This window comes from Hemibagrus wyckioides, linkage group LG02 (assembly GCF_019097595.1).
Source record: "Hemibagrus wyckioides isolate EC202008001 linkage group LG02, SWU_Hwy_1.0, whole genome shotgun sequence".
NCBI classification, from domain to species: domain Eukaryota; kingdom Metazoa; phylum Chordata; class Actinopteri; order Siluriformes; family Bagridae; genus Hemibagrus; species Hemibagrus wyckioides.
Window position 1 is genome coordinate 22,584,509 of NC_080711.1, and position 72,089 is coordinate 22,656,597.

At 39.0% G+C, this 72,089-nt stretch overlaps 2 protein-coding genes and 3 pseudogenes across 2 annotated transcripts; all 5 read left to right on the plus strand.

Moving 5' to 3' along the window:
* Positions 1-7,897: 7,897 nt before the first annotated feature.
* LOC131364545 (aerolysin-like protein) lies at positions 7,898-29,369 on the plus strand (annotated as a pseudogene).
* A 13,211-nt stretch (positions 29,370-42,580) lies between these two features.
* On the plus strand, positions 42,581-44,609 carry LOC131370160 (aerolysin-like protein). The gene is made up of 2 exons (XM_058417300.1): positions 42,581-42,680; positions 43,421-44,609. The coding sequence occupies exon 2, from the start codon at positions 43,436-43,438 to the stop codon at positions 44,396-44,398; it is 963 nt and encodes a 320-aa protein (XP_058273283.1). The 5' UTR covers positions 42,581-42,680; positions 43,421-43,435; the 3' UTR covers positions 44,399-44,609.
* Positions 44,610-50,659: 6,050 nt separating this feature from the next.
* Positions 50,660-51,365, plus strand: LOC131364554 (aerolysin-like protein; annotated as a pseudogene).
* Positions 51,366-58,059: 6,694 nt separating this feature from the next.
* Positions 58,060-60,201, plus strand: LOC131370112 (aerolysin-like protein). The gene is made up of 2 exons (XM_058417215.1): positions 58,060-58,159; positions 58,900-60,201. The coding sequence occupies exon 2, from the start codon at positions 58,915-58,917 to the stop codon at positions 59,875-59,877; it is 963 nt and encodes a 320-aa protein (XP_058273198.1). The 5' UTR covers positions 58,060-58,159; positions 58,900-58,914; the 3' UTR covers positions 59,878-60,201.
* A 5,892-nt stretch (positions 60,202-66,093) lies between these two features.
* Positions 66,094-66,799, plus strand: LOC131364565 (aerolysin-like protein; annotated as a pseudogene).
* Positions 66,800-72,089: the final 5,290 nt, after the last annotated feature.

Here is a 72,089-nt window from a genome sequence, read left to right on the forward strand (position 1 = left end):
ACAATATTAGGCTTTGCTAGGGTTTTGCTATAAGCGCAGTCCAAAATTTTATGCAATAATCAAATATCAGACTTATCACTCAAATATGTACTGTAATATTCTGAATATTTCTTAGAGCCATCAAGATTTCTGATCTTTCCACTAAAAGAACACATTTACCCCAAACTGATATTATTAACAGGCAAAAAAAAATTTAAATCAAGTTTTTTGTTGTAGTTTAGAATTAACCTTGTTTTTTTTATCTGACCAGTTAAATCTGTTCATAACTATAAGAACATAATAATAAATACATCTTCCATTAATTATTTAAATCAATTACAGAACGATCGTGAAACAAGCCAGTTCCTGTAGTCACTTAGCGGCTATTATTACACAGCTGCGACTCTGAGTAATGAGAGAGAAAATAGTGGTTCAAGTGGCCCAATCTGCCAGAAGCAGCTAGCGAACTTCATCTGCGCCGAAATCTTTTTCCTCACTGCATGAGGAACGTAAATGTTCATAAATACATGTAGATGTTACCCTTTTGGAGGTTTACAATGACCCCTGAAGCTCCGCCCCTGAAAAACAGCACAGCACATCAGATTGTTATGTTAGTGAAAAAAAGGAAAATTTTCACATGAAAAACCTGAAAAACGCTTTCTGTACAAATGACAGAAAACAGTTCTACAATAATTAAAATTATAATTTGTAAATAAATAAATAGACAAATAAATAAATAAATAAATAGCTGATAAACAATTTAAAAAATTTGTCACTATATCTTAAAAGTAAAAAAATTAATAAATGCATCAATTAACTGGAACAATTTTGATGAATATCAAATTTTGATAACTGAGCTCCATAGCAGAAAAAAATAAAGCTCCAAAGTCAGCTAAAATGGCCAATCTCTGCAGCCTTTGCTGTTGCTGGAAACCTAACAAAGATCTCTTTTTTTTATACATTATAACAAGGTCATGTCAATGGTACGAATAAAAGATTGTGACCTGCATCACAGCGTTCCGAAGTCACATTATTGCATCCTGTCACAATGTATTGTTCCATCCCAATTGTTATGAATTGAGTCCCTGTTAATAATCTGTTACTATAGAAACGCTAACATATTCCAACACGTGCATCGTGATTTGTCTTGGCGCTTGAAACTCCTGGCAGAGCCGCTGATGGCAAAGACTTTTAAACCAATCAGATTCAAGAAGCACTGTGAGCATTGTCAATGTCACCGCTGCTGTAACAAAAGAAAAAAAATCCATGGCCCCCAGGGTTCTCCGAGGCCCGATTTGAGAACTAGTCTAGCCTTGAGGCACTGAATGCATTAGCAGGTGTAGCAGGTGAAAGCATGCAGCGCATTGGACGCCGCTCCCGTGTACGAGGCCAACGTCCAGGTAGGAGAGCGAGACTTTTCTGCGTGTGAGGTTGTAATTCTGTCATGGTGTTGATGAAGCTCATTAATCACGTGTGACAGCGAGCACATGCAGCGTTCACGCCGCTAGCGGAGGACACATCAGCGTTAGATTACCTCGCTGATTATCCACAGCTCCATCCTTACAGTGGAGCTGCCTTTAATTTGGCGCATTAAGTGCTTAATTAAGCCGCAGACTATATTAAGCGGAGACGCTGGATCCAGCTTACAGCTAAACTTTCACACCTTGTTATCCTCTGATTTAGAAATCTCTCTAACTGATGAGGTCTGTCTTAAATCAGAGGATAATCATCCATAGAGAGGATTACATTAGTATATTAAGGAGATGTCATATTTTCTTTAAGGTGTGCAAAAGTTCGTGTTCCTTATTTTGTCTTAAACAACAGCTGTGATGCATTCTCAATTCTGATTGGTCAACAGTCAGGCAAATCGCAGGTTTGTGTTAATGTGATAGTAACATGTTATTGTTATGTTGCAATTGCTGTTGCTATAGTAACAGCTCACTCATGTATATACTGCACTTAAAACGTCTTCACTTTTCTGCAAGAAGACTTTTATTTAACATTATTGGAAGGAGTCTCAAGTTTGAACGCTTTTCCACCATCATCAGGACAATGGGCTTTTTTCTCTCTGTAACTTTTTTTGTCTTATTAACATCAAGAGAAAAAAAATGCTGAGGGAAAGACTGTTTTTTTTAGTTGCTATAATGTTGGTAACAACATGAAACTTAATTATAAATGCATAAATGTATCCTTTAATTAATAATAAAAATGAAATCAGTTGCAGTGCAATAAGAGGAATCAACTCTGATTCATCACACCACTTCATCAGTGATTCATTAATTTATTAATTATTTATACCTAATATTTATCATTATCATATTAGATTATTATTACGAAAATAAATGAATTGTAAAAAAAATTACTACAAAATTCTGACCAATCAGAATTAAGAATTTGGCAGCACTGTGGTATAATGAGAAATATTACATGAACACATCTTGCATTCACAAAACAACTTGATTTATATATATATATATATATATATATATATATATATATATATATATATATATATATATATATATATATAGACCCAGTCTGGACCCATGGTCAGATTGATTCCCTGCATGGCGAGCTGTGGTGTAAACATTTACCCACGTAACTGTTGCATATTTATAAGATTTCTTTTTATACCCACGTGCTGTTTCTGCATTTCTATTAAAACAAAGGAGGGGGGGATAAAACCCTTCATTTCCATATACACAAATAGAACCAAAAGTGTAATCATTCTCACCTGGTTCATTTTCTCTATCTTTAACTCATTTTTTTTCCTTTGTCTTAGTTTCTCTCTCTCTCTCTCTGTTTCCCAGCTGATAAATGTTATTTACACGAGAGAGGAAGCGTCATGAATGCTTGGAGTGAAGCACCTGGCTGCTCGCAGGCAGAGACAAAGTGCCTCCAGATAGGAATCCAACAGCACTATCTATCTGCCTTATTAGACTCGGCCCTCAGGAGTCGAGAGTAGTGGGGACGAAGGCTTCCGTGTTATGTAGGCCAGCCGGAAATGCTCGGGAAAAGAGTCGGCAGAAAGGAACGCTGAGGAGAAAATGATATCTGGTCAACCTTGTACATGAGGGAGTTATTGCTGTTACATCATAGCACCTGGGAGGATAAATATACAGCAAGGAGATGGTGATGATGAAATGTACACCGGTGTTGCTTTAATGGAATCTTTCTTCCACGTACGTGTAGGTGTGTGTGTGTAATAATTAGTGATGCACACTGATATCAACTCCGACACTGTGCCAACACTCGATACCACACAACGTTGCACTGCTATGAAATATCAACAAGACGAAATAAAAAAAAACAAACGTCTCAAGTTCATAAGCTGAACCATGCACAAGGACGTAAACATGCTACGTGAGCTTTCACCCAGTACGTTGTTTAAAATGTATATTGTCTACAATCGTAGAACGTACTATTTTTCTCTTCAAATAAAAAAATGAACTATTCTTCTCCACAACAACAGCTAGCTAATGAGCATCATTTAAAAATCAGCTAGCCAAATATTTAAAAAAAAAAATTATCCTGGGAGCTTAAGGGCATCAATATATTGTACAAGTAAGCTTTACAAATGTTACGGTTGTTTAATAAGTCAGTCGCTAATTATCGGTATTGATATTGACACAAATTCATATGAATCAGTTTCTTTTTAAATCTTCCCAGATGGCTCATAAGGCATCTGTTGCTTTCCGTAACCCCAACAAAACAACTAAAAAATCGTGCGATTTAAAGCCATCATTCGTTAATCCTTAGTATCAGCCTGGTCAATTCCGTGGTGCTTTAAATTAAGCTACAGGTTTAACGAAATATGTTTTTGTTGCACTAAACACACCCAGATATCGTCATTGAGTAAATATTGTGCACAGGGATGAGCGGATTGAGCCGAAACCCTCGTAGCAGCGTCGACACACCGCACCGCTCCGCTCTATAGCTTGACGGATTAAAGGCTCCAGCTGGTTTGTTTCCGATGGAAAATTATTTCGTCGCAGTTCGGGTCCCGCGACAAAACAGCATTTGTAACGTACATGTTTTTTTTTTCTTTCTCCCTCCTCCCTTTTCCCAGAAGGCACCTCATTTCTTTTCATTTCTCCAGACCTTTCTGCTTATATGTAGTTATTAAATTAGCATTTAAAAAAAAAAAAAAAAAAAAAAAACCGTCTGGAGCTTCATCTTCAGCTCACGCCAAAGTCCCTGTGCTCCTTTTTCGTTTTGGTCATAAAAGGCTCCTTCCTTCACTCGGAGAAGACTCCATTCATCCGAAATGCAATTACATGTATGAGGGTTAATGAAATAAGGGAGAGATTACAAGGCGATGTGTGCGGCGTAGCAAACGTGCACCTGCAAGCGGACAAAGCCAAAGTCATTAAGGCCAATGTTGGTCTGCAGCGTTTAATTAAGGATTAAAAATGAGGTCAGTCGAGGAAGGACAAACGTATTCTAATGAGCTATGAATGTGTGGCGCATGAAGATTTACCGCTGTGCTGTGTATGTGGATTTTTATTTATTTATTTATTTTTTTTGCTTTCACAGAAACATCATCAGCCACCTCGCTAAACCCAATACTCTGACTGCCACTCCGGGATAACTTCATGTCACTGAGTTTTCGCTTTCTTTTTCCTTCTCCCCTGACGGTGTGTCATGCTCCGTATGGACACCGGAGGTCCAGGCTATCACCTTTGCACTGCAAAAATCAATCTGGAGGCATGAACAGGTGTTCCTCCTGGTCGCACGATGGAGTGAGAGTGTGTGTCAGCGAGTGTGTGCGGTACATGACCTTGGATTTCTCTTACAGTTCTGACACAGCACACCTGCTGGCCTGATCCGATCTGATCTGCATCTTGACTCCGGGGTCAATGCCACCCGTCGTCCTTGTGCTTCAAACAAGAAAGAAAAGAAAAAGGAAGAAAATGCTGAGGTGGAAAGAATGCAGTCACCTTCGCCTCACGTCACCGATGCGACAGATTTACATGGCGGCACTAAACGGATCTATTTATTCGAATTTACACCTGAAGTGGGCGTGGCCTAAAACCAGTTCCTTGACCTCAGCTACATAATAATAATAATAATAATAATAACAATAATAATAATAATAATATAGTAATAATGGATTTTAACTAAACATTAAAATGTTTTTTAATTATTTTTGTTTATATTTTAATTCCAAATTCTAATCAATTTAACTTCACCCACCGTGACTCTGAGTAGGCAGATACTAAGGATGAATGACTAGTGAAATTCATCGCTCTTCTTTCTTCGTCCTCCGTTCGATTTGTATAACGTATTCAGTACGTAGTTTACGTTCGGCGCTCGGAAAAAGTTCGTCTCTGACATTTCTTATCGTGTAAAAACGCCTCCCGTAAAAGGTCAGTGCTGGCGCCGAAGCGATTTCTAATCTCACGTGAAATTGCGTTTCTGTCAGCTGAAGAGAAAAAGGAGGCACGGTACGAGGCCGAGGTTTTTCCACAGCTTCCCGATTTAATATCCTGCCACGAGGAGGCCTTTCGGAAGAAGACGTTCACCGGTGAAGGAAATGATGCAATCGTTAATGGGCACTGCTATTTTCAGATGGCAATCGCAGGCCAAATGACAACAGGAAGGCACGTCGAGGGCAGGGATTTTTCAGATCTCCGTCCTGTCGTTTCCACTCGACTCTCACGATCAACTGCTTCTGCATAAACGCCCACGCGAGTACTGCACAAAAGTTCCAAAACAATTTGCATGCGAGTGCACTTTCATGCTCCGACCGCCAGCTTCGCTTTTGCACGTCGATCCGTGGCTCGGTGCCAGTTCGACCCTGCAATTTGATTATTGTTATTTTTATCTCTCGCGATTTTCTCAGCTCTTCTCCTCCTTTGACACATTTATATCACTTCATATTGCATGAGGGATTTTTGTTTTCCGCCAACAACAATCGTATTACTCGCTCTTTGCTGGGAAAGAAACGCAGGTGACTAATACGACATCCACAGCGTTTAGTTAGCACCAGAGCTCATGCACCATTCATTTTCTGAAGACGCTGCACATCTCCCAGAGTGCATGAATATATAAATCATCCTATTAGCAACCAAATGGCTGCCACATGTTGTAAACGATTAGAGCCATGCGCGAATCCTGAGCCTCTGTTTATGCTTTCAGTGCGCTGATGCTTTTAGAAAATGATAAATAATTAGCTGACTGCTTGAATTAGGTGTTCGGGAAGCGAAAAGTGTACAGATAACTGCAAGATCCGTTATGCTCCATGCCAGGGATCACTAATAATACAAGCTTTGCTTCATATTAGCAAAGTCTATTGGGAGCTAATTGCAACACACATGCATAAAACAGACATTAGTTAGCATGACACAGGTTTAAAATCTCAGCCAGGGAGTTAACTAGCTTTTAACCAGAGACTAGAAACACAATTGAGGGAAAAATAACAAGCATAACAGATAAATAATATATGACCTTTTTATGTGACTTTTTTTAATTTAGCCAAATACAAGGCAGAAAACTGGCATGCCTTTTTATTCATCATGTCAAACAGTAACATTTTTTTTGACCTAGCAATCAATCTGCCAGATAATTAGCATCCTAATCAAGAGCACTTTATTTAACTAGGAACAGTTATGACAGAAAATTAACATGTAAGATTTTACGGAAGCAGCAAGGAACTAGCATAATGTTCTTATTGTTGATCTACTCAGCAAAGGAAAAGGAGAAAAAAAGGAGAAGGAAGTTTGGTAACTAGAAGGCTTTTACTTAACTAGCAGCATATATGTCAAGCAAGTAGCATGTTAACCAGGATGCTTATCATTTTTTAGCAGTAAATAACTAAGTAGATAACTAGCTTTAGTTTATTTACAGCAGGAAATAAGAGCAAATATCTAGCATGTTAGCCAGGATTGCTTTAATCAGCAGCGATATCGTGTTAGCCAGTGACTCTACTTAGCATATATGTTTTTATATTTAGCTAGCAACACATAATGCAGATATAGAAAACTAGAATGTTAGTCAGTGTCTTTTTTTTTTTTTTTTTTTTTTTAATTTTCAGACCAAAGTCAGGTAACTAGAAGGATATTTTTTTTATTTAGCTAGAGACTTAGCAATGAAAGAAATTAATAACTAGCATAACTTTTTTTTTGTTATTTAGCTAGCAACATACTGTATAAGTCAGATAAATAGAACATTATATAAATATTTTATGAAATAATTTTTAGATTAAGTGACTGGAATGGTTTTTAGCTAGCCTATATGAGCAGGAAAAAAGAATGAAATTTTTTTATTTTTAAATGCAAGTATTTCTTTCTTTCTTTCTTTCTTTATTTATTTTGTGATGTGAACATGGACATGGGGTTCAGGAAGATTTTTTCAAAATGTTGTTTTGCCCTGATTTTTTTAATTTATTTATTTATTGTTTGGCCTAAAATGAACTCTCTGAACTTCTGCATGCTAAAATCATGAATCACTGGCGCTGTGTATTTTGCGAGTTCCATACTTTTATAACCCTCCGCCCTGGCTGTCTATGACTCAAGAAAGAATCTCAGTGAAACGGACGGATGTTCCCGGTGAAAAACGTGTCTACGTCTCGTTAGTGGAATCCATTTGGATGGGCTGTACTTTTAGCCCTGACCCCACAATCTAGCCCTTCCTCTGCTTTTGTCAAAGTGAATTGGAATTGCGCTTGAAACCACCTCTCTCTCTACTTTTTTTTTTTTTTTTTACCCACTGTGCTCCACCGCATGAAAAGAGGCACTGCGAAGTGCACGCAACGTACTGCTGTGATAAGTAGAGGGATGACGGATTGCTTCTCCCGCCTCCGTGTTGCCCGCCCAGCTGCTGCAGCTCAACTCGAATGTCACCCGAGAGAAGCTGAAACATCGAGTTGGCGGTGCCAGAGGAGTGACAGAGGCGAAGCGAAGGTGATCGCGACCGAATGTCCTCTGCACTGCGTGCTAACGGAGGTGACACGTACCAAACCGAGAGCCAGAAACAGAGCCGGAAATGTCACAACGGCATCAAAACATTCAGGACGCTAATACCTTTCACACAGGTTTCTGTTGAAACTTGAGACGTCTTGATTTACAGCAACTAACATGCTAGTTAGTAGCTTATATTATACATATGCTCTTGTTAAATAAATCTCAACTAGCATAGCATTGTTTATAACTAGCAACTAAAATGTTTTTTTTTTTTATTTTCCTAGTATAAATATATAGTTAGCATCCCAATTAGGGAAGAATAAATAAATGAATTAATTAAATAATTAATTAATAATATAAACTGTATAATATATTATAATATTTTTGTAATAAAATAAAAAAAATAAATAATTAAATAAATAAATAAACTAAAGACCCCATTAGAACCTGAAGAAGCAAATAATATTATAATGAAGTAGAGACTGAAAGGATTAAGTCTTAAGTAATTAGGGATTATTACTAATGATGTTTAAAAATAAATAAATAAAGAGGGCTTGGGAAACATTTTGAAGCATTGAACATTTTGAAACTTATGCTTCTGACGCAGCACTGATGTTTAAAAAAACAGCTTATTGTGGTGGTTTGTAGTAATCTACAGAGACTGTCTAGTGGTTTACTTCTGTTCCATGCTGAGATCAGACGTAAGAATGATGCTGATGCTGATGCTGATACGCTTTAAAAAGATCAGCGACAAAGCGAATTCCTCCACTGAGCACCAAGCGTATGATACAGTAAAAGCGGCACATGAATTCATTTCTCTTATAATCTATTCATAGTGTCAATGGGGGCTCTTTTATTAAGGATGTACAGTATATGATGGATTTGAGGACCCTGACTTAAGCTTTATTGACATTTATTAACTAACTGCATCATTTACAGATTTATGGTATAATTAAAGTGTCTTTAAACTTCACTACGGGGGAAAATAAGTGATTCCGGTTATCCAAGATGGCTATATCTTGTTACAGTCCATAGAACATGGAGGGACTGTATTCATATTTCTAGATTCATACCATTTAGAACAACAGGATATTTATTGACATGATTTCTGTTTTTGAGGTGAAATTATTTTTTTTTGTGCAAACATCAGACACAAAAATGTCACTTTACACTATAAATTTTTAGCATTGTTTTGTAATGATAACCTGAGTGATAACCTGAGTTACATGACTTATGATGCTGGATATAAAAACACCCCTGTTGAGATGGAATTATGAAAATAAGATAAATCATTCTAATATTTTTTTTTTCAATTTTCCCTGTTTTTTTTTCCCTTAAATGTTTCTGTAATTTTACAGAACATGTAGAAAAACTTTGGACATGATTCATCCTGCTTTCCTTTTCTTCTTTTATCACAAAATACCTGCCATTTTCACTGGACGGTGTAGACTTTTTGATATACGTATATTTATAGAGAGTAAACTTATCATCAGGAATTTTTTTTCTCCTTTCAAATGATCTTTTCACATTATTCATGCAACTTCACACATCTTGTCAGAAATCCTTTGTGCCTAATTACCATAAAATATTTAAATACAATTCTAGAGTCATTGAGACGTTTACAGCTCTAATAGCACCTATCAGTGAATCCTATGGATCTTCTTTCAAGGATTAAAAGGTCATAAGTGAAGTTAAAAAGAAGTCCACACCTCCTCTTTTAGCCGGGGGTATTGTTATTGAAACAGTTTGAGCACAGATGTTGTTGTTTCATCTGCAGACACAACGTTCTTGCTTTGAACTCTGCAACCGTCTAGACGAAGCGGTTTAATTTGTAAATAATGTCAATCTGCCGTTTTATTTTATTATAATCTTACCTGAAATTTCTCTCTACAGGCAAATCATCCTTAAGCTAGTTACTGGAGTGTTTTTCTTCTACAGTGCTGATTGGTCAGTGAGTGTTTTTACGGAAACTGCAGTTCAACCATAAATCACAAGGTTTAATCAATGCACTGGTTCAAATCCGTCATCGTTTCTATATTAACGTCTTACAGAGGAATGCGGTAGTGTGGTGAAAGTTCCACATAAAAAGATCTAAAACCATGCATAATCCTTGATAAGGTTTTTTTTTTCTAAAGATTTATTTAACCTTTACGGAAGGAGTCTCCAGTCCTAACGGAAAAGTCTTCAGTTCAGAGATTTCTACCTTCAAGAAAAAGAAAAGAGAGGCTGGTGAGGGATAGACATAACAAGAACAAACAAGTTTTGCGGATGTTTTCCTACACAAAATGTAATTATAAATGGATAAAGATTACAAGATGTTCTTTAACGACCATAAAGATGTAAGCAGCAGATTGGGATGCGCCGTTAATGGAAATTAAATTCAATTTCACAGCAGTAAGTCTTTTTAGTGCTTTGTCACACTACATCATCGTTGATTTTTTTCCCTATAACAGCATGTCCCCAAGTGTTTTTTTCTTACGTAATCAAGACAGCAAGACCAGCTGTGAGATTTAAACTGTATCACTGGCCAGTGTGGAGGAAAGTAATTACTTTTTTGATGGGGATAAATCGTGTAAAGAATAAGGCTTTCCTCTGAGGCACGTCTCAATCGAAATCCATTTCAGGTAAAAAAAAAAAAAAGTGTGCATCCTTTCCAAAATCCCTGAGAAAGGTAAACAACGCTGGTTCACTCTCATCGAGGTGACCATTTTTTCTTCTCTAATCCACTAACGAATTCCTATCCTGGCACAGTGAGGTCGATTAGAACGGATTATCCAGGCAAAATTCATCCGCGTTAATGTTTGAAGGAGGAAAGGCCGGGTGCTCACTCTTCCCCGCCACCTACTAACTCTGTAAATATTTCCATTTGTCTATCAAAACTGGCACGAGGCCTTCTAAGCTACTCCTCCACTCTGTTCCAGTACTGATTTTCAATATCAGCATTTTGCACAGTGCACTCGGCTGAGAGTTGGCGGAGTGCATGTTGAGAGATTTAAACACAGTGCAACGGGGTTGATTTGCAGGTGACAGGTGTGTTTGTGCTCCTATTTTAGAGGTGAGTGTTAAACATATCAGCCATTTCATTTCAGTGATCAAAATGTGCTAGAAACTTCTAGAAGAGAGAGAGAGAGAGAGAGAGAGAGAGAGAGAAATTTCAAACTTTTCCCTCAAGCAAATGAGATGAACCAGGCTCTGGGTTGTGTGGCTTCCCATTAAACTGTGCACACACTTTAAAGACACCCTGAGATGGGAATTTGAATATGTTTTTCTTCTGCAACTTGATGCATTTCCAGAACAACATCTTTGTGTAGGCAGGCTTTCGGTTTTATCTGTTGGACGCTCTACAATCACTGCAATCGCTGCTTCTCTCTTCTTTGACCAAGAGAAATGGTTTTTCTGTCCAACTAGAGACATCATCCTGACAAACAAATGTCAGTTAGTCCTTAATTGTTTATTTTTGCCAACAGGCAGCACAGAATTTTGTATATATTTTATCTATTGACAAAAAATTGTGAATAGTCGTTCTTGTGACCTGGTGTATTTGTTGAAGTTCTACTCTAAAGGCAGAGTAGGAGATCCTAAAACATACGCGAATGTATAAGGAACCATTGGTCTAAGAGCCTGAGAGCATGTTGACACAATAATGTTCCACCTAGCATGTTTAAACACTTTTTGGTTTGTTTCTCAATCTAAGGCTTTCTCTTTACACTTTACAAGTAGAACCTCATGAAAGATACCTTGAAAGATTGAAAGTAGGTGCCTTTAAAGGTTCTATGTGGAGCCTTAAAACATCAAGCCTTCCCTTAATACTTTTTATGTAGAACTTCTTTGGATAGGTAAAAACTAAATGACCCTACAGCAGAGAGTTTACACTGTCTGATTACCAGGTAACACCTCTTTGGAAAAAGATCTTTATATAAATATAATATAAAAATAAATATAATATAAAATGTTCCATATAGAACCCCACTTTAAAGGCTTTCCGACTAGAACCTCTTTGGAAAGGTAAAACTTTGCTGCATTTAAAAAAAAAAATCCATGTATTGTCTTACAACACAACAATTTACTCTTTCAGAAAAAGGTTCCAAGTAAAACCTCTTTTGGAAAGATGGAAATGCTGCCCAGCCTAAGAGCCCCTGAGCAACCACTTTTCTAAGGATGTACAATTGTGTGAATGGGTTCTCCACCTTAATCACCACTCCCGCCAATCATAATCAATCTCCACCAGTACCATACTCCAACGCTTTCTCCCTGCCTCCACTTCCCCTTTCCCCCATCAGTCTGGACACTGGTCCATTAAAAATGTTGTGGCTTGTGGTCTGGTTCTTGTGGTTTAAAAGGTTAGAAGACTACAGTATAATAGGGAGCAGGGAGGGTGGAACAGGAGGGGTGCAAGCTCAGAGCCTCAGGGTGCCTGTGGAACACAAGCCCCCTGAGGGTGATCCAGTCTTTCTGCTGAGCTAATTAAGGAGCACTGTTCAGGGTGATTACTTTCCATTGTGTAATTACGGAGCAAGCTGTTGAGCGGCTGTTTGCGGGAACCCATGGCTCTCCCGGAAGAGTGCAGTGAATTCAAAAAGATGACCTTCAGTTCTCCTGGAAAAGAAATGAAATGACCACTCATACATATCCATATCCAGTATATAAACATGCAAATATAAACATACAAATACAGCAAGAAAGACCACAAACTTATCTAGAAGCTGGTCTCTTGTGGGTGTGTACTGTCCGGTGTTTTATTTTTAGTTCTGCTGCGAAAAGAGGACTAAATATAAAACCTGCTGCCCACTATATTATTTATACACATAAGTTTATTTAAAATGTATTAATTTTTAGCTGATTGGAAGTTACATACATTTAAGAGAAAAGAACGTGTCCTTAAAGGTTTCAATCCCTTTCTAATTTTAAAGTAGAATCTCTTTTGAAAAGGAAAACTCATGCCTGTAGAAACTACTAATAGTTACTCTAGGACTAAAGTCACATCAGACTACACATGCTAAAGGATTGGTGCAAGGAATAATCCGACTTCACCACATAATATCTAATTTGCACAGGTTGAAAAAGATCGCAATTAAAAACGTTAGCGGTTTGTCAGATTCCACTATTCCTGAAATGGTGGCTCCATGACACCTACATAGACAGACAATTGTAATCTGTCACTTTCACAGAATCCATACAGTGGAGGAATATGGTAGCTCAGGCTTTAATATCAGTGTCCATAAGGTTATGAGCTCAAATCCCAGGATTACCAGAAAACCGATATTAAGCCTGCTCAGCTCTGTGGTGGGATTTCTTTCCGCCCCGATTGGATTATAAATCACACCATCCAGTGTCACCCTGAAAAAGATGGGTTCCCTTTTTCGAGTCTCTCTAAATTCCTTCCTAGGGGAGATTTCTTCACCACTTTTTTTGCTTGTTAAGAATCTAAATATCTAATTATATAAAGCTCTTGAATAACCACAAAGCCAGACTAAAAGTTCTTATGGGAAACAACATACACTATATTGCCAAAAGTATTCGCTCACCTGCCTTGACTCGCATATGAACTTAAGTGACATCCCATTCCTAATCCATAGGGTTCAATATGACGTCGGTCCACCCTTTGCAGCTATAACAGCTTCAACTCTTCTGGGAAGGCTGTCCACAAGGTTTAGGAGTGTGTTTATGGGAATTTTTGACCATTCTTCCAGAAGCGCATTTGTGAGGTCACACACTGATGTTGGACGAGAAGGTCTGGCTCTCAGTCTCCGCTCTAATTCATCCCAAAGGTGTTCTATCGGGTTGAGGTCAGGACTCTGTGCAGGCCAGTCAAGTTCCTCCACACCAGACTCTGTCATCCATGTCTTTATGGACCTTGCTTTGTGCACTGGTGCACAGTCATGTTGGAAGAGGAAGGGGCCAGCTCCAAACTGTTCCCACAAAGTTGGGAGCATGGAATTGTCCAAAATGTCTTGGTATGCTGAAGCATTCAGAGTTCCTTTCACTGGAACTAAGGGGCCAAGCCCAGCTCCTGAAAAACAACCCCACACCATAATCCCCCCTCCACCAAACTTTACACTTGGCACAATGCAGTCAGACAAGTACCGTTCTCCTGGCAACCGCCAAACCCAGACTCGTCCATCAGATTGCCAGATGGAGAAGCGCGATTCGTCACTCCAGAGAACGCGTCTCCACTGCTCTAGAGTCCAGTGGCGGCGTGCTTTACACCACTGCATCCGACGCTTTGCATTGCACTTGGTGATGTATGGCTTGGATGCAGCTGCTCGGCCATGGAAACCCATTCCATGAAGCTCACTGCGCACTGTTCTTGAGCTAATCTGAAGGCCACATGAAGTTTGGAGGTCTGTAGCGATCGACTCTGCAGAAAGTTGGCGACCTCTTCGCACTATGCGCCTCAGCATCCGCTGACCCCGCTCCATCAGTTTACGTGGCCTACCACTTGGTGGCTGAGTTGCTGTCGTTCCCAAACACTTCCACATTCTTATAATACAGCTGACAGTTGACTGTGGAATATTTAGGAGCGAGGAAATTTCACGACTGGATTTGTTGCACAGGTGGCATCCTATCACAGTTCCACGCTGGAATTCACTGAGCTCCTGAGAGCGACCCATTCTTTCACAAATGTTTGTAAAAACAGTCTGCATGCCTAGGTGCTTGATTTTATACACCTGTGGCCATGGAAGTGATTGGAACACCTGATTCTGATTATTTGGATGGGTGAGCGAATACTTTTGGCAATATAGTGTATATTCAGCCTCTACAAATAAAGACTACGCCCTTGGGTAGGTTTTTTAGGAATTTTTGGGGAGGTTTGAGGTCACTATTGGCTTGAGTTAAGTCATTCAGTCAAGTTACTCAACATGACTTCCTGTTTCAGAAGGAAATCTGTTAACACATGGAATCAAAACTCAACTGATTGTTTGACCTAAGCATGTTCTAGGCCACAATTCTGACTCCTGACTTGGACTTTAACATCCACCATCCCCTGATTCGTAAGAAACAGCTTTCTGAAGCACGTTTGAATCAGTGAAGATTATTCAGTGATGCCGCTGGTGCTGTAAACCTCTCTGTGCAAGAGAAGAAAGGAGAACATTTGCTGTCTCCCCCACAGGGACGCGCAAGAAGGAAAATGCCATCAATAATCCAGACTGGATTTACCTATTCATATAGAGAAATGACCTAATAAGGGCAATAAAAAGGAAATCTGTGTCACCTTTATACACCTTTTCACACCAGCATGGCCTAGTTTATCTGTAACAATGCCGCTCAGTATTTATATACTTTCCAAACCATGCAAAACTAATGTTGTGTTTTCATCTGTGTTTGTCACGCGCTGCTGCCACTATTACATCGGCGCACAGGAAGGGAGCAGGAAAACCTGATGAACAATGACAGCAGCCATTGTTTTGCTGCAAAACCCATTTCTGCCAATGAATATCACTAGAACATGTCAATTGAACTGTGTTCTACCATCAAACTGCACTGCCCTGAACAGAATAATTTCAGATAAATCACCCCACTACAGTCTCCTCTACATCCATTTGCATGTTCCTTCTGCATGAAGCTACAGTACATGTCCTGGAAAAATAAAAAAAAGTTTAACTTTTAGTTAAAATGTTAAAGAGCTGGAAAGGCAGAATGTCACTCTCTGTGATCCCTTCAGGGGCATTTGGATAATGATGATGTTTACAAGAAAATGAAGCAGAGTTTGGAGCCAATTAGCACTTCAAATCTGTGTAGCTTCATTTGCAGCTGCGGAAATAAACATAAAAAAAAAAAACCTGACAAACAAGTGTGGCATCATTCAAAAAAGGTGAGACAGGCCAGAGTGAGAAAAAGAGTGAGTCTCACCGCACCGGTATTACAGTAGCTGCGATGTTTTATTGTTTAAACCCAGCAAGCGCACACGCAACTCGTCATATGAGCACACGCTGAGCTTATGATATGATGACGGCCCGTGGAAATGCAGTGCCATCATCCAGTGGGGAGCAGCAAAGACAATTTCTTTGATTGCCACAAAACTCGAGTTGCATCGTGAGAGAACGTAATGCAGCGGCATCTCTGCACAGCTGGTGGCCATTCCAGGCAAATCACAAATCCCACCACGAAAACGCAATGACGGGAAGACGCGACGTGCATCGTCAATGTTTGCCGCAGAAGGAACGCATTTGATCCGATGTTTAGTGGTAAAAAAAAAAAAAAAAAGGGAAACTAAATCACGAAAATAAATCAGCTGATTTATGGAGCAGCTTTGTTCTATTTTTTAATTCTCCACACGACATCTTTAAATAAACGACTCAAGAAAGTCAAAATCAATTCAACTCTGTACATGCTGCACACATCTGCTGAGAATCCTCATAAATCTCAGACAACAAATATAAATTGCGGATGTTTTATTCAAGAATCACTGAAGTACTGTATTTTACAGGAATCCATATTTTCTGCCACATTCGTGGCCCTGAGCCTGAACAGGAAAATGATGTTGGATAATCTGCATTACCCTTTCAGCCTTACATTTAGATTTAACACATGAGCGCAGACTTTAAGGCTGACCTCAAGACAAACTCAGATCACATACTTCGATAATTAATGAGCTTAAAAAAAACCTCAATATTAAGCAGGAAATACAGTCTTGTCTTCTCTGTGCACACCCCAGCACTTTGACAACACAGTAATAAAACTGAACAAGAAAATAAAAGTGACAGCGGAGCAATGGGACGGGGAGCGATGACTGATAGAGCGATTAAATAAAACATACACAAGTTAAACAAAGCAGTCTCAAATCAAATAAGAAGATATAATTCAAGAGCAAATCAAACACTTAGTAAATTGCATAACGCAGCCCGGTAAGATTAAATGGAACGTAAATCAATTAAAAAAACTTGACACTTAATAAAATAAACACTAAATAAAACTGTTTAGATTATATATCAGGATGAAAAATGCTAAATATCTGAGAACATAATAAACAAGATCTGCTGGATAAAAATAGCTAAAAAAAAATAAATAACACACATATACAGTACAAATCTGTCTCATGCATTAATTGTATTGTATGTATTAATTGTATTGCATGTATTTAACTTCATTAGATCTTATACTGTATAATATGTTGCTATTTATATCAGGTTTCTATTAACAAACAGTCAAAATTCAGTTCATTGGTACATTCAGTTTATTAGATGTTTTATTTTTCTTTTTTAAAATCTAGGATCAGGTAGCATTGCTATATCGCTATATAACAGCACCAGGGCTTCTGGATCGATCTGAAGCTCAGGTTAATGTCTGTGTGGGTTTCCTCATGGTTTTCCAGGTTTATTCCCAACACCAAAAACTTGCCTTTAGTCGTGATCGACTCAGTTGCCATTCCCTGGGTTTGACTGTCATACACAGTGTATAACTTTTCCACTATAGATTTTGCCTTATATAACTCAGAAATTAAAGGGGAAAAAAAGCTGGACCCAGTCTTCAAATCACCAGAACTGAAATATAAACCCTGAGCTCTCAGGCTGATCCAACGTGTTTTATGCACGGACCGGACTGCCCCTTGAGTGGACTGGCTTTGATCCGAAGCTTGCGTCTGGTTTCTCTAAAAAGGTCATTCAATAAACAGCTTGTTTACATGGCTGTCTGGCTCAACATCTCTCACTTCTTTCAAAGCACAAAGCAAACCAAGTCGTCTTAAAATCAGACTTTTTTTAATAAACTGGATTCATTTCTTTGACAGCATTAGCAAGAACTTCCTTTCCCCCCTCATTTATAATGAAATCGATTCTGTTTTTTTTATATTTCCAATGAGATTCCATCATTCTTTAGTAATAGAAGATATTAAATGTGTGTCTTATCGACTGAACAGAGTACACTGAACACACAGCACAGAGGAACATATTAAAAGAATCGATATGAGGTGCTTAGGAGACCGCAATCAACTTGGTGTGTTGCCAAATCTATAAAGCAAAAGATGCATGAACATTATATTTACATATATATGCAGTATATATATATATATATATATGTATATATACAGAGACCACTGCAAAGTAATCAGTTTCTTATGTTTTTTTCTTACAGGGTCATGTATTGGTGAGATGAACAGTTTTGTTTCATTTTTTGTGACCTGCTGACAATATTTCTCCTAAATTCAAAATATAATTATTGTTATTTAGAGTGTATATTTAAAGGAAATTACAACACATCAAAATAAGCCAAGATCATGCAGTATTTGCAGAGCTTTAATAACTCAAATAAAACAAAATGCAAATAATTTGTAAACAAATTGTGTTAATGCTTTGGCTAAATAACATTAAGAAATCAGTATTTGGTGGAATAACCCCGATCTGCATGTGTGTGGGCTCCATGATCTCCACCAGTTTCTCACATTGCTGTTGGGGAACTTTATACCACTCTTTTTGCAAAAAAGCAAACAGCTCAGCTTTGCTTGATGGTTTGTGACCATCCATCTTCCTCTTGATGACATTCCAGAGGTTTTCAATAGGGTTCAAATCTGGAGATTGGGCAGTGGTCTCTTATTTTTATATTTTCTCTCTCTCTCTATATATATATATATATATATATATATATATATATATATATATATATATATATATATATATATAGATCAGTGGCGGGCTGTGCATTTCACACCTAGGCCTTCACTGGTGTCCTTCCTGAATTAATCCACCTCTATACCATCATTATGACGCCACCATGGGCATCACTAGGCCATTTCTACTCAGCCCTCCTAAAATTCTGCGATTCTCGATATCCTGTACACAAATTGGTGATCACCTCAGTCCCCTTTAAATTTCATATGAAAACGGCTCTTCCCTTCATTCAGTGCATTCTTCAATCTGCAGGCATCGCAGAACGAGGATCAGTGGACAAGTGTGTGTGTGAGTGTGTGTGTGTGTGTGATCAGGAAGACTTGTATTTGGCTTGTTCAGTACTCAAATGTTATACACATCTATGCAATACAGTGGAATGCTGCAATAAGTTTACCATCCTACCCTGTTAGTCAAACCTTTATTTTATTTCATTTATTTATTTTTTTTACTATTATACCCTCATTGGGGGCTGAGCCCCCCTTAAATGAAAATTCTAGAATCGCACCTGGACGCCACGGCAGTAGATACTAACCAATCGTTAAATAACGAAGTAAAAAAGAAATTAGTCTACAGTATTTCACACCTCACAAGGAACAGTCAATTTTATTATGGTTACTTTTCTCAAAAAAGACATTCTTGATGCCGTATTCAGCAAACTGCAATCTCCGGAGGACACAGCATTCAAAACGAGACACAGAGAATATAGAAACAATGTATATGGGCGGGTCGCTGCTTCTGACTTCTCCAATTATCCAATCAAAGGACGGGAAATTGCTGACGTAATCGTATGTCTGCTAGATGGCCCAAGTGACGCCAACTCGAAATCTGATTGGTTAAGGTAACAATTTCATTGCAACTCATTTTAAGCTACGGGCGCCTGCACTATTAACTCTGCAGGCCTAACGGCCAGGCAACACATGATGTCAGCCACTAGCTGAAATATGATTGGATAAATACTCTTAACATAAATATACACTACTGGAAGCAGCGCAACTGAGAGAAAAGCTATGAAATGTAGTGAATAGACTATTGGGAATAATTTAATACACATTCATGGAAAAATATATTAATTATATTAAAATGCAAGTCAGTGATTCAGATCACTGCTGTTTAGGCCAGCTTCTCAGGGCCTTGCTGACCCTGACAGTCCACCACTGAGATATATATACAGTATGTATGGTTTAAAAGTAAAGCTGTAACTCATAAGGAATAAAACAATCACTGATGTCTGTTTCATATCATGAAACTTAGATATCCTTATTTAAAATAAATGGTCCTGAGTCTGTGGTATTAACAGTAATGACAATTTCCTTCATAATGATAAGGCAAAGGTATATAAAATTGTTTATATTGTTTGTATAAGTTATGCTATAAGGTGAGTGCAGTGTGTGCTTCATTCCTGTAAGTAACTACATCAACAAATCTTGGCTGTTTTTGCACCTTAACAGTCTCTTCATTGTTTCTGTTACACACACACACTCATGGAGTTTAGTAACTCATGTTTTTTATCTTACCCAAAATTCTTAAACATGCATCTTTATCAGAATAATTATGTTTGCATTTTACCTTGATAAAACAAATGTTGTTCGAGTAATCAAAAAGTATGAAGAATAATAGAAGGTATTAAATTGTATAGAAATTACATATATGGTTAAGATATACATATAAATATATAAATATATATATATATATATATATATATATATATATATATATATATATATTTGCCTGCACATAGTCCTGACCTCAACCTGATAGAACATCTTTGGGATGAACTCAGAGAGTGTGAAGATGGTGCTTTGTTTGGAATGCCGTCTTACGCTCCTGTTGGTTTGGTCTCTCTAAAGTACTGTTATTATGGCTCAGATACACTTATTTATGATCAACAATCTCAGATAGTTTGGAAACTTATTCTTTAATCTGGACAATGTTGTTTTGGATGCTGCCTTGGATGTTCCTCATGTGTATCTCCCACTGTTCCTGTCAGATGTCCCTCATTACCTGCGTCACCAGCCTCTTGTTGTTTCATGGAGGAAACGCAGCAGATGTTGGTGAGCGGAGTGCTTGCAGTTAGACTGAGAGCTATATGGGGGTATTGCGGTGGTCAGAGCGTGTGGCACATCCAGGAGGTTCCTATCATCTTTGGGTTACTGTGTTACTATTTACTACTATATAATCCATAAATACTATGGATTTTAATATCCATATTTGCTGCCCTATTAAGACAGGGATTCTCAGGAATTTCTGCAACCTTATTGACTCACTAAATTTTATATAATGGGTGCAAGGACCCACACATATCCATGGACACATTGGTCCTAGATTTCACACAGAGCCTTTCTATATCTGACACTGAGATAGGTGACAATAGCTTCTCTGATCACAAATCTGTTTTATTTACTCCTAACATTCCTGGTTGACCAGCTGTCACAGCTTTGCAAACTTGATGGACTCGACATTTTACAGCAAGTGCAGTGGATGAGTTTGCTTCAGCTTATATGTCATCTCAGTCTTTGAGTTTAATGGATTCATCTCCTGGGACTCAAAATGCTGATGAGTACCTCAGTCGTTTTAATGATACCTGTCTGAATATTTTAAATTCTATTGCCCCACTTAAGGCCAAACACCCTAAGAAAAAAATTGGAACCATGGCTAAATGACTCAATTCATTTGCTTAGACAAACTTATAAGGGATATGAACACAAATGGCCTGTGCCTGGTGGTGTGGTCAGGTACCCTTGAAGGTTTCGAATGGTCTGACGTGACACTTGGGTGCCTCTCACCTCCCTTAAATGTGCCTGGAGTTGAGTGGCATTCATCATCTGGTTCCGCAGGGCACTGTTCACAATGAAGTGGTCATCAACGTGGGATGTGGCCAAAGGACGTCCACTTCTATGCCTTTCTGTGACTCTTCCAGTCTCTCTGTATCTCTGTCGCAACCTGCTGATGACACTCTGTGACACTCTAAGCTCAGTGGCCACTTCCCCTAAGAACATCCTTTTTGAAGCCTCGCAATGGCGAGGTTCTGTTGATCAGTTGTTAGGTGTGGTCTTGGTCTCATGATGTCAAAATGTGAACAGCATGATGAAGAGGACTGTTTAAATACCAATTCTAATTGAACCAGAAAATTTATTGGTCGATTCATGGATCAAACACCAGTTGTGAATTTTACCGTTAAGCACCTTGTTAGAGAACAGCAAGTTCTGCAAAAAGTACTGAAACAAAACAGTTGGACATGTGCATTCAAAAGTGTAGAGAAGGTCAAATTAAGTTCACCTGTAAAAGTTATAGTGCATTTTAGGTGCATCCTGAAATTTCACCCGAAAGCCGAATATTCTTAACTTTTTGTGAGTAGTATATATACGGTATCTCACAAAAGTGAGTACACCCCTCAAATTTTAGTAAATATTTTATTATATCTTTTCATGTGACAACACTGAAGAAATGACACTCTGCTACAATGTAAAGTAGTGAGTGTATAGACTGTATAACAGTGTCAATTTGCTGTCCCCTCAAAATAACTCAACACACAGCCATTAATGTCTAAGCCGTTGGCAACAAAAGTGAGTACACCCCTAAGTGGAAATTGTCCAAATTGGGCCCAAAGTGTCAATATTTTGTTTGGCCACCATTATTTTCCAGCACTGCCTTAACCTTCTTGGGCATGGAGTTCACCAGAGCTTCACAGTTTGCCACTGGAGTCCTCTTCCACTCCTCCATGATGACATCACAGAGCTGGTGGATGTTAGAGACCTTGCGATCCCCCACCTTCCGTTTGAGGATGCCCCACATATGCTCAGTAGGGTTTAGGTCTGGAGACATGCTTGTCCATCACCTTTACCCTCAGCTTCTTTAGCAAGGCAATGGTTGTCTTGGAGGTGTGTTTGGGGTCATTATCATGTTGGAATACTGCCCTGCAGCCCAGTCTCCAAAGGGAGAGGATCATGCTCTGCTTCAGTATGTCACAGTACATGTTGGCATTCATGGTTCCCTCAATGAACTGTAGCTCCCCAGTGTTGGCAGCACTCATGCAGGCACAGACCATGACACTCCCACCACCATGCTTGACTGTAGGCAAGACACACTTGTCTTTGTACTTCTCATCTGGTTGCCCCCACACATGCTTGACGCCATCTGAACCAAATAAGTTTATCTTGGTCTCATCGGACCACAGGACATGGTTCCAGTAATCCATGTCCTTAGTCTGCTTATCTTCAGCAAATTGTATGCGGGCTTCCTTGTGCATCATCTTTAGTAGAGGCTTCCTTCTGGGATGACATGCAGACCAATTTGATGCCGTGTGTGGCATCTGGTCTGAGCACTGACAGGCTGACCCCCCACCCCTTCAACCTCTGCAGCAATGCTGGCAGCACTCATACATCTATTTCCCAAAGACAACCTCCGGATACGACGCTGAGCACGTGCACTCAACATCTTTGGTCAACCATGGCGAGGCCTGTTCTGAGTGGAATCTGTCCTGTAAAACTGCTGTATGGTCTTGCCCAACATGCTGCAGCTCAGTTTCAGGGTCTTGGCAATCTTCTTATAGCCTAGGCCATCTTTATGTAGAGCAACAATTCTTCTGTTCTTTGCCATGAGGTGCCATGTTGAACTTCCAGTGACCAGTATGAGAGAGTGTGAGAGCGATAACACCAAATTTAACACACAGAATCTGGTTGACTGGGATAGGATATGGCCTGGAAGAAAACATCCAGGGTAGCAGCAAACATTTTCCTGGACCATTCATTCATAGCTCCATAGACCCTGCTATGGAGCTATGAGCGGGGGTTCTGTAACAGACTGCAACCAAATCCCCCCTTCCCCCCTGGACCACCAGAGGGAGCCCTTGTCAGAATACTGAGTGGAGTCAAGTTCACTTTCAGTTTTATGGGCTTTTATACTGTGTTGGTGCTAGTTTTTTGGTTTGAAGTATTGTTAGTGTTTTGCCACATACCGAGCCATTGTTCACTACCTCAAGTTTGACAGTGTTTCTGTTCTCTGTTTTTGCACTTCTTGGATTTAGGTGTTTCTCAGAATTGATTGTCTGACTGTCTTTACTGTGTTTCTTGGACTTATCTGTCCAGTCTTTTACCAAGGTTTTGCCTCTGATTTGGCTTTGTTTGCTTGGAATATTTTCTAATAAACTCCCCGAATGTATTTCACTCTGCCTGCTGCTGATCCATCATTACACTTGTGGAACACTGAATATAAACTTAGTCTGCTTAGAGAAGTTGCCATTTAGATCTATGAACTAAACAATCAAATAAGAATTGGGCCAAGAGAGGACTGTCTCTAACATGAACAACATTTTCTAGCCTATTAAGTAGAATAGTGTGGTCAATGGTGTCAAAAGCTGCATAAATAACAAGCAACACCATCAAGGAGTCACAACCCTGATCAAAGACCAGTAACAGGTAATTTACCACTTTAACCAGTGCTGTCTCTGTTCTATGATGAGGCCTAAATCCTGACTGTTACATTTCATGAATGTTATTCCTATATACAGGGGTTGGACAATGAAACTGAAACACTGGCCAATTTAGTGTTGGAGGTTTCATGGCTAAATTTGACCAGCCTGGTGGCCAATCTTCATTGATTGCACATTTCACCAGTAAGAGCAGAGTGTGAAGGTTTAATTAGCAGAGTAATAGCACAGTTTTGCTTAAAATATTGCAATGGACAACATTATGGGTGACATATCAGAGTTCAAAAGAGGACAACTTGTTGGTGCACGTCTTGCTGGCGCATCTGTGACTAAGACAGCAAGTCTTTGTGATGTATCAAGAGCCACGGTATCCAGGGTAATGTCAGCATACCACCAAGAAGGACGAACCACATCCAACAGGAGTAACTGTGGACGCAAGAGGAAGCTGTCTGAAAGGGATGTCCAGGTGCTAACCCGGATTGTATCCAAAAAACATAAAACCACAGCTGCCCAACTCACTGCAGAATTAAATGTGCACCTCAACTCTCCTGTTTCCACCAAAACTGTCCGTCGGGAGCTCCACAGGGTCAATGTACATGGCCGGGCTGCTATAGCCAAACCTTTGGTCACTCGTGCCAATGCCAATGCCAAACGTCGGTTTCAATGATGCCAGCAGCGAAAATCTTGGGCTGTGGACAATGTGAAACATGTATTGTTCTCTGATGAGTCCACCTTCACTGTCTTTCCCACATCCGGGAGAGTTACGGTGTGGAGAAGCCCCAAAGAAGCGTAGCACCCAGACTGTTGCATGCCCAGAGTGAAGCATGGGGGTGGATCAGTGATGGTTTGGGCTGCAATATCATGGCATTCCCTAGGCCCAATACTTGTGCTAGATGGGCGCGTCACTGCCAAGGACTACCGAACCATTCTGGAGGACCATGTGCACCCAATGGTTCAAACATTGTATCCTGAAGGCGGTGCCGTGTATCAGGATGATAATGCACCAATACACACAGCAAGACTGGTGACAGAGTGGTTTAATGAACATGAAAGTGAAGCTGAACATCTCCCATGGCCTGCACAGTCACCAGATCTAAATATTATTGAGCCACTTTGGGGTGTTTTGGAGGAGCGAGTCAGGAAATGTTTTCCTCCACCAGCATCACGTAGTGACCTGGCCACTATTCTGCAAGAAGAATGGCTCAAAATCCCTCTGGCCACTGTGCAGGACTTGTATCTGTCATTCCCAAGACGAATTGATGCTGTATTGGCCGCAAAAGGAGGCCCTACACCATACTAATGAATTATTGTGGTCTAAAACCAGGCGTTTCAGTTTCATTGTCCAACCCCTGTAGGTATGCACATAACTGCTGTGCTACAACCTCTAGGATCTTGGAGATAAAGGGAAGGTTTGATATTGGCCTATAGCTGGACAGATGAAAGAGTTGGGCCAAGGTGGGTTTTTTAATCATGGGTTTGACAGCTAGTAGATTAAAAGATTTAGGCACATAGCCAGTGCCAAGGGAAGAATTTATTATTTTTAGAAAGGGTTTGGTAGCTACTGGTATTATCTGTTTAAAGAAATATGTAGGTAAAGATCTAGTATGATAGTTTTTTCAAGAAGAAATTAGTGAAATTAAATGAGTCTCTCAAAGTGGAGTAAAACATTCTAAGTGCTGATCAGAAATAGTTATATTATCTACAGGATTATCTATCAAATTGTTTGGTTTTTAACAGTCTGAATTTTCTGCCTGATTTTATCAATTTCTCTAGTGAAATAATTCATAAACTAATTGATGCTGCATATTGATGGTGTGCACTTTTCTACAGTGGTTTTACTCCTAGTTAATTTTGCTACAGTATTAAACAAAAATTTATGATTATTTTTGTTATCTTCAATTAGGATGGAGAGATGTGCTGATCTAGCAACACTAAGAGATTTTTTGTAGTTTAGAAGTCTACCACACTTTTCTTCCATGCTAATTGAAATTCTGATAAACTAGCCAGGGTTTCTTCTCTTTAATTATTTTCCTTTTGAGTTGAGCTACAATATCTAGGGTGTAGCAAAACACTAACTCTAAGTAATCAGTTGCCCGATCAAGTATTGTGGTGTCAGACGGTGATGTGGCATATTGCATATATCGTGTCTAAGACACATTTTAAACAAAACAATATAATGGTCTGAGATAGCTTCTGGCTGTGGAAGTGTGACTATATTTTCTACATTTAGTTTGAAAGTTTTAGAACTCTAAATAGACCAAGAGTGTATAAGTGGGTCCTATTATTGATGAAATGTAATTTTTAAAAAGAGAATAATAATCCAAGGCAGACCATGTTTGATAGAACATTCCCAGACCCCAGATCTAAAGCTTGCAGAGCTTCCATGAGATGCAATGGTAGAATTGGTAGAAAATTCTAGAATCTGCAAGAGATCACAATCAACTCTGTGTGTTGCCAAATCTATTAATCAAATGATGCATGGACAGGATATTTACATATGTGTATATATATGGTTCAAAAAATGGATTTATCACATTAAGCTAAGTTAATCTATAACTCATAAGAAATAAAACAATCATGTATGTGCTGTTACAGATATTCAGCCATGGAGCTACTCCTACCACCTTCAAGGCCATCCCCTTACTGACCTCACTTTCTTCTTTTTTCTGTTTCATATCATGAAAACTAGGCATCATTGTTTAAAATTACTGGTCCTTAATCTGTGGTATTTATGATAATTTCCTTCATAATGAAAGGGAAAAGGTATGTAAAATTGTTCACTCTGTAAGTTATGCAGTAAGGTGAGTGCAGGGTGTGCTTCATTCCTGTAAATGACTAATGAATATCTTGGTAGCACAAAAAGACCTTTATATGCTCTATCATTCAGTCACATTCACACAACTAGCTTCCTTTTCACTCAGCTTCTTAAAACAAACAATGTTAGGGAAATCCCCCCAAAAATCAGACTGGTTACGAGAAAGGTGAATAAAATTAAGAAAACAGATCAGAAAAAAGCAGCCAGTATTGCTTCAGACATCTGTGAGAATGACCAGATGCAAAAAGAACATTCAACACAGGATCAATGATCATCGGTACAGAGGAAGAATGAAATTTATAGAAAGAGAGCTGCTATTTTTATTCTCTCTGCAAAGAAAAAGTTTCTGTGACAAAAAGTACTAAAAAGTAACTAAATGATAAGGGTGTGTGTTATCTGTATTCCAACTAACGTGTGCACACACATACCTGTTCCATGGAAGGGTGGTGTAAGGTCAAGTCGAGCCAAGTGGCTTTGAAGGTCATTTTGACCATATATAAGGCTAAGAAGTAAACAAAAAATTATCCCACTGACATAAAGGGCATGTGTGCAAATTTGTAAAAATGCAAAAAAGTCAAATATAAAGAAAGCAGACTGAGGGCAAAGACAATAGTTGAGTATTGGTGCGTATGTGAGTGTGTGTGTGTGTGTGTGTAGGGCATTCCAGTCCCTGAGTGTCTGATGGCTTGAGGGAAAAAACTGTTATATAGCCTGGTTGCGAGGGCCTGAATGTTTCGGTACCTTTTTCCAGGTGGCAGGAGGGTGAAGTGTGTGTGGGAAGGGTGTGTGGGGTCATCCATAATGCTGTTGGCTTTGCGGATCCAGAGTGAGCATCTGGAGAAAGGTCTTCTTTCAGCTAAATAAAATTGAACTTGGATGGATCTGATGGTACCAGAATCAAACTGCTCAACCAGGGTACTTTAAAGCATGGATGTGAACATGGCTGGAGTAACAGTTACAGAAACCATGTCCAGGTTATCAAAGTTTTCTGTGACACAAAGGAAAGCAAACAAATAAATCAATTCATTGTGCCTTTTAAAGTGATCTGACAGTTCAAGGCAATCAACCTCTGAAGGAGTGAAAGGCTTGTCTAATCTGAATTCCAGCTAATGGCACAGACACACAAACACACCTGTATGGTGTAAGGTCTTAGACCACCCACTTTATTTGGTATAAATATGAGAGCTTAGATGTATTCTTGATTACATTATGTCGGTTTACTGTGTTTGTAGATTACTGCATATGTAGATTATAGTATTGCAACATTATAGTTGCTGTTTATGTTGAGGTTCGTATGTTAATCTTAAATAAATAAAATTTGTGGTAAAGTAAATTGCTGTGGCATAAGAGACATAAAGCTCTGTAGAACTTCATCACATTACACCTTGTTTAGTGGTTACTTCTGATGTCTGAATACTGATTTGGGAAATTTCAGTATTAAATTCTCACTAGACATGCATAATTCAACTCTGAACATGATGTCAATGAAATTTTAGGGTCTCACAATTCTGAATTATGATTATAATAGCGATGGGGTCTCAAGACACAGAGTGAGGTTTCATACACCAAGAGCTGACATGAGAAGAGGAAACATAATGGAGAGACTAGTCTTGAGGGTAAACACAGTTCAACCACATGTATCAAGGAAAGATAGAAAACAGGCAAAAATGTAAAGATAAGGCAGGATCATACCTGATAAATCTATCCAGCTCAGAAGTTATATGGTGCAAACAGGAACTGGGTGAGGTAATCGACGAGATGATTAGAACACAGTGGATAGCATCCTCTAGTAGCTCGGAGTAGAAATGTCTGGGCTGGGTGTTGCTTAATGTCAGTTAAGGGAACTTTTTGTAAAGCATTACTTTGAACATTAGCACACAGAGAGTCATCTAATGATACAATTGGTTGATCATGCTTCATGAGCTGAATCAGCAAATAATATCAGCAGTAGTTCATGCTTCTGGCATTTTATTATCTTATCCACAATTCTTCTTAATCATGCCTCTTTATTAAAAGAATTATTTTCCATTTAAATTGTAATGTTTATCTTTCTAAGATCATGTGATACCTGGCAGATGTTGTTGAAGTCGGTGGGAATGGAGGAGAGGCTTTCCATTTTAATGGCACTGCAAATGGTTCCATGTAAATCTGCTGAGCTTACCAATGTTGAGTATCCCAACATTCATGAAGTGATCCCCAAGGTAAAAAAAATAGACATCAAATCCATGTCCTACCAGAACAACACTACTAAAACTCAACACTACCAAATTGAGGCCTCCAAAAAAATCACCCGAACATCCTCCTGGTCTGTGACCGACCAACTGGAAATCATGTTCCGCCTGAAAGTGAAGGCAGGAATTCCACTGCTTGTGGAGAGCTCATCAGGATATGAAATAAAAAATGGTGATAGGTACATGTGCTCTTGAGTGCTACATGAGTTCTTCTCGTTTTCTTTTAAAGTTCCTCCAGGTAAAACCGTGGATGTGCACATCGTAATTGGTGAAGCTAAAGTTGATCTCCCATTCACTGGCAGCATCAGGATCACCTGCTGTAATGGTGGCATACTGGAGTTTAAAACCAGTGGAACCTACAAGGGTGTCACTTACTCTAATGGAAAACTTGGTGATGGAAGCTTGGTGTAGCTTTCAGTTAAATTCTTAACATGCTTTAAAAAGAGCAATATAATTAATCTCATATATAAGATAATTTAAATAGCTAATGTTTGTGTTTGATGTTAACTTGGTTTAATTGATTTGTTTTTATTATTAGCTTTTCATAATCATGATTCTTTGGGTTGATTTTTTTTCTCCAAATCTGTAAACCAATGAAAACAGTGATTTGATTTATTCTGTGAGTCTTCCAGTGGTGCAGACCCACAGTTATGATTCATAAAACATTCTTTACAAAACATTCTGAATTATGAACAAAATGTACCACTAGCTTGGCTTTACTTTGCAGAAACAATTGTATTTGATTCTTTTTTTCAGTAGATTGAGAAGATTATAATCTGTTATGATTTCCATCAGTAAAATCCATCTGACATTAAACTAATATTCTGACTCATTTTTGCATATGTATATACAATTCTAGATGCTTCTTGAGCGCTACCACTAAGCAGGTTTTCTTGTTAGAGTTTTAAAAATCTTTTAAGTTGCCTTTGAAAGGTCTGTTTTGAGTCCCAGGCTTCCTACTTAAATGTTTATATATGCTGGAGAAAACAAACCTAAATGTATTAAAAACATTTAAATGTATTATTATTATTATTATTATTATTATTATTATTATTATTATTATTATTATTTTGACTTGAATACATTTTTTAATGCTTCTACAGTATAAATATTATATATTTCTTTCATTTAATTATAATTTCTCAGAACTTTGTCCACTTGCCCATAATGTGTACTGCTTAACACATTATTCCATACCATACATATGTCAATATTAATGACACATATTATTGGTGGCTACTTCACCTTATCCAAATTCTCTGTGGCTGTTTAATATACAGTACGAGACACTGGACATCACAGCCATACATGGGCCTTCCCCAAACTGTTCCACCAAAGTGTTCTATAATATGTAAAATTTCCTTTTACTATTAATAATAGGCTTATACCTGTTCCTGCATTTCAATGCTCCTGTGCACAAAGCAAGCTCCATAAAGATCTCCATTATGTGTTGGAGGTTGGAGTGGAAGATCTCGAGTGTCTTGTACTGATGGAAAAGTGATTGTGAATGAATCAAGCAAAAAGCTTTGTACAGTCTAACAAGCTTTGAATTAAATTCTTTGAATGTTTTAACCACAAAATGTGTACACATATTTGATCATATTACAGATGTGTTACAGATGTATAGAACCTATATAGTCCAAAATGTATCACTCTACCCAGTATCTCAGAAATAGATACTTGCTGACTGGAGCTGTGTATGTGTGGGACACTGGGGTCCAGCGGTGACTTATGTGATTTTGCATGTGCATGTCCTTCCTGCAAGTGGTGGGATGGGTGATTCTTTTGGTTGATATTTTTTCCAAATCAGTAAACCAATGAAATGTTAAGAGTATATAAGAGGCCACCCTAGTTATATTATCTACGTGAAATTCAAATGAGAGACAAGAGTCAATAATCAATCCACAGTCTTTTATTGCTGCACATGATGAAACAGAAAGACTATCCAGATTTACTCTAGATTTACTATATGTTGCTATGTTTACAACATGAGAAGTGTTGGATATATAGGCAAACAACAGCAGAGCTGTTTGGACAATGGGGCTAATGTTTGTAATGTCAATGTTTGGACAATGGGGCTAATGTTTTTCGAGATGTGTTCTCATTGGAATCGTGATCAGGAAAACCTTATCATCTGAAATGTATGTGAACACAAGTTTATTATGGATTAGTTTGTTGTATTTGGTCCAGTATTATTGCTTTGTTTATTCCCGGAAGTGCCCAGTCGCTCTCATAGCTCTCTTCAACACAGAAGTCCAGATGTGGCATTTCTGACATTACTGAAACTAGTGTATTTAGTGTTCTTTTGTAATTCACAGTTTGTTATACTGTTGCACAATTAGTAAATATGTACCTTACCTTTTTCTTATTTTCAATTCTTGTTAATTTGTCTAATTTTGGGGTTTTGCTGCAGTAGCTCTAAATATGCACCTCAATTTATTTTATATTTGTGTTCATTTATCTAGTTTTGTGTGTTGTTGCACTACTTCTAAATTTACTCTGTATTTTACTCAATACAATTTTAGATTATTTGTAATAAATATGCTCTAGTTGGAGTCAAACATAATCACCTTTGTGTGGGTTTTGTAGGAATGGGCTGTGGTAGAGAGATTCTAAAACAAACCCTAAAGAGTTATATTTGGATGTAATGAACACTTATAGCGACATATTTATCAAATAAATAAAGTTTTATAGATTTGTACCTGAGAAATAACATGGCACTGGAGAGTGCGCCTATACATTCCTCTTCAAAAACCTTTCTGTAACATCTCTGATACACAATAGATAAATCAATCTTGAAACAGTTGATGGTGAGATGTTATACAATAGGTTTCCTGATATTTCTGGCTTTCACTACATGAATTCAAAGAGATTTATTCTCTAAAACTGTAAAATTTTGTCAGGTGAAATCATTATTATATTTTTATTTTTATATCTTTTTTTTTTTTTTGCTGTGTTCCATCTTTTCATATTCTGAGCTGGTAATTAAGGATATTCGGCTTTCGGGTGAAATTTCAGGATGCACCTAAAATGCACTATAACCTTTACAGGTGAACTTAATTTGACCTTCTCTACACTTTTGAATGCACATGTCCAACTGTTCAGTGTTTCAGTACTTTTTGCAGAACTTGCTGTTCTCTAACAAGGTGCTTAACGGCAAAATTCACAACTGGTGTTTGATCCATGAATCGACCAATAAATTTTCTGGTTCAATTAGAATTGGTATTTAAACAGTCCTCTCCATCATGCTGTTCACATTTTGACATCATGAGACCAATATGACACCCAACAATTGATCAACAGTACCTCGCCATTGCAAGGCTTCAAACAGGATGTTCTCAGAGGGAAGTGGCCACTGAGCTTAGAGTGTCACAGAGTGCCATCAGCAGGTTGCGACAGAGATAGAGAGAGACTGGAAGAGTCACAGAAAGGCATAGAAGTGGACGTCCTTTGGCCACATCCCACGTTGATGACCGCTTCATTGTGAACAGTGCCCAGGGGAACCGGTGTTGTGGTGGTGTTACAGTCTGGGCAGGTGTGTCTACTCAGAACTGCCCTACATCTTGTGAATGGTACAGTGACAAGCCAATACTACCTGAATAACATCATTAATCCAGTCATTGTGCCCCTGCATGAACAACAGAGGCCTAATTTTATCTTCATGGACGACAATGCTCCAGCTCATCGAGGTCGCATCATTAGGAAATGGCTGCTGGAGGCTGGTGTACCTCAAATGGAGTGGTCTGCACTTTCTCCAGACCTGAATCCCATAGAAAACCTAGGGGATCAGCTGAGTCGCCGTGTAGAGGCTCGTAACCCTGCACCCCAGAACCTCAATGACCTGAGGGCCGCCCTTCAAGAAGAGTGGAATGCCATGCCTCAGCAGACAATAAGTCGACTCGTGAACAGCATGAGACGTCGTTGTCAAGCTGTAATTGATGGTCAAAGGCACATGACAAATTATTGAGACATTGACATTTTTTGTTGTGGTATACCCACCACTGTTGTTGGTTTTTGTTTCAATAAATTGTCTGAGATGAGGAAATCACCATTGCATGCTTCTACTTAGATGCCCTACTTTATTTATTATTATTTCATGTTGAGGAGATCAGTCTCTTCAGGATTGATTCACCAGATAACCCTGTCATCCCCTGGCTGCAAGCACAAAACACCCAGATTTCATGGCAAAAGAGAGAACTTACTCATTTGTCCTCTCAGTGTATGCAACACTGTTCACAACAAGATATCTACCTTCCCTGCTGCTCTTACATTGAGAGCCCTGAACCACAGACCTCATTGCCCAATCCTAAGGAATATGAGGACTTGAAAGTTCAAATAAGTTACCCCTACACTGACCACAGAACTCCTGCATAACACGTTCTTTCCACAATGTAAGGTTTACCCCTTATAGGTCCCAAAAACCCAAGCAAAGGAAGAATAAAAGGAGGAGGCCCTCACCTCCAGCTTCATTCGCCCCTCCATATCCCAGGCAGCTGTAGGGTTCTTCTGTGTGGAGAAGGATTACGGATTCTGTCCATGGATAGATTACAGGGGCCTCAATGCCATAAATGTCCTGTCTCCCAAAACCTTCCCTCTGGTGCCCGCTACCTTGGAACAACTCAGAGAAGTGCGTTACTTAAAAAAAACACTGAGACCTGCAGTGTGCTTTAACCTTATTTGCATCACTACAAATATTTGGTGATGCTGTATGGCCTGACAATGTGCCTGTAATATTTCAATCTGCATAGACAATATCCTGATTTACTCTACTTCCCTAGAAGAGCATGTACACTAACTATGCAAGACACTGTCCTGCCTGCAACAGCAAGGGTTGGAGATGGACATCAGCAAGGTGCAAGCAGTCACACAAAGGCCCACTCCCACCACTGTCAAGGACCTACAGTGCATCTTGGGGTTCAATAACTTTTCATACTGACAATATGTGCCCACCGATTTCAGACCCAGAGTTCTCCCCTCCGATGGGTCTCCCCACTGCTTTGAAAACAGCTACAGTTTCACAATAACTGCTTGAGTATCCCACCGGGGGATCCAATTCACATCTAGAGTGTGGTAAGCTTTTTGTGAGAGTCTAGCAATAAACGTGAGCTTGACATCCAGTTACCACTCCAAGAGCTGGGCAAATATCACCCGAAACCACAGATTAAAACTACCCTGCAGGAAGCTCAGCCCTCAGTTCATCAGACCGTTCAAGATTGTAAGACAAATTGCCTCCAGCTCCCGTCTGCTTACCGCATCTCCCCATCATTCCATGTCTCTCTGCTCCAGTTTGCTTATGCCCCATCTGCCTCAGCCAACACCACCACTACCCCCCACCACTCATAGGAGAGTTTCATAGAATTCACCCAGGTCACCCAGCTCCAAGACCCAGGGGTTGACCCTGCTACAGGAGGAGAAAACCTGGAGGTGTTCCTAGGAGTTGGGCACCAATAATCCTCTCAGCAGTCCCGACTGTTATTAACGCATTAACTCATTAATTCATTAACACCGACAAATATTTTATCGCGCGTTAATACAGTTTTTATTATTTTGTAATTTTGTAATTTTGTAATAATTTAAAAAGTCTGCTGCTCACTGGCACTGAATACACACACACAGACAAACTACAGGTGATGGGAGGGGTGGGATCTCGTTTCGTATTGGCTTGGGATAAAGGTGATGACGTGTCAACCAATGAGAGCATTTGGAATGAGCGTAAGTGTACTGTGGCACTGACAGGAATCAGAAAAGAAGTGGAAGCAGTGGATAAACAAACACGCAAGCAGGCAGGCACACAGAGAGAGAGTGAGAGAGAGAGAGAGAGAGAGAGAGAGAGAGAGAGTTGCGTTAACTCATGACAATCATGCGATTAATCGCAATTAATTATTTTAATCGATTGATAGCCCTAGTAGATAGTAATCATTTTCAGGTTTACTCAGAGAAGAAGCCTAAGTTGCAATGCCACCACTTCCTCCAGGGCTGAATTCAGGGAAGAGATGCTAAAAGACCACACAGAGACAGTGATTGAATAGTAGAACTCTTCAAAATTTACTGAGATGAACAGGGAGTATTTATACAGAAGAAAGGTATAATATTCAGTGTTATCTATAGGTAAACAAACTGACGCTATGGGAACACCAATACCAACGCCGCCACACACTGGGAGATGTCTGTCCTGTAGGTCATGAAAGAGCACAAATGAGCTAAGAGCAGAGCATCATTAGACCTGTAAGACCTAGGAGACAGGAGTGGGGTCCCAGTCCAGGTCATAGAACCTGATAAAGGTGTGTGGAGAGGAGCAACCTGCTGAAGCAAAAATATCTTGGGGGAATGCCCCTAGCCAGAGTGCTGGACAAGGTGATACACCTAGTGTAATCCCTAGAGTTGAAGCCACACAGTGCACCTCATAGGCCTAGGAGATTGCTACCACTACCCAGCACAAGGTGCTGCTTGGAGACCGAATTACATTTGTTGCAGCCACCAAAGCAGACAAAAAGTGAGAGGACTTATGTCTTGCACTCAAACAATAGGCCTAAGTCCCAAGAACCCAAACTGTAGTCTCTCCTGCTCCACCAACAGAGGGCACAAACACAGACCATCCTAATGATTGATGAAGAGGCCCTACAAATGTAGCCCCTGAGTTTCAGGAGAAAGTGTTTCATCACTAGAAACATAGTCCCCATCTTCAGGCAATCGTTGTGCTATAAGAGACAGGAGCTGCCCTAAATGCCATGGGCATGGCAACCATCTAGGGCCACTCCCCTGCCTAATGGGGGGGGGTCGTCTGTTGAAAGAGACATGCGACAAGGACATGCCCTAAGAGTGGGAGCCAAGGTGAGAAACCGGGGTCTGTCCACATAAAGCTCATGACATGTGACCCTTGTGACCCTGAAAAGGGTGTCTTTGGGGGTGAAAACCCCTGCTCCTGAGCCAGAGTCTTATGTGTAGCAGACCAAAAGGAATAGCTTTGGCCACTACAGTCATGAGCCAAGCACTCTCTAAGCCTGAGAGGCAGAGAGGCACTGGCCTAGTCTGATTTTAGAGTTAGTCCTTTACGGTAGAAAGGATGGAATTCCCCAGAGCAGGAGACAGATGTGCCCACATCATGGCTGAATCCCAAAATATCGCCCAGAAGGTGGTTCTCAGAGAGAGAGAGAGAGAGAGAGAGAGAGAGAGAAAGCACACACTTCACTGGGTTGAGGCCTAGGGATCTCATATGGGCAAGCACAGCATCTCAATGCCTGGCTGCCACTTCCCTCAACTGAGCCAGGATGAGCCTGTCATCTGGATAATTGAGTACATGGATGCCCCAGGTTGCAATGATCCAGAGCAGCCTCCATGCACTCTGTGAGGGGGAGCAATGAGACTAGGCCTAAAAGGAGATCCCAGAACTGGTATGCTTCACCCTGAAAATGAACAAGGGGAGTCCCCTGTGCTTTGCTGAGATGCATTTGTGAAGATACACACCCTTCAGGATAATCGTCACAAAACAGTCCTCGGACCTGATCTGCAACACAATGACCTTGAGGGTTAACGTCCTGGACTTGTATGTTTCAGCATACAATTCAGAGCACACAGGTCTAAAATTGGGTGTAGCCCCAGTCCTTCTTGGGAACCAACACTTGCCGGCTTGACCTGGTAAGGGAATGCACTCTACAACCCCTTTCTCAGATGTGAGAGAGGTTCCTCCTGGAAGAACAAGGTTTGGTCTGTGCCAACAACAATGGGCAGCACACCCTGAAAGAAGGATAACAGGAGGCATACTGGATTCTGCAGCTTTTTCCCACAAAACCCATTGTGATGCACCCTGCAGAAGCTTCTCTGCTGCCACATGGTCTGAGAGGTGTTAGCCTCTCACTGTTCTCACCCACATAGTGCCCTAAAACAGCTGCCAGGGGCTAACCCAGGAGGTGGCAACTAATAAGGAGCAGTAGCATGGGTTGTCATGGCTGAACCTCGAAGCACCGGAGGTGGCAGGGTAGGGAACAGTGGAAATGGACCTAAAGGGGCATCCCTGAGAACCCTAGCCCTCAGGCATTAGGATTCCCTCCTGCACAGAGGGCTAAATCTGTGGCCGGGTATATTTCAGACCTCACTGATGAGCCCCTTCCCGCAGCTGAGCTCCTTTAGCAGGTCAGCTCAGTACAACTGCAAAACTGCCAGCTGTGAAAACTGCAAAACTGTGTGCAGCACAGCAACATCTTAACTTGCGGAATTGTAGGCCTTCCCTATAAGGCTGATGTGGCCAGACAGGCCCTCAATGGGAATGCAGACTTTCTTCTTGCAGCTAATAAAGGGCTGAGATTGCCTGCAAGTGTCTCTTCCACCTTAGGCATCGCCGCATACCCATGTTCATCAAAGTTCACAAGGGCTGAATAGTCAGTATGGGCTGAGGAGAACAGTCAGGCAGAATAAGAATTAGTCCACAGCCTCGACACCTCAGTGGGAGATGCCTACATGGAGGTGGAAGGTGGACTGAAGTTAGTCAGAGTTTGTCAAGCTCATAGCGGACAACACTAACCTTTCATCATGCCAATCTAAGCTACGTTTAGCAACAGCACGTGTGATCAATTCTAGGAGCTTTTCGAACAACACAGAATGCGGTGGCAATTTGAATGCTGTTTGCTTCTTGTTGACCTCATCGAGCTCCTCAGAGTCTGATACAGATAGCATTATATCCTCATCTAGGTTGGGAGAAATCACAACACGAGCTCCCGGAGCCAAGGCGGAGGTATTAGAGTCAGCTGAGAGGACAAAAGGGATTCATGTGAAACCACAACTGAATTGGACATGCTGCCTCGTGGGACTCCAGCCACAATGTCCAAATGCTTGGCTGGAAATACAAGCTAGTGAATGCGAAATGAGCTTGGGGACAATATGTGAAACTCAGCGGCATGAATGCCATTGATTGCTTTCTCTCAAGAAGCAATTCAGTGGCATACCACTCATAGGCTCTACCTGCAAGACCCATGATCTAAGTTGGCCGGCTGCCTCAGCAGACCAGGGACCCAAGTCACGAGGAACAAGCACTTAGCTGCATGCTCCACTATAAAACAAATCAAACAAATAACGCAGAAAAATAACACACTCATTGGTGTGATGAAGCGGTTGGTGTTTTCCATTAAACCATGGTTTATCATTACTGAATGACAAGAATGTTCTTGTAGGAATGCACATATCCTTAAAGAAACTGATACATAAAGTTACAGGAGCTCGTCCAACTCAGTAGCTGCAGCATCAAAAACGGTGCAACGTGTACAATTGAAACAGGCTTAGTAAATCCAGCTCTGCTTCATTACTCTGCTCAACTTTTAACATCATGTTGTCCAGAATGGCTGCACCTCCGACTAGAATTTCCAACAAAACATCTGAATAATCAAACACCAGAAAAATATTGTTTGGTATGTGTTGCTTATTGTTAAGGAGTTCGTCTTTGGTAAAAATTATAGATAAGATTTTTGTTTGTTTGTTCTGTGTTTTGTCATTCTTCTTCTATAAGTTTTACCAGAAACAAACTCCTTGCCATTCGCAGCACCATCTTGATTATCTGACACTGGATTAAGAACTTTCTGACCAACTGCTGCCAGATAGTTAAGTTAAGGCCCCTATACCCCCGACACCTTACCACTCAGCACAGGTGCCCCACAAGGCTGTGTGCTGAGTTCACTTCTTTACACCCTTTACACCTACAACTGTACCCTAACCCATCCTACCAACACCATCATCAAATTTGCAGTCTACATAACAGTTGTTGGACTCATCTCAGGAGGTGGTGAAACAGCATACAGAGATACAGATCCAGAGACTGACAGAATTGTGTGGGGCAAACAACCAGGCCCGAAATGGTTCAAAAACCAAAGAGCTCATCATAGACTTCTGAAAGCACAACAAGGCTTACCCACCACTGGACATCAACAGAGTCTGCGTGGAGAGGGTTCCAGCATACAGACTTCTTGGCATGAACATTGCTGAGGATCTTTCCCGGACCATAAACATCTCAGTAGCAGTCAAAAAAGCATAGCAGCAACTCTCCTTTTTAAGGATCCTAAAGAAAAAACACCTGCAAGAGCAGCTGCAACTGTCATTCTATTGCTGCTCTATTGAGAGTGTGGTGATATACTGCAACTCCACCTGGTACACCAGCAGCTCAGAGGTAGACAAGAAAGCCCTCCAGAGGGTGATCACATAAAATCATCAGCTTCTTTCTGATTTCCTTAAAGAAACCTTATACATCACACTGCCACAAAAGGGCAGCAAACATCCTAAAGACCCCTTCTCACCCTGGACATCACTTATTTAAACTACTGCCCTCTGGCTAATTATTTAGGTCCATACCTTTGCAAAGCAATAGACTTAAAAACAGCTTCTACCCTAGCACCATATGGGAGCTAAATGCTGCTGGCTTGTGAACACACACACATACACATAAATTGAAGCATGGCAACAATATAAACCAGGAATTTTTTTACACAAAATTTATAAGTTTGGCTTCTCTGTATACCTCAGTATGTGTCTATTCATATATTAATCAGTATGTTAACATTCTGCTGCACTTTATATTCTATATTTTATGGCATGTTTATATCCCATGTGTTAGGAACCTCTGGGACAGTTCCCTGCCATTCCACCAGAGGGGGTGCTGGCAGGTGAGTCATCATAGCCTGCTTTGTTGTTTGTATATTCCCTATGTGTTTTGTGCCACGCCCCTCCTTTTGTTCTGATTTCCCGCCATGTTACCTGTTCCCCATTAACCCTAATGTTCTGGCCTATATATCGGAGCCCTTTGGTACCTGTCTTTGTCAATCATTGTTTGTTTGTCTGTCTGTCTGTTTGTGCGTTCGCGCATTTCCATGCTCACATTATGGTTTGGTAATCATGTTTATTTGCCCCATGTCTTCTGTTAGTTTGTTTGATCCATGTTAAAGCAGCGCTTCGTTTTATCCTGCATATGGGTGTTACACTGCATTCGGAAGCTCGCAGCTCCCACAGAGCTCGGGGTTCGATCCCAGCTTCAGGTGGTGTCTCCTGGATGTTACACCATGACATTTTAAGACCTTCTCACAATATGCAACCCCTATGTTCAACTACTGTGCAACAACTTATTTATATCTACATTAATAGTATTTTTATTTCATTATTTTACTTGTTAAAATGGATGTATAGTTTGCACCATATTATATTTGAATTGCACTGTAAGGACTGCTCTAATTTCATTGTACTCTGTATAGTGACAAAAGAATCTTGAATCTTGAACTACATTATAGCAGCTATAAAAGGTGCTATAATGTAGTTCACTTAGGTCACTTTTTTTTGTTTCATATCATGAAAACTAGGCAACATTGTTTAAAATAACTGGTCCTTAATCTGTGTTACTTATGATAATGACAATTTCCTTCATAATGAAAAGGAAAAGTTATATAAAATTGTTCAATCTCTATAGGTTATGCTATAAGGTCAGTGCAGCGTGCACTTTATTCCTGTAAATGACTAATGTATATCTTGGCAGTTTTTGCACCTTAACAGTCTCTTCAATGTTCCTGTTACACTGCACACACACACACACAGACACACACACACACACACACATACTCTCTTTCCTGAAGTTCAGTAGCTTGTGCTTTTTATTAAGCGCATGAGACATTTTATTATTATCTTAATAAAAATTCTTATACATGCATCTTTCTCAGATTTTTTTTTTTCAGTTTAACTTGATAAACCCTAGGTGTTATTCAATAAGCAAAACGTAATACAAATAATAAAAGATTATAAAATATATAGAACCTGCCTACATTGTTAAGAATACGTGAGCACCATGAGTGAATCACACCCATTTTTGAGTAACTGGATCCACAACCCAAAAAAAACTTTGTATGCTGTATGATTCACTCAGTGTGGTTGTTTGTCTATGTGTGGCCCTGCGATGGACTGGCGACCTGTCCAGGGTGTACCCCTGCCTTTCGCCCTATGTGTGCTGGGATAGGCTCCAGCAGACCCCTGTGACCCTAGGAGTCCTAGGAATAAGCGGGTATAGACAATGAATGAACGAATGTATGATTCACTCATATCCGAACAGCTAGATTCCTTTTCACTCAGTTCCTTATAACTATATCAGAACTCCATGAACTCTGGTGTGATCTAAAATTCAATTTTCATTTAGTTCCTTAAAACTAACTTTAGCCACACCAAGAGCCTTCTTCAATTTCATATCATGAAAACTTGGTATCCTTGTTTAAAATAAATGGACCAGAATCTGCAATATACATATTAATAACCATTTTCTGTATAATTACAAGGAAAAGCTATATAAAATTGTTCACTCTCTGTAAGTTATGCAATAAGAGGAGTGCAGGGTGTGTGTTATTTCTGTAAATGATTAATGAATATCTTTCTTGCACAAAAGACCTTTATATGCTCTATCATTCAGTCAGATTCATAAAACTTTCTTAAAACACACAATATTAGGCAAATCCCTCCCAAAATCAGACAGGTCATGAGAAATGTGATCAAAATTAAGAAAACAGGAGAGAATAAAGCAGCCAGTATTGCTTCAGACATCAGTGAGAATGACCAGATACAAAAAGAACATTCAAAACAGGATCAATGATCATCGGTACAGAGGAAGAATGAAATTTATAGAAAAAGAGCAGCTATTTTTATTCTCTTGGCAAAGAAAAAGTTTCTGTGACAAAAAGTACTAAAAAGTAACTAAATGATAAGGGTGTGTGTTATCTGTATTCCAACTAACTAACTAACTAACTAACTAACTAACTAACCTGTTCCATGGAAGGGTGGTATGAGGTCAAGTCGAGCCAATTGGCTTTGAAGGTCATTTTGACCATATATGGGTGACGCAATTCACAGTGAAATGATACCTCGTTAATCCTGGATTCTGATGCTACATAAGGACACCGAGCTACTTGAGACAACACAAAACTAAGGGCTAAGAAGTAAACAAAAAATTATCCCACTGTCATAAAGGGCATGTGTGCAAATTTGTAAAAATGCAAAAAAAGTCAAATATAAAGAAAGCAGACTGAGGGCAAAGACAATAGTTGAGTATTGGTGTGTATGTGTGTGTGTGTGTGTAGGGCATTCCAGTCCCTGAGTGTTGAGAGTCTGATGGCTTGAGGGTAAAAACTGTTATATAGCCTGGTTGCGAGGGCCTGAATGTTTCGGTACCTTTTTCCAGGTGGCAGGAGGGTGAAGTGTGTGTGGGAAGGGTGTGTGGGGTCATCCATAATGCTGTTGGCTTTGCGGATCCAGAGTGGGCATCTGGAGAAAGGTCTTCTTTCAGCTAAATAAAATTGAACTTGGATGGATCTGATGGTACCAGAATCAAACTGCTCAACCAGGGTACTTTAAAGCATGGATGTGAACATGGCTGGAGTAACAGTTACAGAAACCATGTCCAGGTTATCAAAGTTTTCTGTGACACAAAGGAAAGCAAACAAATAAATCAATTCATTGTGCCTTTTAAAGTGATCTGACAGTTCAAGGCAATCAACCTCTGAAGGAGTGAAAGGCTTGTCTAATCTGAATTCCAGCTAATGGCACAGACAAACAAACAAAACTGTTACTTGGAAGTATGGTGTAAGGTCTAAGACCACCCACTTTATTTGGTATAAATATGAGAGCGTGCAGCTTCAGTCTTATCCATAAACTTGCATCCTTCACAAGACATCTTTTGAAGAAGGCATTTTTTGCTACCTGCTTTGTCAGATCCTTGTAAGTGTGCTGTTTATTCTTGATTACATTATGTCGGTTTACTGTGTTTGTAGATTACTGCGTATGTAGATTATAGTATTACAGCATTATAGTTGCTGTTTATGTTGTTGATGTCTGTATGTTAATCTTTAATAATTGCATAATTCAACTCTGAACATGATGATGTCAGTGAAATCTTAGGGTCTCAAAGTTCTGTATTATGCCGGAATTTACTATGTTTAATGTTAGTGAAGGGGTCTCAGACACAGTGATACACCAAGAGCTGACATGAGAAGAGGAAACATAATGGAGAGACTAGTCTTGAGGGTAAACAGTTCAACCACATGTATCAAGGAAAGATAGAAAACAAGCAAAAATATAAAGGCAAGGCAAGATCATACCTGATAAATCTATCCAGCTCAGAAGTTATATGGTGCAAACAGGAACTGGGTGAGGTAATCGACGAGATGATTAGAACACAGAGGATAGCATCTGTTATGTTATAGTCTGGGCTGGGTGTTGCACATGGTTAAGGTCAGTTAAGGGAACTTTTTGTAAAGCATTACTTTGAACATTAGCACACAGAGAGTCATCTAATGATACAATTGGTTGATCATGCTTCATGAGCTGAATCAGCAAATAATATCAGCAGTAGTTCATGCTTCTGGCATTTTATTTTTTAACCACAATTCTTCTTAAACATGCCTCTTTATTAAGAGAATTTTTTTTTACATTTAAACCGTAATGTTTATCTTTTTAAGGTTAAGAGCAAGATCATGTCATACCTGGCAAATGTTGTTGAAGTCGGCGGGAAAGGAGGAGAGGCTTTCCATTTTGATGGCACTGAAAATGGATCCCTGTTGAAAAGGATCAGTGTTTGGGTCAATGAAACTACGGTGAAAGCTGTGACAGTGTGGCTTGCTGATGACCAGTCCAAACAGTATGGTAGGCCTGATGGTGATCTGAAAGAGTTTACATTTGAAGATGGAGAGCATCTCACCTCCCTTTCACTTTGGCCAAATCAAGATGGAAATCGTCTGGGTGCCATCAAATTCAAGACAAACCTCACCCGGGAGTTCCATGTAAGCGTGACAAATGGCAGGCTGTATCCAGAAGTTCCAGTTGATGTTGCTTCTGGGATCTGCATAGGAATCAAAGGACGCTCAGGTTGGGATATTGATCGCTTCGGCTTCATATTCATTAATACCATCAAATCTGCTGAGCTTACCAATGTTGAGTATCCCAACATTCATGAAGTGATCCCCAAGGTAAAAGAAATTGACATCAAATCCATGTCCTACCAGAACAACACTAATACAACTCAACAATACCAAATTGAGGCCTCCGAAAAAATCACCCCAACATCCTCCTGGTCTGTGACCGACCAACTGGAAATCACATTCTGCCTGAAAGTGAAGGCAGGAATTCCACTGCTTGTGGAGAGCTCATCAGGATATGAATTAAAAGTTGGTGATATAGGTACATATGCTTCGGTGACCACTGAAGAAAAAATGGAGTTCTTCCCATTTTCTTTTAAAGTTCCTCCAGGTAAAACCATGGATGCGCGCACTGTAATTGGTGAAGCTAACGTCAATCTCCCATTCACTGGCATCATCAAGATCACCTGCTGTAATGACAGAGTGCTGGAGTTTGGAACCAGTGGAACCTACAAGGGTGTCTCTTTCTCTGATGGAAAAGTGGTTGTGAATGAATCAACCAAAACTCTTGGTGTAGCTTAGAGTTAATTTCTCAAAATGAAAAATGTTTGTATTTGCTGTTAACTTGGTTTAATTGATTTTATTTTTAATTATTAGCTTGTCATAATGATACATACAGATACATACAGCAATGATTCCTACAGTTTATTCTGATAGTCCAGTGATGCAAGACTAACCAAGATTTTCTATTAATAAAAAATTATTTACAAAACATGCTGAGTAATTAACAAAACATATCACTTGATTATTTTTAGATCTAGTTTGACTGTAGCTTCATGTAATAATTGTATTCAATTTTCTTTTTACATATTCAGAAGATTATAATCTATTATGATTTCTATCAATAAAATATATCTCAAGTGAAACTAATGTTCTGACTCATTTTTGCACACTTATGTACTATTCTAGATGATTCTTGAGCACCACCACTAACCAGGATTTCTAGTTAGAGTTTAAAAAATCTTTTAAGTTGCCTTCAAACCTTTGAAAGCTCTGCATGGAGTCCCAGTCTTCCCAGTAAAATGTTTCTATATTCTGGAGTAGATGAATACTCATACACTACTTGAGCACGTTTAAACAAATGAACACAATTTTCACTTACAAGTACATTTTTTCTAAACTTCTATACTATAATTATTATCTTTTGCTTTCATTTAATTATAATTTCTCAGAACTTTGTCCACTTTGGCCATAATGTGTACAAGATTAGTTACTTCTGAGGTGTTTTTAAATCCTCATTAGGTATGAACACTTTAACTAAACAATATTAAAAACAACTGATTATGTTTTATGTCAGTAAAATCCACTTGTATTTTTTATTATAGAAATGGAGTTGCACAGGCTTTATTCATCTCAGTTAAGAGAAACTTCTAAAGCATTGCCATGTATAAATAATGAATAACTGGTTTTAATCAATTGGTATGCACTAGTTATTTGGAAGTATAAAGTCATCTAATAAAAATTTGAAAAATAAATAAATCAGTAATCTAGTAATACAACTGACTGATAATGCTTTATGAGCTGAATATGTTAATTATATTGGTGGTAGCTAGGTTCCATAAACATGCCTCTTTAACAGAAGAATTATTTTTCCATTTTAACTTGGCAATTCCTAAATGTTTGTGTAAGATCCCTGAGTGGGTGAGGGAGGGAAATGAGGACACGAGAGGCAGAAAACCAGTGGAACCTACAAGGGTTTCACTTACTCTGATGGAAAAGTGGTTGTGAATGTCCAGTGGTGCAAACCTACATCTCATTTCATGTTCTTTATATTTAGTTTGACTCTAGCTTTGTGTAACAATTGTATTCGATTCTTTTATATTTACATGTTCATTTATGATTTCCCTCAATAAAATCCATCTCAATTAAATCTAATGTTCTGACTCATTTTTACTTTTACTTAAGTACTATTCTAGATTCTTTTAGAACGCCAGCATCCCAGAGCACCGTGTCTTAACAAAGCTAACATGGGAAATCCTCTGGAGGAACGCAATGTTGACATGGCTGGACATGCTCTTTATTATTATTATAGTTATGTTTCATTTTAACTTGATAAAACTTAAATGTTTTGCAGGTAACCAAAAAGTAATACGAATAATAGAGGGTAATAAAATATATATACAAACTATAACTATATTGTTAAAAGTATGTGTGCACATGATCAATCACACTCAGCTTCCAGTAACTGGAAATGATCCACAACCCAAAAAGACCTTTATTTGCTCTATGATTCAGTCACATCCACAGAACTAGACTCATTTTCATTCACTTCCTTAAAACTACACTACTCACAATAAGTTAAGGATATTCGGCTTTCGGGTGAAATTTCAGGATGCACCTAAAATGCACTATAACCTTTCCAGGTGAACTTAATTTGACCTTCTCTACACTTTTGAATGCACATGTCCAACTGTTCAGTGTTTCAGTACTTTTTGCAGAACTTGCTGTTCCCTAACAAGGTGCTTAACGGTAAAATTCACAACTGGTGTTTGATCCATGAATCCACCAATAAATTTTCTGGTTCCATTAGAATTGGTATTTAAACAGTCCTCTTCATCATGCTGTTCACATTTTGACATCATGAGACCAAGACCACACCTAACAACTGATCAACAGAACCTCGCCATTGCGAGGCTTCAAACAGGATGTTCTTAAGGGAAGTGGCCACTGAGCTTAGAGTGTCACAGAGTGTCATCAGCAGGTTGCGACAGAGATACAGAGAGACTGGAAGAGTCACAGAAAGGCACAGAATTGGACGTCCTTTGGCCAGTCTAGTTGTGTAGAAATGACTGAATCAAAGAGCAAATAAAGGTCTTTTTGGGTTGTGGATCATTTCCAGTTACTGGAAGCTGGGTGTGATTGATCATGTGCACACATACTCTTAAGAATATACTTACAGTTTGTATATATATTTTATTACCCTCTATTATTCGTATTACTTTTTGGCATTTCCCTCCCTCACCCACTCAGGGATCTTACACAAACATTTAGGAATGCTAGGTTAAAATGGAAAAATAATTCTTCTGTTAAAGAGGCATGTTTATGGAACCTAGCTACCACCAATATAATTAACTCATGCTGAGTAGTTATTACTTTAGTTTCTATAGATATTTTTTTTCAGTCAAGTATTTACATAGGCACTTTGGTTTCTAGATATCCGATATTGGTTTAAAATAAAAATTAAAAATTTTATTTGTTATATACATAACAACATGAGACAGGTTTGTATTAGTTCTGGTGGACTATGCACACACAAATACACACACACACACACACACACACACACACACCTTTCTTGGAATTGTGGCATAAGGTCCAAGACCACTAACTTTAACCAGAATAAATATGAAAACATGCAGCTTCTGTCTTATCTGTAAACTGGCATCTTTCATGAGACAACTTTTATAGAATCGTTTTACATTTTAAGCCACTTCACTGATTAGTTCCTTCTAAATTCTGAAAACAGAGCATCAGTATTCATATATAATTCAACTCTGGCACAGTAACACAGCCGTAGCACAGTAACTCGGCACATTTTAACTGTTCAGTGAAATGCACTTGCAATGATTGAATAATATACATATCTATATTAGCAATATGTTTCCAAATGCTGAATGTACTGGATTAAATGTTAGATATTATCTCAGATTTACTGACATTACATTATGCTAAAGTTTGTTCATGTTTGCAAAGCATTACTCTATGTAAATAAAGAATGACTGGTTTAAATAATATTGGTTAATTCTTAAAATTAGCAACAATATATTGGAAAGACAATTTGTATTAAAAAAAAAGAATAAAAAAGTAAAACAGCTGCCAAAGAAAATTAGAAATAAAATAAAATAAAATAAAAAATGCATAAAATGTAATAAAAAGTAATGAATAAAACTTTTACATATAACATTTAAACATTAAACATCAAACTTTACAGAAAACATTTAAACATTAAATCTAAATACTGTAGTTTAATAACCTGTAGAAATACAATATGTATATATTGTAATGATTGCTGTGAAATATTCCTAACTAAAAACAAATTTAAGAAATACAAAATAAAATATCTACAAGACTTCCACTGTTTCAATTAAACTAATAAATTGTGCTTTCTTAACTGTTTCTGTGACAGTCTAAGGAAATTGATTATTTAAAAAAGACATAATTGCATGTGAACAGAATGTGTCAGAGGTGGACAGAGGCGTAATCTTAAACTAACAGGTTGTGTAATACTGCAACACAATAAAGGGTAAAATGTCACTGCCATGCGTGTACAGTTAGCTTTTTGGCATAACTGTGGTTCTAGAGGATCAAGTTCAAGGATTTGTTCAAATGCAAGAAGGTCATTCTAAGGGCCACATGAATGTCACTGTAATGACATCATGATGTCAATCCAGCCATTAGCTTTTCATATATGTGCATGTGAAAACCCATAGGTATTAATAAACTTAATTATACGTTATTCATATTTTATGCATACACTGGAATAAAAAACATTTGACCAATTGATTAAATATAAATACAAATTAAACTAAGCAAGCAGATATATTTTCTTTATTCTTTATATCTTTTCCTGTAGTTATTGCTTTGTTAGCATGATGAAACAATTCCTATTGTCTGTCATCCAGAAAACTGGGCAATGACAACTGTTCCCGCTTTTCCTATCAGTTTTGGAAATAGATCTGTTAAGTGGGTGCATGCTGCTCGGTCATTCCCCCGGTAATCTGTGATTTCATTTTTAACAAATTTGAGTCATGGGATGTCAACGGTGAACAAAAAACTGAATTATGGAAGAGTCAGACAGGATCTGTTTAGTCACCAGTGTAAAGTTAGTGAATTTATATCCTGCAAAGATATCAGTGATATCAGGTAAGAAAACATTTTGCCTGTTATTATCTGTAACAGCCTAACACAACGTTTTGTTTTGTGGTCATGGCTTTAATTTATGTAGCCCACACTACAAAAATTTAACTTTAAATAGTTTGTTTACCCACCCCACCCCCCAAATTTCTTGCTGCTAGTTCTGAAAAGACACAATTTCTTGCTTTTTATACCTGTTTCAAGTCAAGAAGCTTTACTGTCATTTCAAGCACATATAGCTGACGCAGTACATAGTGAAATGAAACAAAGTTTCTCCAGGACCCTGGTGCTACACAGACTACATAAAACATATAACTACAAAACAGAAACAATAACACAGAGCTAGAGGCAGAAGTTTGTCCTAGCTACATAAAGTGCAACGTGTGCAACCAGGTGCAAAAAGGACAAAGACAAGACAGTGAAGAAACAGAAAGCAAAAAAACAACACAAGACAGGACACATAGCACCGAAGAAACATGTGCAACAAAATGAAATAAAATGTGCAAACTCGAGAAACTGTAAAACCAGGTATCTAATAACACATATGTTCATAAACATATATATATATAGCAGCGTGACAGTATGAATTGTGCAAAAATACAGTAGTAGCAGTTGAAAAAGTGCAAATAAAATTTAAACTGGTCAACATAAGTAGTGTGAGTCAGTGCACACAGGTGAGTGTGTCTGGTTGTGAGGGCCTGAATGCTTTGGTACCTCTTTCCAGATGGCAGGAGGGTGAAGAGTGTGTGTGAGGGGTCATCCACAATGCTGATGGCTTGGCGGATGCAGCGTGTGGTGTAAATGTCCATGATAGAGGTACGAGAGACTCCAATGATCTTCTCAGCTGTCCTCACTATCACGATCCGAGATGGTGCAATTCCCGAACCAGGCAGCTACTCAGGATACTCTTGATGGTCCCTCTGTAGAATATGTTCAGGATGGGGGGAGGGAGATGGGCTTTCCTCAGCCTCCACAGGAAGTAGAGACGCTGCTGGGCTTTCTTGGTGTTAAGTGACCAGGTGAAGTTAAAGCTGAGACCCACCATGGTCATGTCATTGGCAAATATAATAATGTGGTTCGAGCTGGGCATTGTTGCACATCGTGAGTCAGCAGAGTGAACAGCAGTGGGTGAGAGCACACAGCCCTGAGTGGCCCCTAGTACCCAATCTGATGGTGTTGGAGATGCTATTCCCAATCCAGACTGACTGAGGTTTTCCGATCAGGAAGTCCAGGATCCAGTTGCAGTGTTCAGGCCCAGCAGGCTCAGATTCTCAATCAGGTGCTGAGGGATGATTGTATTGAATGCTGAACTGAAATCTATAAACAGCATTCGTATGTATGAGTCCTTATTGTCCAGGTGGGTGAGGGCCAGATGGAGGAGACAGGAAACCGTAGACTTATTTGGTACGGGGACGATGGCTTGAGGCACGTAGGAGCAATGGCGCTGCTCAGGGAAGTGTTGAAGACGTCAGTGAAGACATCCACTAGCTGCTTTACAAATTCCCTGAGCACTCTGCCAGGAATGTTGTCTGGTCCAGCAGACTTCCGCCTGCATAGAGTTCTCTTCACCTCAGCCGTGGATAAACAGAGCACCTGATCATTAGGAGAGGGATGGTCTTCCTCACTGCTACGCTGTTCTGTACCTTGAACAGAGCATAGAAGTCATTCAGCGCATCTGGAAGGGAGGCGTCACTATCACAGGCAAGTGATGAGGTCTTGTAGTTTGTGATCACCTGTATGCCCTGCCACATGCGCCAGGAGTCTCCGCTTGTGCTTGTGGGGTGTGTGTCTTCGAGACGGTCAGATTACCGATGCACTTGTTGATGTAGCTGATCACTGATGTCATGTACTCCTCCAAGTTGATAGATTTGTTTTTGGTTGCAGCAGACTTAGTACTGAAAAAACGTCTGAACAAGTTTACATTTGAAGATGGAATTCACCTCCCTTTCAATTTGGCCAAATCAAGATTGTCTGGGTGCCATGAAATTCAAGACAAGTCACTCCCGGGAGTTCTATGCAAGAAAATTGGTAGGCTGCACCGAAAAATTCCAGTTGATGTTGCTTCTGGGATATGCATGGAAATCAAAGGACATTCTGGGTGGGATATTAGGCTTTATACTTGTGAACATTGTCAAGTCTGCTGAGCTTACCAATGTTGAGTATACCACCATTCATGAAGTGATGCACAAGGTGAAAGAAATAGACATCAAATCCATGTCCTACCAGAACGACACTACTAAAATTCAACAATGCCAAATTGAGGCCTCCAAAAAATCACCCGATCATCCTCCTGATCTGTGACTGGCAAACTGGAAATCAAGTTCTGCCTGAAAGTGAAGGCAAGAATTCCACTGCTTGTGGAGGGCACATCCGGATATGAATAAAAAATGGTGATAGGTACATATGCTTCGGTGACAACCAAAGAAAAAAGTTTTTCTTGTTTTCTTTTAAAGTTCCTCCAGGTAAAACCGTGGATGCACACATTATAATTGGTAAAGCTAAAGTTGATCTCACATTTACTGGACTCATCAGGATCACCTGCTGTAATGGTGGCATACTGGAGTTTAAAACCAGTGGAACCTACAAGGGTGTCACTTACTCTAATGGAAAACTTGGTGATGGAAGCTTGGTGTAGCTTTCAGTTAAATTCTTAACATGCTTTAAAAAGAGCAATATAATTAATCTCATATATAAGATTATTTAAATAGCTAATGTTTGTGTTTGATGTTAACTTGGTTTAATTGATTTGTTTTTATTATTAGCTTTTCATAATCATGATTTTTTGGGTTGATTTTTTTTCTCCAAATCTGTAAACCAATGAAAACAGTGATTTGATTTATTCTGTGAGTCTTCCAGTGGTGCAGACCCACAGTTATGATTCATAAAACATTCTTTACAAAACATTCTGAATTATGAACAAAATGTACCACTAGCTTGATTTTACATTACTGAAACAATTGTATTTGATTCTTTTTTTTCAGTAGATTGAGAAGATTATAATCTGTTCTGATTTCCATCAGTAAAATCCCATTTCAAATGAAAGTAATATTCTCACTCACTTTTGCATATGTACACTACCAGTCAAAAGTTTGGACACACCTTCTAATCCCATGGTCTTTCCTGATGTTTATTTCTTTCTACATTGTAAAACAATGCTGAAGGCGGCTGAAATACACTATAATCTCGTTTGAACAGCTGATATTGAGATATGTCTGCTACTGATGCTCTGTAAAGCCTTCATAACGGCTCTAATCTGAGGTGCTGTTAATTGGTGATTTCTGAGGCTGGTAACTCTAAATGAACTTCTCCTCTGCAGCAGAGGTCAGTTTTGGTCTTGCTTTACTGGGATGGTCTTCATGTGAGCCAGTTTCATCATGGTGCTTGATGGGTTTTGCAAATGCACTTGACAATACTGTTCCTGCAAGAACTATTCCAGAACACCTGACCTTCGTGTCTTAAAATAACAGCTGACTGTTTTTTGTTGTCATTACATATGGATTACTTAAGTCCATGTGTGTTATTTCATAGTTTTGAAATCTCCAGGATTGTTCTAGAATGTAGAAAATAAATCCCTAAACAAAAAACATTGAATTAAAAGGTGTGTCCAAATTTTTGACTGGTAGTGTATATACAATTCTAGATGCTTCTTGAGCACTACCACTAAGCAGGTTTTCCTGTTAGAGTTTTAAAAATCTTTTAAGTTGCCATCAAACCTTTGAAGGGTCTGCTTTGAGTCCCAGTCTTCCTACTTAAATGTTTATACATGCTGGAGAAAACATTTATATATGCTGTATTCAAACACATTTAAATGTATTATTATGTATTATTATTATTATTATTATTATTATTATTATTATTATTATTATTATTATGCCCGCTACCATGGAACAACTCAGAGAAGTGCGTTACTTCAAAAAAAAAAAAAAAACTAAAAAAGAAAACAGACCTGCAGTGTGCTTTAACCTTATCTGCAACAGGTAGGGGGATGAATGGGGGAAGGCCTTCCACACCACCAGGGGTCACTACAGATATTTGGTGATGCTGTATGGCCTGACAAATGTGCCTGTCATATTTCAATCTGCATAGACAATATCCTGATTTACTCCACATCCCTAGAAGAGCATGTATAACTATGCAAGATACTGTCCTGCCTCCTACAGCACCAACTGGAGATCAAAAATATGTGAATTCCATAGAGAAACTATCACCTTCCATGGCTACATAATTAGCAGACAAGGGGTGGAGATGGAAATCAGCAAGGTGCAAACAGTCACACAAAGGCCCACTCCCACCACTGTCAAGGACCTACGGTACATCTTGGGGTTCAATAACTTTTCATAAGGGGCTACAGTTTTATTGCTGCCACACTGACTGCATTACTAGGAGGAACATTAAAGAGACTCCTATTGACTGACAAAGCTTAAGCAGCCTTCAACTATCTGAAAAGGACTTTTACCATGGCCCTCATCCTGAAATACCCTGATGAACTGGGCAAGCTGTACCCATGTGTAAACTTTTCCTGCAGACTGACTCTGGCTGAGAGTAATTATAATGTGGGAAAAGGAGAGCTACTGTCAATCTGGACACTGATGAAAGAAGAAACCAAGACTGTGGCCTCTGAATGTCCCCCTACCGACAATATGTGCCCACAGATTTCAGACCCAGAGTTCTCCTCCACCAGCTCTGGACACTCTGGAATCCACTTCTCTGCAGCACTCATACAGAAGACCTTCTGCTTGCTATTCCTGCCCATAGATGTACAGAACTGAGTCAAAGCCTGTGCCATATGTTCCCAGGTCTGGATGTCACACCAACTGCCCTCTGGCCTGTTCGAACCACTTCCAATACTTCCACTTCCAAAGGGGTGAGATTGCCTGCAAGTGTCTCTTCAACCTAAGGCATCACTGCATACCCATGCTCATCAAAGTTCACAAGGGCTGAATAGTCAGCATGAGCTGAAGAGAACAGTCAGGTAAAGTAAGGATTAGTCCATAGCCTTGACACCTCAGTGTGGAGGTATAGGAAAAATGGGAGATGCCTACATGGAGGTGGAAGGCAGAGTGAAGTTAGTCAGAGTTTGTCAAGCTCATAGCGGACAACACTAACCTTTCATCATGCCAATCTAAGCTAAGTTTAGCAACAGCATGTGTGATCACATCTAGGAGCTTTTCAAACACCACAGAATGCCGTGGCAATTCAAATGCTGTTTGCTTCTTGATGACCTCATCAAACTCCACAGAGTCCGATGCAGATAGAATTATATCCTCATGTAGGTTGGCAAAAATCGCAACGTAAGTTCCCATCTGAAAAATAAAAGTGATTCATGTGAAACCATGACAGAATCAGGCGCACTGCCTCAACAGACGCAGGACTCCAGCCACACTGCGGAAATGCTTGGCTGGAAATACAAGCAAGTGAACACGAAATGAGCTTAGTGACAACGTGCGAAACTCAACAGCATGAATGCCACTGCTTTCTCTCAAGAAGCAATTCAGTGGCATACCACTTATTATCATCCACATCAAGCTCCTCAGAGTCCAATGAAGACAATAATTCCTTATTTGGGTCAGGAGAAATCGCAAAGCAAGCTCCTGGTGCTGAAGCGGGGAAATCCGAGGGCAAGAGAAAGGGGATCACTCATCTCTTGTTCTGCTTCCACTAACTCTACCTGCGAGACCCATGATCTAAGTTCACACGCTGCCTCAGCAGACAAGGGACCCAAGTCACGAGGTACAAGCGCTTAGCTGGGTTACAGAGTTACAGAGATGAAATGTTTTGCAGCGCACACAGCCGGCTCCCTCGAGAGCCACGTGTGCATCACTATCAAACAAATCATACAAATAATGCAGAAAAATAATGCACTCATTGGTGTGATGAAGCAGTTGGCAGTTTCCATAAACCATGGTTTATCATGACTGAATGACAGGAATGTCCTGGTAGGAATGCACATATCCTCACAGAAACTGATACATAAAATTACAGTCTCTGTGAGCTCGTCCAAATCAGTGGCTGCAGCTTCAAAAACACTGCAGTGAGTACAGTTGAAACAGGCTTTGTAAATCCAGCTCTGCTTTCAGTAATGTACTACAACTCTACCTGGTACACTAGCAGCTCAGAGGTAGACAAGAAAGCCCTCCAGAGGGTGATCAACTCAGCACGTAAAATCATCGGCTGCTTTCTGACTTAAGGCTCTTTATACATCACACTGCCTTAAAAGGGCAGCAAACATCCTAAAGACCCCTTCTCAACTTGGACATCTCAGCTCTAATGCTCTGGCCTATATATCAGAGCCCTTTTGTATCTGTCTTTGTCAATCACTGTTTGTTTGTCTGCCTGTTCATTTGTGCGTTCGTTTGTTCGTACGTGTGTGCATGCGTGCGTTCGTTCATTTGGTGGTTGTATGTTTATTTGTTTGTTTGTTCAGGTGCTGTCATCTCGTAGGTTTCCATGGTCACGTTATGGTTTGTTAATCATGTTTATTTGCCCCATGTCTTTTGTTAGTTTGTTTGATCCATGTTATTAAAGCAGCACGTTGTTTTATCCTGCTTATCCTCCGTATGCGTTCGGAAGCTTGCGACTACCGCAGAGATCCAGGTTCGAGCCCTGCTTCGGGCGGGGTCTCCTGGATGTTACACCATGACATTTTAATACTCTCTCACAATATGCAACCCCTATGTTCAACTATTGTGCAATAACTTATTTATATCTACATAAATAGTATTTACATAATTACTTATACCTTATACACCATTACACTAATTGGCTTATTTATTACTATTGTTTTGACTGCAGTTGTTTTTATTTCATTATTTTACTTGTTAAAATGGATGTATAGTTTGCTCCACAATATATTTGAATTGCACTGTAAGGACTGCTCTAATTTCATTGTACTCTGTATAGTGACAAAAGAATCTTGATCTACATTATAGCAGCTATAAGAGGTAATCGGCCTCACTTTTTTCTGTTTCATATCAACTAGGCACCATTGTTTAAAATAACTGGTCCTTAATCTTTGTTATTTATGATAATGACAATTTCCATCATAATGAAAAGGAAAAGTTATATAAAATTATTCAATCTCCAATCTTCAAGTTATTCTATAAGGTCAGTGCAGCTTGCACTTCATTCCTGTTAATGTATATCTATGTATATGTATATGTATATGACTAATGTATATCTTGGCAGTTTTTGCACCTTAACAGTCTCTTCATTGTTCCTGTTATACTGCACACACACACACACACACTCTCTCTCTCTCTCTCTCTCTCTCTCTCTCTCTCTCTCTCTCTCTATCTTTCCTGGAGTTCAGTAGCTTGTGCTTTTTATTAAGCATGAGATATTTTATTATTATTATCTTATCGTAATAAAAATTCTTATACATGCATCTTTGTCAGAATCTTTTTTTTTCAGTTTAACTTGATAAACCCTAGGTGTTATTCAATAAGCAAAACATAATACAAATAATAAAAGATTATAAAATATATAGAACCTGCCTACATTGTTAAGAATACGTGAGCACCATGAGTGAATCACACCCATTTTTGAGTAACTGGATCCACAACCAAAAAAAAACTTTGTATGCTGTATGATTCACTCAGTGTGGTTGTTTGTCTATGTGTGGCCCTGCGATGGACTGGCGACCTGTCCAGGGTGTACCCCTGCCTTTCGCCCTATGTGTGCTGGGATAGGCACCAGCAGACCCCCGTGACCCTAGGAGTCCTAGGAATAAGCGGGTATAGACAATGAATGAACGAATGTATGATTCACTCATATCCGAACAGCTAGATTCCTTTTCACTCAGTTCCTTATAACTATATCAGAACTCCATGAACTCTGGTGTGATCTAAAATTCAATTTTCATTTAGTTCCTTAAAACTAACTTTAGCCACACCAAGAGCCTTCTTCAATTTCATATCATGAAAACTTGGTATCCTTGTTTAAAATAAATGGACCAGAATCTGCAATATACATATTAATAACCATTTTCTGTATAATTACAAGGAAAAGCTATATAAAATTGTTCACTCTCTGTAAGTTATGCAATAAGAGGAGTGCAGGGTGTGTGTTATTTCTGTAAATGATTAATGAATATCTTTCTTGCACAAAAGACCTTTATATGCTCTATCATTCAGTCAGATTCATAAAACTTTCTTAAAACACACAATATTAGGCAAATCCCTCCCAAAATCAGAAAGGTCATGAGAAATGTGATCAAAATTAAGAAAACAGGAGAGAATAAAGCAGCCAGTATTGCTTCAGACATCAGTGAGAATGACCAGATACAAAAAGAACATTCAACACAGGATCAATGATCATCGGTACAGAGGAAGAATGAAATTTATAGAAAAAGAGCAGCTATTTTTATTCTCTTGGCAAAGAAAAAGTTTCTGTGACAAAAAGTACTAAAAAGTAACTAAATGATAAGGGTGTGTGTTATCTGTATTCCAACTAACTAACTAACTAACTAACTAACTAACTAACCTGTTCCATGGAAGGGTGGTATGAGGTCAAGTCGAGCCAATTGGCTTTGAAGGTCATTTTGACCATATATGGGTGACGCAATTCACAGTGAAATGATACCTCGTTAATCCTGGATTCTGATGCTACATAAGGACACCGAGCTACTTGAGACAACACAAAACTAAGGGCTAAGAAGTAAACAAAAAATTATCCCACTGTCATAAAGGGCATGTGTGCAAATTTGTAAAAATGCAAAAAAAGTCAAATATAAAGAAAGCAGACTGAGGGCAAAGACAATAGTTGAGTATTGGTGTGTATGTGTGTGTGTGTAGGGCATTCCAGTCCCTGAGTGTTGAGAGTCTGATGGCTTGAGGGAAAAAACTGTTATATAGCCTGGTTGCGAGGGCCTGAATGTTTCGGTACCTTTTTCCAGGTGGCAGGAGGGTGAAGTGTGTGTGGGAAGGGTGTGTGGGGTCATCCATAATGCTGTTGGCTTTGCGGATCCAGAGTGGGCATCTGGAGAAAGGTCTTCTTTCAGCTAAATAAAATTGAACTTGGATGGATCTGATGGTACCAGAATCAAACTGCTCAACCAGGGTACTTTAAAGCATGGATGTGAACATGGCTGGAGTAACAGTTACAGAAACCATGTCCAGGTTATCAAAGTTTTCTGTGACACAAAGGAAAGCAAACAAATAAATCAATTCATTGTGCCTTTTAAAGTGATCTGACAGTTCAAGGCAATCAACCTCTGAAGGAGTGAAAGGCTTGTCTAATCTGAATTCCAGCTAATGGCACAGACAAACAAACAAAACTGTTACTTGGAAGTATGGTGTAAGGTCTAAGACCACCCACTTTATTTGGTATAAATATGAGAGCGTGCAGCTTCAGTCTTATCCATAAACTTGCATCCTTCACAAGACATCTTTTGAAGAAGGCATTTTTTGCTACCTGCTTTGTCAGATCCTTGTAAGTGTGCTGTTTATTCTTGATTACATTATGTCGGTTTACTGTGTTTGTAGATTACTGCGTATGTAGATTATAGTATTACAGCATTATAGTTGCTGTTTATGTTGTTGATGTCTGTATGTTAATCTTTAATAATTGCATAATTCAACTCTGAACATGATGATGTCAGTGAAATCTTAGGGTCTCAAAGTTCTGTATTATGCCGGAATTTACTATGTTTAATGTTAGTGAAGGGGTCTCAGACACAGTGATACACCAAGAGCTGACATGAGAAGAGGAAACATAATGGAGAGACTAGTCTTGAGGGTAAACAGTTCAACCACATGTATCAAGGAAAGATAGAAAACAAGCAAAAATATAAAGGCAAGGCAAGATCATACCTGATAAATCTATCCAGCTCAGAAGTTATATGGTGCAAACAGGAACTGGGTGAGGTAATCGACGAGATGATTAGAACACAGAGGATAGCATCTGTTATGTTATAGTCTGGGCTGGGTGTTGCACATGGTTAAGGTCAGTTAAGGGAACTTTTTGTAAAGCATTACTTTGAACATTAGCACACAGAGAGTCATCTAATGATACAATTGGTTGATCATGCTTCATGAGCTGAATCAGCAAATAATATCAGCAGTAGTTCATGCTTCTGGCATTTTATTTTTTAACCACAATTCTTCTTAAACATGCCTCTTTATTAAGAGAATTTTTTTTTACATTTAAACCGTAATGTTTATCTTTTTAAGGTTAAGAGCAAGATCATGTCATACCTGGCAAATGTTGTTGAAGTCGGCGGGAAAGGAGGAGAGGCTTTCCATTTTGATGGCACTGAAAATGGATCCCTGTTGAAAAGGATCAGTGTTTGGGTCAATGAAACTACGGTGAAAGCTGTGACAGTGTGGCTTGCTGATGACCAGTCCAAACAGTATGGTAGGCCTGATGGTGATCTGAAAGAGTTTACATTTGAAGATGGAGAGCATCTCACCTCCCTTTCACTTTGGCCAAATCAAGATGGAAATCGTCTGGGTGCCATCAAATTCAAGACAAACCTCACCCGGGAGTTCCATGTAAGCGTGACAAATGGCAGGCTGTATCCAGAAGTTCCAGTTGATGTTGCTTCTGGGATCTGCATAGGAATCAAAGGACGCTCAGGTTGGGATATTGATCGCTTCGGCTTCATATTCATTAATACCATCAAATCTGCTGAGCTTACCAATGTTGAGTATCCCAACATTCATGAAGTGATCCCCAAGGTAAAAGAAATTGACATCAAATCCATGTCCTACCAGAACAACACTAATACAACTCAACAATACCAAATTGAGGCCTCCGAAAAAATCACCCCAACATCCTCCTGGTCTGTGACCGACCAACTGGAAATCACATTCTGCCTGAAAGTGAAGGCAGGAATTCCACTGCTTGTGGAGAGCTCATCAGGATATGAATTAAAAGTTGGTGATATAGGTACATATGCTTCGGTGACCACTGAAGAAAAAATGGAGTTCTTCCCATTTTCTTTTAAAGTTCCTCCAGGTAAAACCATGGATGCGCGCACTGTAATTGGTGAAGCTAACGTCAATCTCCCATTCACTGGCATCATCAAGATCACCTGCTGTAATGACAGAGTGCTGGAGTTTGGAACCAGTGGAACCTACAAGGGTGTCTCTTTCTCTGATGGAAAAGTGGTTGTGAATGAATCAACCAAAACTCTTGGTGTAGCTTAGAGTTAATTTCTCAAAATGAAAAATGTTTGTATTTGCTGTTAACTTGGTTTAATTGATTTTATTTTTAATTATTAGCTTGTCATAATGATACATACAGATACATACAGCAATGATTCCTACAGTTTATTCTGATAGTCCAGTGATGCAAGACTAACCAAGATTTTCTATTAATAAAAAATTATTTACAAAACATTCTGAGTAATTAACAAAACATATCACTTGATTATTTTTAGATCTAGTTTGACTGTAGCTTCATGTAATAATTGTATTCAATTTTCTTTTTACATATTCAGAAGATTATAATCTATTATGATTTCTATCAATAAAATATATCTCAAGTGAAACTAATGTTCTGACTCATTTTTGCACACTTATGTACTATTCTAGATGATTCTTGAGCACCACCACTAACCAGGATTTCTAGTTAGAGTTTAAAAAATCTTTTAAGTTGCCTTCAAACCTTTGAAAGCTCTGCATGGAGTCCCAGTCTTCCCAGTAAAATGTTTCTATATTCTGGAGTAGATGAATACTCATACACTACTTGAGCACGTTTAAACAAATGAACACAATTTTCACTTACAAGTACATTTTTTCTAAACTTCTATACTATAATTATTATCTTTTGCTTTCATTTAATTATAATTTCTCAGAACTTTGTCCACTTTGGCCATAATGTGTACAAGATTAGTTACTTCTGAGGTGTTTTTAAATCCTCATTAGGTATGAACACTTTAACTAAACAATATTAAAAACAACTGATTATGTTTTATGTCAGTAAAATCCACTTGTATTTTTTATTATAGAAATGGAGTTGCACAGGCTTTATTCATCTCAGTTAAGAGAAACTTCTAAAGCATTGCCATGTATAAATAATGAATAACTGGTTTTAATCAATTGGTATGCACTAGTTATTTGGAAGTATAAAGTCATCTAATAAAAATTTGAAAAATAAATAAATCAGTAATCTAGTAATACAACTGACTGATAATGCTTTATGAGCTGAATATGTTAATTATATTGGTGGTAGCTAGGTTCCATAAACATGCCTCTTTAACAGAAGAATTATTTTTCCATTTTAACTTGGCAATTCCTAAATGTTTGTGTAAGATCCCTGAGTGGGTGAGGGAGGGAAATGAGGACACGAGAGGCAGAAAACCAGTGGAACCTACAAGGGTTTCACTTACTCTGATGGAAAAGTGGTTGTGAATGTCCAGTGGTGCAAACCTACATCTCATTTCATGTTCTTTATATTTAGTTTGACTCTAGCTTTGTGTAACAATTGTATTCGATTCTTTTATATTTACATGTTCATTTATGATTTCCCTCAATAAAATCCATCTCAATTAAATCTAATGTTCTGACTCATTTTTACTTTTACTTAAGTACTATTCTAGATTCTTTTAGAACGCCAGCATCCCAGAGCACCGTGTCTTAACAAAGCTAACATGGGAAATCCTCTGGAGGAACGCAATGTTGACATGGCTGGACATGCTCTTTATTATTATTATAGTTATGTTTCATTTTAACTTGATAAAACTTAAATGTTTTGCAGGTAACCAAAAAGTAATACGAATAATAGAGGGTAATAAAATATATATACAAACTATAACTATATTGTTAAAAGTATGTGTGCACATGATCAATCACACTCAGCTTCCAGTAACTGGAAATGATCCACAACCCAAAAAGACCTTTATTTGCTCTATGATTCAGTCACATCCACAGAACTAGACTCATTTTCATTCACTTCCTTAAAACTACACTACTCACAATAAGTTAAGGATATTCGGCTTTCGGGTGAAATTTCAGGATGCACCTAAAATGCACTATAACCTTTCCAGGTGAACTTAATTTGACCTTCTCTACACTTTTGAATGCACATGTCCAACTGTTCAGTGTTTCAGTACTTTTTGCAGAACTTGCTGTTCCCTAACAAGGTGCTTAACGGTAAAATTCACAACTGGTGTTTGATCCATGAATCCACCAATAAATTTTCTGGTTCAATTAGAATTGGTATTTAAACAGTCCTCTCCATCATGCTGTTCACATTTTGACATCATGAGACCAAGACCACACCTAACAACTGATCAACAGAACCTCGCCATTGCGAGGCTTCAAACAGGATGTTCTTAAGGGAAGTGGCCACTGAGCTTAGAGGGTCACAGAGTGTCATCAGCAGGTTGCGACAGAGATACAGAGAGACTGGAAGAGTCACAGAAAGGCACAGAATTGGACGTCCTTTGGCCAGTCTAGTTGTGTAGAAATGACTGAATCAAAGAGCAAATAAAGGTCTTTTTGGGTTGTGGATCATTTCCAGTTACTGGAAGCTGGGTGTGATTGATCATGTGCACACATACTCTTAAGAATATACTTACAGTTTGTATATATATTTTATTACCCTCTATTATTCGTATTACTTTTTGGCATTTCCCTCCCTCACCCACTCAGGGATCTTACACAAACATTTAGGAATGCTAGGTTAAAATGGAAAAATAATTCTTCTGTTAAAGAGGCATGTTTATGGAACCTAGCTACCACCAATATAATTAACTCATGCTGAGTAGTTATTACTTTAGTTTCTATAGATATTTTTTTTCAGTCAAGTATTTACATAGGCACTTTGGTTTCTAGATATCCGATATTGGTTTAAAATAAAAATTAAAAATTTTATTTGTTATATACATAACAACATGAGACAGGTTTGTATTAGTTCTGGTGGACTATGCACACACAAATACACACACACACACACACAGCTTCTGCTGCAGCTGAAGCTGCAGCTTCAGCTGCAGCTTCTGTCTTATCTGTAAACTGGCATCTTTCATGAGACAACTTTTATAGAATCGTTTTACATTTTAAGCCACTTCACTGATTAGTTCCTTCTAAATTCTGAAAACAGAGCATGAGTATTCATATATAATTCAACTCTGGCACAGTAACACAGCCGTAGCACAGTAACTCGGCACATTTTAACTGTTCAGTGAAATGCACTTGCAATGATTGAATAATATACATATCTATATTAGCAATATGTTTCCAAATGCTGAATGTACTGGATTAAATGTTAGATATTATCTCAGATTTACTGACATTACATTATGCTAAAGTTTGTTCATGTTTGCAAAGCATTACTCTATGTAAATAAAGAATGACTGGTTTAAATAATATTGGTTAATTCTTAAAATTAGCAACAATATATTGGAAAGACAATTTGTATTAAAAAAAAAGAATAAAAAAGTAAAACAGCTGCCAAAGAAAATTAGAAATAAAATAAAATAAAATAAAAAATGCATAAAATGTAATAAAAAGTAATGAATAAAACTTTTACATATAACATTTAAACATTAAACATCAAACTTTACAGAAAACATTTAAACATTAAATCTAAATACTGTAGTTTAATAACCTGTAGAAATACAATATGTATATATTGTAATGATTGCTGTGAAATATTCCTAACTAAAAACAAATTTAAGAAATACAAAATAAAATATCTACAAGACTTCCACTGTTTCAATTAAACTAATAAATTGTGCTTTCTTAACTGTTTCTGTGACAGTCTAAGGAAATTGATTATTTAAAAAAGACATAATTGCATGTGAACAGAATGTGTCAGAGGTGGACAGAGGCGTAATCTTAAACTAACAGGTTGTGTAATACTGCAACACAATAAAGGGTAAAATGTCACTGTCATGCGTGTACAGTTAGCTTTTTGGCATAACTGTGGTTCTAGAGGATCAAGTTCAAGGATTTGTTCAAATGCAAGAAGGTCATTCTAAGGGCCACATGAATGTCACTGTAATGACATCATGATGTCAATCCAGCCATTAGCTTTTCATATATGTGCATGTGAAAACCCATAGGTATTAATAAACTTAATTATACGTTATTCATATTTTATGCATACACTGGAATAAAAAACATTTGACCAATTGATTAAATATAAATACAAATTAAACTAAGCAAGCAGATATATTTTCTTTATTCTTTATATCTTTTCCTGTAGTTATTGCTTTGTTAGCATGATGAAACAATTCCTATTGTCTGTCATCCAGAAAACTGGGCAATGACAACTGTTCCCGCTTTTCCTATCAGTTTTGGAAATAGATCTGTTAAGTGGGTGCATGCTGCTCGGTCATTCCCCCGGTAATCTGTGATTTCATTTTTAACAAATTTGAGTCATGGGATGTCAACGGTGAACAAAAAACTGAATTATGGAAGAGTCAGACAGGATCTGTTTAGTCACCAGTGTAAAGTTAGTGAATTTATATCCTGCAAAGATATCAGTGATATCAGGTAAGAAAACATTTTGCCTGTTATTATCTGTAACAGCCTAACACAACGTTTTGTTTTGTGTTCATGGCTTTAATTTATGTAGCCCACACTACAAAAATTTAACTTTAAATAGTTTGTTTACCCACCCCACCCCCCAAATTTCTTGCTGCTAGTTCTGAAAAGACACAATTTCTTGCTTTTTATACCTGTTTCAAGTCAAGAAGCTTTACTGTCATTTCAAGCACATATAGCTGACGCAGTACATAGTGAAATGAAACAAAGTTTCTCCAGGACCCTGGTGCTACACAGACTACATAAAACATATAACTACAAAACAGAAACAATAACACAGAGCTAGAGGCAGAAGTTTGTCCTAGCTACATAAAGTGCAACGTGTGCAACCAGGTGCAAAAAGGACAAAGACAAGACAGTGAAGAAACAGAAAGCAAAAAAACAACACAAGACAGGACACATAGCACCGAAGAAACATGTGCAACAAAATGAAATAAAATGTGCAAACTCGAGAAACTGTAAAACCAGGTATCTAATAACACATATGTTCATAAACATATATATATATAGCAGCATGACAGTATGAATTGTGCAAAAATACAGTAGTAGCAGTTGAAAAAGTGCAAATAAAATTTAAACTGGTCAACATAAGTAGTGTGAGTCAGTGCACACAGGTGAGTGTGTCTGGTTGTGAGGGCCTGAATGCTTTGGTACCTCTTTCCAGATGGCAGGAGGGTGAAGAGTGTGTGTGAGGGGTCATCCACAATGCTGATGGCTTGGCGGATGCAGCGTGTGGTGTAAATGTCCATGATAGAGGTACGAGAGACTCCAATGATCTTCTCAGCTGTCCTCACTATCACGATCCGAGATGGTGCAATTCCCGAACCAGGCAGCTACTCAGGATACTCTTGATGGTCCCTCTGTAGAATATGTTCAGGATGGGGGGAGGGAGATGGGCTTTCCTCAGCCTCCACAGGAAGTAGAGACGCTGCTGGGCTTTCTTGGTGTTAAGTGACCAGGTGAAGTTAAAGCTGAGACCCACCATGGTCATGTCATTGGCAAATATAATAATGTGGTTCGAGCTGGGCATTGTTGCACATCGTGAGTCAGCAGAGTGAACAGCAGTGGGTGAGAGCACACAGCCCTGAGTGGCCCCTAGTACCCAATCTGATGGTGTTGGAGATGCTATTCCCAATCCAGACTGACTGAGGTTTTCCGATCAGGAAGTCCAGGATCCAGTTGCAGTGTTCAGGCCCAGCAGGCTCAGATTCTCAATCAGGTGCTGAGGGATGATTGTATTGAATGCTGAACTGAAATCTATAAACAGCATTCGTATGTATGAGTCCTTATTGTCCAGGTGGGTGAGGGCCAGATGGAGGAGACAGGAAACCGTAGACTTATTTGGTACGGGGACGATGGCTTGAGGCACGTAGGAGCAATGGCGCTGCTCAGGGAAGTGTTGAAGACGTCAGTGAAGACATCCACTAGCTGCTTTACAAATTCCCTGAGCACTCTGCCAGGAATGTTGTCTGGTCCAGCAGACTTCCGCCTGCATAGAGTTCTCTTCACCTCAGCCGTGGATAAACAGAGCACCTGATCATTAGGAGAGGGATGGTCTTCCTCACTGCTACGCTGTTCTGTACCTTGAACAGAGCATAGAAGTCATTCAGCGCATCTGGAAGGGAGGCGTCACTATCACAGGCAAGTGATGAGGTCTTGTAGTTTGTGATCACCTGTATGCCCTGCCACATGCGCCAGGAGTCTCCGCTTGTGCTTGTGGGGTGTGTGTCTTCGAGACGGTCAGATTACCGATGCACTTGTTGATGTAGCTGATCACTGATGTCATGTACTCCTCCAAGTTGATAGATTTGTTTTTGGTTGCAGCAGACTTAGTACTGAAAAAACGTCTGAACAAGTTTACATTTGAAGATGGAATTCACCTCCCTTTCAATTTGGCCAAATCAAGATTGTCTGGGTGCCATGAAATTCAAGACAAGTCACTCCCGGGAGTTCTATGCAAGAAAATTGGTAGGCTGCACCGAAAAATTCCAGTTGATGTTGCTTCTGGGATATGCATGGAAATCAAAGGACATTCTGGGTGGGATATTAGGCTTTATACTTGTGAACATTGTCAAGTCTGCTGAGCTTACCAATGTTGAGTATACCACCATTCATGAAGTGATGCACAAGGTGAAAGAAATAGACATCAAATCCATGTCCTACCAGAACGACACTACTAAAATTCAACAATGCCAAATTGAGGCCTCCAAAAAATCACCCGATCATCCTCCTGATCTGTGACTGGCAAACTGGAAATCAAGTTCTGCCTGAAAGTGAAGGCAAGAATTCCACTGCTTGTGGAGGGCACATCCGGATATGAATAAAAAATGGTGATAGGTACATATGCTTCGGTGACAACCAAAGAAAAAAGTTTTTCTTGTTTTCTTTTAAAGTTCCTCCAGGTAAAACCGTGGATGCACACATTATAATTGGTAAAGCTAAAGTTGATCTCACATTTACTGGACTCATCAGGATCACCTGCTGTAATGGTGGCATACTGGAGTTTAAAACCAGTGGAACCTACAAGGATGTCACTTACTCTAATGGAAAACTTGGTGATGGAAGCTTGGTGTAGCTTTCAGTTAAATTCTTAACATGCTTTAAAAAGAGCAATATAATTAATCTCATATATAAGATTATTTAAATAGCTAATGTTTGTGTTTGATGTTAACTTGGTTTAATTGATTTGTTTTTATTATTAGCTTTTCATAATCATGATTTTTTGGGTTGATTTTTTTTCTCCAAATCTGTAAACCAATGAAAACAGTGATTTGATTTATTCTGTGAGTCTTCCAGTGGTGCAGACCCACAGTTATGATTCATAAAACATTCTTTACAAAACATTCTGAATTATGAACAAAATGTACCACTAGCTTGATTTTACATTACTGAAACAATTGTATTTGATTCTTTTTTTTCAGTAGATTGAGAAGATTATAATCTGTTCTGATTTCCATCAGTAAAATCCCATTTCAAATGAAAGTAATATTCTCACTCACTTTTGCATATGTACACTACCAGTCAAAAGTTTGGACACACCTTCTAATCCCATGGTCTTTCCTGATGTTTATTTCTTTCTACATTGTAAAACAATGCTGAAGGCGGCTGAAATACACTATAATCTCGTTTGAACAGCTGATATTGAGATATGTCTGCTACTGATGCTCTGTAAAGCCTTCATAACGGCTCTAATCTGAGGTGCTGTTAATTGGTGATTTCTGAGGCTGGTAACTCTAAATGAACTTCTCCTCTGCAGCAGAGGTCAGTTTTGGTCTTGCTTTACTGGGATGGTCTTCATGTGAGCCAGTTTCATCATGGGTTTTGCTTGATGGGTTTTGCAAATGCACTTGACAATACTGTTCCTGCAAGAACTATTCCAGAACACCTGACCTTCATGTCTTAAAATAACAACTGACTGTTTTTTGTTGTCATTACATATGGATTACTTAAGTCCATGTGTGTTATTTCATAGTTTTGAAATCTCCAGGATTGTTCTAGAATGTAGAAAATAAATCCCTAAACAAAAAACATTGAATTAAAAGGTGTGTCCAAATTTTTGACTGGTAGTGTATATACAATTCTAGATGCTTCTTGAGCACTACCACTAAGCAGGTTTTCCTGTTAGAGTTTTAAAAATCTTTTAAGTTGCCATCAAACCTTTGAAGGGTCTGCTTTGAGTCCCAGTCTTCCTACTTAAATGTTTATACATGCTGGAGAAAACATTTATATATGCTGTATTCAAACACATTTAAATGTATTATTATGTATTATTATTATTATTATTATTATTATTATTATTATTATTATTATTATGCCCGCTACCATGGAACAACTCAGAGAAGTGCGTTACTTCAAAAAAAAAAAAAAAACTAAAAAAGAAAACAGACCTGCAGTGTGCTTTAACCTTATCTGCAACAGGTAGGGGGATGAATGGGGGAAGGCCTTCCACACCACCAGGGGTCACTACAGATATTTGGTGATGCTGTATGGCCTGACAAATGTGCCTGTCATATTTCAATCTGCATAGACAATATCCTGATTTACTCCACATCCCTAGAAGAGCATGTATAACTATGCAAGATACTGTCCTGCCTCCTACAGCACCAACTGGAGATCAAAAATATGTGAATTCCATAGAGAAACTATCACCTTCCATGGCTACATAATTAGCAGACAAGGGGTGGAGATGGAAATCAGCAAGGTGCAAACAGTCACACAAAGGCCCACTCCCACCACTGTCAAGGACCTACGGTACATCTTGGGGTTCAATAACTTTTCATAAGGGGCTACAGTTTTATTGCTGCCACACTGACTGCATTACTAGGAGGAACATTAAAGAGACTCCTATTGACTGACAAAGCTTAAGCAGCCTTCAACTATCTGAAAAGGACTTTTACCATGGCCCTCATCCTGAAATACCCTGATGAACTGGGCAAGCTGTACCCATGTGTAAACTTTTCCTGCAGACTGACTCTGGCTGAGAGTAATTATAATGTGGGAAAAGGAGAGCTACTGTCAATCTGGACACTGATGAAAGAAGAAACCAAGACTGTGGCCTCTGAATGTCCCCCTACCGACAATATGTGCCCACAGATTTCAGACCCAGAGTTCTCCTCCACCAGCTCTGGACACTCTGGAATCCACTTCTCTGCAGCACTCATACAGAAGACCTTCTGCTTGCTATTCCTGCCCATAGATGTACAGAACTGAGTCAAAGCCTGTGCCATATGTTCCCAGGTCTGGATGTCACACCAACTGCCCTCTGGCCTGTTCGAACCACTTCCAATACTTCCACTTCCAAAGGGGTGAGATTGCCTGCAAGTGTCTCTTCAACCTAAGGCATTACTGCATACCCATGCTCATCAAAGTTCACAAGGGCTGAATAGTCAGCATGAGCTGAAGAGAACAGTCAGGTAAAGTAAGGATTAGTCCATAGCCTTGACACCTCAGTGTGGAGGTATAGGAAAAATGGGAGATGCCTACATGGAGGTGGAAGGCAGAGTGAAGTTAGTCAGAGTTTGTCAAGCTCATAGCGGACAACACTAACCTTTCATCATGCCAATCTAAGCTAAGTTTAGCAACAGCATGTGTGATCACATCTAGGAGCTTTTCAAACACCACAGAATGCCGTGGCAATTCAAATGCTGTTTGCTTCTTGATGACCTCATCAAACTCCACAGAGTCCGATGCAGATAGAATTATATCCTCATGTAGGTTGGCAAAAATCGCAACGTAAGTTCCCATCTGAAAAATAAAAGTGATTCATGTGAAACCATGACAGAATCAGGCGCACTGCCTCAACAGACGCAGGACTCCAGCCACACTGCGGAAATGCTTGGCTGGAAATACAAGCAAGTGAACACGAAATGAGCTTAGTGACAACGTGCGAAACTCAACAGCATGAATGCCACTGCTTTCTCTCAAGAAGCAATTCAGTGGCATACCACTTATTATCATCCACATCAAGCTCCTCAGAGTCCAATGAAGACAATAATTCCTTATTTGGGTCAGGAGAAATCGCAAAGCAAGCTCCTGGTGCTGAAGCGGGGAAATCCGAGGGCAAGAGAAAGGGGATCACTCATCTCTTGTTCTGCTTCCACTAACTCTACCTGCGAGACCCATGATCTAAGTTCACACGCTGCCTCAGCAGACAAGGGACCCAAGTCACGAGGTACAAGCGCTTAGCTGGGTTACAGAGTTACAGAGATGAAATGTTTTGCAGCGCACACAGCCGGCTCCCTCGAGAGCCACGTGTGCATCACTATCAAACAAATCATACAAATAATGCAGAAAAATAATGCACTCATTGGTGTGATGAAGCAGTTGGCAGTTTCCATAAACCATGGTTTATCATGACTGAATGACAGGAATGTCCTGGTAGGAATGCACATATCCTCACAGAAACTGATACATAAAATTACAGTCTCTGTGAGCTCGTCCAAATCAGTGGCTGCAGCTTCAAAAACACTGCAGTGAGTACAGTTGAAACAGGCTTTGTAAATCCAGCTCTGCTTTCAGTAATGTACTACAACTCTACCTGGTACACTAGCAGCTCAGAGGTAGACAAGAAAGCCCTCCAGAGGGTGATCAACTCAGCACGTAAAATCATCGGCTGCTTTCTGACTTAAGGCTCTTTATACATCACACTGCCTTAAAAGGGCAGCAAACATCCTAAAGACCCCTTCTCAACTTGGACATCTCAGCTCTAATGCTCTGGCCTATATATCAGAGCCCTTTTGTATCTGTCTTTGTCAATCACTGTTTGTTTGTCTGCCTGTTCATTTGTGCGTTCGTTTGTTCGTACGTGTGTGCATGCGTGCGTTCGTTCATTTGGTGGTTGTATGTTTATTTGTTTGTTTGTTCAGGTGCTGTCATCTCGTAGGTTTCCATGGTCACGTTATGGTTTGTTAATCATGTTTATTTGCCCCATGTCTTTTGTTAGTTTGTTTGATCCATGTTATTAAAGCAGCACGTTGTTTTATCCTGCTTATCCTCCGTATGCGTTCGGAAGCTTGCGACTACCGCAGAGATCCAGGTTCGAGCCCTGCTTCGGGCGGGGTCTCCTGGATGTTACACCATGACATTTTAATACTCTCTCACAATATGCAACCCCTATGTTCAACTATTGTGCAATAACTTATTTATATCTACATAAATAGTATTTACATAATTACTTATACCTTATACACCATTACACTAATTGGCTTATTTATTACTATTGTTTTGACTGCAGTTGTTTTTATTTCATTATTTTACTTGTTAAAATGGATGTATAGTTTGCTCCACAATATATTTGAATTGCACTGTAAGGACTGCTCTAATTTCATTGTACTCTGTATAGTGACAAAAGAATCTTGATCTACATTATAGCAGCTATAAGAGGTAATCGGCCTCACTTTTTTCTGTTTCATATCAACTAGGCACCATTGTTTAAAATAACTGGTCCTTAATCTTTGTTATTTATGATAATGACAATTTCCATCATAATGAAAAGGAAAAGTTATATAAAATTATTCAATCTCCAATCTTCAAGTTATTCTATAAGGTCAGTGCAGCTTGCACTTCATTCCTGTTAATGTATATCTATGTATATGTATATGTATATGACTAATGTATATCTTGGCAGTTTTTGCACCTTAACAGTCTCTTCATTGTTCCTGTTATACTGCACACACACACACACACACTCTCTCTCTCTCTCTCTCTCTCTCTCTCTCTCTCTCTCTCTCTCTATCTTTCCTGGAGTTCAGTAGCTTGTGCTTTTTATTAAGCATGAGATATTTTATTATTATTATCTTATCGTAATAAAAATTCTTATACATGCATCTTTGTCAGAATCTTTTTTTTTCAGTTTAACTTGATAAACCCTAGGTGTTATTCAATAAGCAAAACATAATACAAATAATAAAAGATTATAAAATATATAGAACCTGCCTACATTGTTAAGAATACGTGAGCACCATGAGTGAATCACACCCATTTTTGAGTAACTGGATCCACAACCAAAAAAAAACTTTGTATGCTGTATGATTCACTCAGTGTGGTTGTTTGTCTATGTGTGGCCCTGCGATGGACTGGCGACCTGTCCAGGGTGTACCCCTGCCTTTCGCCCTATGTGTGCTGGGATAGGCACCAGCAGACCCCCGTGACCCTAGGAGTCCTAGGAATAAGCGGGTATAGACAATGAATGAACGAATGTATGATTCACTCATATCCGAACAGCTAGATTCCTTTTCACTCAGTTCCTTATAACTATATCAGAACTCCATGAACTCTGGTGTGATCTAAAATTCAATTTTCATTTAGTTCCTTAAAACTAACTTTAGCCACACCAAGAGCCTTCTTCAATTTCATATCATGAAAAC

Excerpts from the sequence above, each read along its gene's own strand:
- LOC131370160 (XM_058417300.1), top strand. The coding sequence starts at position 43,436 with ATGTCATACCTGGCAAATGTTGTTGAAGTCGGCGGGAAAGGAGGAGAG.
- LOC131370112 (XM_058417215.1), top strand. The coding sequence starts at position 58,915 with ATGTCATACCTGGCAAATGTTGTTGAAGTCGGCGGGAAAGGAGGAGAG.